The 72,089-nt window shown below is 42.3% G+C and overlaps 1 long non-coding RNA gene across 1 annotated transcript; it reads left to right on the forward strand.

Annotated features, from left to right (window-relative positions):
• Positions 1-3,091: 3,091 nt before the first annotated feature.
• On the forward strand, positions 3,092-43,879 carry LOC144373604 (uncharacterized). The gene is made up of 3 exons (XR_013433217.1): positions 3,092-9,857; positions 14,165-14,230; positions 43,169-43,879. It is a non-coding gene; the product is annotated as an uncharacterized LOC144373604 (long non-coding RNA).
• Positions 43,880-72,089: the final 28,210 nt, after the last annotated feature.

Below are 72,089 nucleotides of genomic sequence, written 5' to 3' on the forward strand. Positions count from 1 at the left end.
GCAGGGATGTAGGTACTGTAATGAGGTCAAGGATGGGAAGGAAGCAGGAATGCACCCTCCGCCTACAGATACTTAAATACATGTTTACTTCTTTTGTGAAATGCCACATGTAAGTTCAAAATAAACTTTCAGGGGCCCACAAGAACATAAATGATCTTTTTTTTTTTTTTTTTTTTTTGGTTCTCCTTTCCCAAAATGGTGCCCTGCACACTGTTGAACAAAATGGCGTGGGACATTTTTCCATCAACTCCATTCACACCACAGAAAAATTAGAAGGCTTTTTTCTTTTGTCTGTTTCTGCTTCTGGAAAGATATTTCCTTTTCACTTGGCCTGGAGGGAACTGGCCCTCTTCGAAAAGGAAAAGTGACCCTGGCCTCTGGGGAGGCAGGACCTTTGACCTTGACACTGCTGCAGCCTTTGAAGGACTGCCAAGACGCAGCTGGAGTACCCTGGGGAGACTCTGCTGGACAGAGAGAAGATGAGGAGGGATTCTTTTAAATGAGTGCAGAACTATTTATCAGTGCAAAAACGGAGAAGTCAGCAACCATGGCAGTGACCATTAACTTCAGCCATGAAGCTAATGACGGCTATCCTCTTACTGAGGACTTTTCATAGTGGAGGGCCTTCATCCCAATACTTTTTGGAGACTTTCTTATTTTTATTCTGATAACTCGTGACATGCCCTATCAGAGCCCAAGTGAGAAATACTTAAGACACTTAAATCAGAGTCATTCGAGCAGAGAGAAACCAAAGCACATTATACCTCAGATATAGGGTCGGAGAAATATATAATGCGGGAATCCCATTGTATACACAGATGGACACAGATGCCTGCATTGAGTCAGAGCCCCAGAACACAAACAGGCTGCAGTAATTCTTCAAAGAAGCAAAATTAATAGGCGATGCCTCTCTGTATCTCCCAATATATAAAACATTATATTATATATTACAGTAGAAAGAGAGATTTATAAGATTCATTTAAGAAATTTGTAAGACATGTAAATATAGACAGCTATAGAGATAGATATAGATGAGATATATAAAGAAATTTATTTTGAGGAATTGGTTCATGCAACTGTGGGGGCTGGCAAGTCTGAAATATGCAGGGGAGCTCAGCAGGTTGGAAACTCAGACAGGAGTGGATGTTAGAGTCTTGAGTGTGAAATTTGTAGGGCAAGCTGGCAGGCTGGAAGCTCAGGTACTATTTCTGTCATATCACAGAATTCCTTTTCTAAGAGGCCTCAATTTGGGCTCTTGAGGCCTTCAACTGATTGAATGAGGCCCACCCTCTCCAAAACGGTTAATCTTGACTAAGCTCCCAGTGATGTTATGTATTTATTCCATCTCCAACTACCTTCATAGCTACATCTAGACTAATGGTGCATAAAACAACTAGGCACGGTATCTTAACAAAGTTGACACATGAAATTTAATCATTTCAATTACCTGGACCCCTCTCTCCTTCCTCCTTTTGGTCTCCTGCTAGAGCCTCCTATTATTCAACAGGAATATCACCCATCAGTCAAGGGTTAAGAAAATCCCCCGATATAATCCAGAAAGGCTAGGATTTTTAGGACATACAGACTCATCCCTTCCTCTCTGCTACCACTGATTCCATCCACCCATACACAGGGAGGAAAATTTTTTTGAAAATAGTGTTTGTTATTGATAGCACTTTACATCATTTTTTTCTCGTAGTTTTATATTCCAAATTTTTAAATTTTGTTTCGTTTTGTTTTGAACATCAGGCCCTGTTAAAGCTCTATGGTAGTTACAAATACATAGCTTAAATGGGTGACATTAGATAATTTACTAGAGTTAAAAAGCCAGAGAGTGGTAGAGGGTAAGATTTGTTCCCGGGTCTTCAAGCATTCATTTCCTTGGTGTGTCATCTCCTTCCTATCAAAGAATCATGCACATGACTCTAGGGTATCAACAGAATGAATTGGACTTAGCGCCCCTGAGCACATTTGGAATCAGCACATTAGGAATCAGCAGGAATGGGAAATTGCCTCAGAATCCAAAGCTTTAATTCTCTATTTCAACAATGTCTGTTATTAATGAGTAATAAAATATGAAGTAGGTGTTGACACCTGGATTTCATTTGTACAACCTATTATGTTTCTTCACAATAAAGTGGTATATCAGTATGTGTTCACTGATAGCAAATGAGGATTTTTTTGAAGAAGGTGTTCTCTTGATTAGTATGATTATCTGCCACACTTATCTTAGCTATTTCAGACCTAGCTTGCTTTAGTTTTTTTTTCCAGGTCTGGTGCTAAACAGTGGTATATATATATATATATATATATTTTTTTTTTTTAACAGAAAGTAACTCTTCACATCCAAACTCTGTTACTTGTCTGAATACAGATGCCTACTGTTCCAAGGCTTTATATTTCTCTGCTCGCTTTGTTTTATTTTGAAAGATATGCTATGTTGACTTTATTTCTGTTTGAAAATCCATTAGCTTATCAACTTCATTTTATGGTAATGGAGAATGGCATTTGATACTTTCTAATTTCTTACTTTCTTCATACAGTGAGCACAGGATGAGCTAAGTGTTTTGCATAGCGATTTCTAGAGTATAAATCAGTTTTATCTCAAACACCTTTAGATCAGGGGTCACCACAGTTATTCTATAAAGAAGGTAAGAGTAAACATTTTAGGTTTTGAAGGCTTTGTGATCTCTTTCACAACGATTATACTCTGTCACTGTAGCACTCACGGAGCAATAGAAAACAGAGAGGAAAATGTTCATGGCTTCTTCAAAAAAAAAAACTTTATTTAGAAACACTAATTTGAATTTCATATAATTATCCCTTTTAAAAAATTTTAAAAATCATATAAAAAGTAGAAACTATTGCTCTTTCATAATTGCTCTTTCTATTAATTTTGGGTGGACTTGACCCCTCACTGTTTTGCTGACTCATGCTTTTGAAAAATCCCAAAGCACTCCTCTAACAGAGATGCATAGCACATCTATCTCACAATTTCTGAATGCAAACATTAGAGAGGTATAACTATTGTGCAGTTTTCTACGGGGTATTTTCTGAGCTTCCTCAGTCTTCCCAGATGACTGAGAGCACTAAGTATCTCCCTCTCCTTTACATATTCCTTGTGGTTTCATTGTGGATCTGGGTATGTAACTTAGAAGACTGATGAGAGCTTGTGAGCAGAGCTTTTCATCTGCTGTGTGGAATACCCTGAAGTTGGCTTCCACCTCCTACTTACTCTTGAAGAGTTTGGAATCTGGAGACTTCTTGGTCACAACCTTTATTTCTTAAGGAATACAAAAGTTCAACATGAACAGCTATAAGGAAGTTATAAACTTTTTTTTCCAAGGATTTCCAAATAGAAAACCCTAAAGCAGTGGTTCTCAACTTTAGCAACATGATAGTATCACCCAGAGAGACTTTAAAATTCCTAACACTGAAACTGCAAGCCAAGATGATTAAATTGAAATCTTTGAAGGTAGGTTTCAAGCATCAGTAATTTTTAAGACACAAAATGACAATTGTATATATAAGCTTAGTTGAGAATTCTTTTCTAAAACAAGGGTGCTGTGTTTGAAAGGACAGAATTGTAGCTACCAACACACACAGTGTAGGAGGTATAACAGGTTGCATACATGTGTGAATACACACACACACACACACACACACACACACACACACACATACAAAGAAAAACTCAAAGACCCAAGGATTTTCATGTTTTATACTGCAGAACAATTTCTCTTGATTTTCCAGTCTTTTATTTAAAAGTTAACATCTTTAGAAATTATTTACATGGCCACTATCATCTCCCCCAGAAATAGTTCCCAAATATACATTTCTGAATCCAGAGAATAAGAAAACATATTATGTTATGTTTATTATCTATCAACTAATGCAAGCAAAGGAAAACCTGGCTTTTGATTTCTTCATGACTCCATATTAGAACATTTTGAAAGTGAAAATGTGTTAGTAAAATTGATATTTATTTACATAAATTGAAAAGTCATCTAATGTCATGGTTTGGGGGTCACAAAATGGATTGTATTAGTTTGGTTTTTGTTGCCATAGAAAAATACCAAGGCTAGGTAAATTATATAGGAAAAATGTTTAGTTATCTTATAATTTTAGATGCTGGAAGTCTTAGTCTGGGAGGCCCCATCTGTCCAGCCATTAGTGAAGGCCTCTAATTATAACACCACATCTCAGATGGCATCAGGTGGGAACCCATGTACGTGGGGATGAGTCACATGGACTTAAGAAGGCAGGACAGAAAGCAGGAGAGTGAGGAGGGATCAGGCCTACTGTTTTATTACTATTTACTCTAGTGGAACTAATTAATTATTGTGTGACTTGCATTAACCCATTCACGAAGGTAGCAACCCCTTGACCAAAGTACCTTCCAATAGACCCCACCTCTCAAAGGTTCCATATCCTCGAAACTACACTGGGGAAGAATCAAGATTCTTAGCACATGAGCCACTGAGGAATAGATTCTATGCAATTTATTGCACTAGAGAGTAGGGTGGTCAGATCTCCGCTTGAGAAGGAACATTATTCACTCATGAGAAGGATGGATTTAAGGTGGGTAAAGTCAAGGACAAAGCAGAAGTCAGGAGGAAATTATAATTTGTGCACTATGGAGCAGATGAGGAGTACATTAGGAAGCTCAAGGAGAAATGAAGTAGCAAATCAAATTTCAGTGAGAATTGATGAGCAGCTAAATATGAAAATAGAAATTCCCAAGCCCCTTGGAAAATATATATGTATATTTAAACTTGAAAAATTGAGGCATATAATTTAATCATGTGATGTATACTAGAATGTTCTCTGCAGGCTCTAGTTTTGTTGACAGCAATTGAAAATCTACAGAGAAAGTGCTTCAATAATTCAATCATAAAATTAAGAAACTTGATCCTAAATGAATCAGAATCAATATTCAAACTTATTTTGCAAAATGGTTGGACACTCCAAGCTATGTTAGCAGCTTATTATTTAAGATGATTCATTTAGATAGCTTTAAGTTACAAGAAAGTTCACATGAATGTCAAGAATCTGTCTAGAAGATGCCAAGCAATTTGTTGTGCCTCCTCCTGAAACTCACTTTAAATATGAAGTAATGTTTATTATTTGTTATTGTCGTAAGTATATGTCTTAGGTTTTATGTTTTTTTAGATCCCTTGGATCTCCTTTAGATGGTGAGCTTGAGCTTTTGAAGCTGGGTAGTACGAGGGTAATTAGAATTGTGGATTTCCCCAAGAGGCAAAATTGGAAGCTTCCAGGTCTTGATAAGCCTCAGGCATGGGACTGAAGCCTTCACTTCATCCCTACTTCATCCTGGTAGGGAAGGCAGATATCGTTTTTAACCCAGAAACAAAGGTAAGCGTCTCTACACAAGGAGAGATGCTAGAATACACGGTTCACTGGAGTCCATTCATGTAATACACCACCAAAGTTTCTATTACAAATACAAATTGGTTACATAAGAGAATTAAAATATGTGGCACTATTTATTACTCATGGAAAAAAATTTGTAGAAAAGAACATTTAAATGAAACAATAATATCAGTTTATGTTGATAATTACTTCATGATGAATAAAAAATAATAGTTAAATTTTACATGTCAAATAACATGATGACTTTATGTAAAGCAAGATGTTTTAATGGTTTAAAGAAAAATTGTCTAAAATTGCAAGTATGATGGAGTTGGGGGTGTACCTCCGTGGTAGAGCACTTGCTGGGTAGGAACATCCCGTATCTTGGGATTCATCTCCAGCACCACACACAAAATGTGAAATTATCAAAACCTACTTTCCTGGGCCCAAAGGAAGCATTTAGGACTCCATTACATTTTTAACATAGTAACAATATGAAACGAACAAAATGCTCTCATACTATAGCACATTTGAATAATTTTGGGGTGTTTGATCACTATTACAAAAAAATTCAAGATATTCCCTTTAGGCCACCTCTCTGTTCCTGGGTTCTGTTAATATCTTATTTCTTTTAAGGTGAGTAGTTCCTTTCCCTGATTTCTGCCAAAGATTTGGTATTGAACTGTGATCTCTCTCTACTGTTAGGAGAGATTTTATTGTTCCCATTGCCTTATGAGTTTAACACGAAGAAAACATCCATTCCTAAAGAACTGTCAGTAATCTGCAGGATCTCTTTGAAAGATCACCACACAATAAACTATGAAATCCAATAGTACTGCTTCATGGTAGGATACATTCTCATTCCAGCCTGGCCCTGCCCACCATCTACTGCCCAGGTTATGAGAACTCTTGTCTTGAAACAGATATGGGAATTGGGGCCATAATTGTGTACTTGTGGAAAACAAAATGGCTCTGGAAATCAAGAAGCAGAACTCTTACAAATGGAGATGTATCCAGGATTTCTAATGGACAATGTATGCTTTTGGTGAAGAATGAGAGCTCAATAACAATGTACTGTCCCTTCCTCTCTCCTGCATCCCTCTCTTGCACCCCTCTCTTGCCTCTAGACCTCCTGGTGCTTTGTTTTTACGGTGATTTGTTTGGATTTCTGTCTCCTCCTGGTTTGTAGACTCTTTGAGGCAGAGGCCATAATTTATTCATCATTCTCCACCTGATGTACAGGTTTCAGTTCTTGGTGTATTGGAGGCAAACAATGAATATGTATGTGCCAGTCCCCATTTTCTTCATCAGAAACAAAACAAAATAAAACGGAGACCTATATCCTATTGTAGCAGAATAGGATCCTCATAAAGAAGTTTACTAAAATCCAAAGACATGAAAATACTTTCCAAATGAAAGGCGGCAAGTGAATAAAGGAACAGCAGAGGTCAAACTTAGAGAGCTATAATGATAGGGTTGAAAATCAATGAAACTTTAGCCAAAAAAGGTCCCACAGCTGGAAAGATAAAGGCTCAGTTGCACACAAACATGACAAATTGAAAGCAGGGCCTCATTCATGGGCTTATGACCCGTGCAGTCATGCAGAAGTCTGGGCCTGGTTTAATCCTCTGCTTTCTCTGTGTTGAAGTTCATAGTATTTGGTGTGTGTGTGGGGGGGGGCAGAGACAGGGGAACTGGGAGTTGAACTCAGGTGCATTCGAACACTGACACACATCCCCAGCTCTATTTTGTATTTATTTAGAGACAGGGTCTCACTAAGTTGCTTAGTGCCTTGATGTTGCTGAGGCTGGCTTTGAACTCTGATCCTCCTGTCTCAGCCTCCTGAGCTGCTGGGATTAGAGGCATGCACCACCATGCCTGGCTTATGATACTTTTTGAATAAGAAAACCCAAAATTTCTTTTTGTGTTATAAGGTCATGTGTGTGCTGCTACAAAACTAAGTTTTGAGAGAAATAAAAGTCCCTTAATTTCCCCAAAGTTCAATGCTTAGGATTCTGTGTCATATTAACATCCTGTATATATGCACACATGCATGAATTCACACATGTTATGGATTGAACCCATGCAAGGGTTCAATTCATGCAAGGTGTGTGTTCTAGTTCTGAACTACAACCTTATCCACAATGTAGCAATGTTCTTGATATACTTATCATGTCTACCTTCTGTGTGCTTTCTTTGAAAAGTTAAAAAAAAAACAACCCTGCAAACACAGTTTTTCAGTCCCTCTTATTTGGCCTTTTATCATAATTGTTTAATTTTACAACATCATATATAAATGACTAAATGGTAATCCAATTTAATAAATGTATTTCTAACTTTGTCATTCAGCATTTTCAACAATTCTTTTGTTCTTATTATTTTTCTGCCCCAGTGATAAAGCCTGCTTTTGGAAGCAACTGAGATTTAGAAAAACAATACAGTGGAGAAAATGGGACCTTTTTTTCTCACAGAATTAAAGTTCATTTACTCCCCACATAGTGAGAGTAATATTTGTAAAATAGCAAATAATGTACTTTCCATCAGACACTTACTCAGTATAAATTATTCGATTGTTTTTCAAATGACTTTGATGTCTGTGTCAGTCTCAATGGCATTTTAAAATCAGGTCTCCATAGGTTCCTGTGAGTTCCAAACCTACTTTGATCAGAAACATCTAGGAAATTGCTTTAGCAACTATTTTGTCATGTTTTTTTTGAGACCTGGATTTGTTTTCTTCCAAAGCTGTCAGGAGGCACAGACAGGTTTATAAATAGAAATATCATGACAACTGCCTATTCACTGAAAGAAATGTATTCTGTGTGCCTTAGCTGTAGCATACATCCTCTGTAACATTTCACACGCTGGCCACAGAGAAGGGAGCCACTTTTTGTTTTAAGAAATAGAATGCCAATCAAAGTCCAACCAGTTTTTTTGGGAAGTTGATCCTCTTGTTTTCAAATTTGGTGTTATAATTTACTGGTAATTCTCAGGTCAGATTAAAACAATTTCTGGATGGTAGCATAAAATTATAGCAAAATGGGAACAGTCCAATAGATTGTTCAAAGACATTGAAGAACTAATCATTTCTAAGGTATATCAGGCAGATGACTTCCTGTACAAATGTAGTTATATTATCAGTATTGTATTCTAACACCAATTGCACATATACCATTTCAAAGATCTGATATTTCTTAAAAATAATCTGGAAGATCCAATTGGCAGAGTGTGTATCAGTTATATTTCAAAAAGAATCATTCTGCAGGGAGCATATTAGTTGATTCTTGATTCCAACCTCATCATTATACTAAGCAATCTACAGAAATATTCATTGAGTTCTTGCTGTGCACCAAGGGTTATGTTATACTCTCTGTATTTATTATTTCATTTAATTCTCACAAACTTCCTGAGAAATGAATGCTATTTCCATACCAATTTTAGAAGTAAAGGGTTCTGATTTAGAAATAAAAAGAATCTTTCTCTCCAGCACTAACAATAACAACAACAACAAGCATGAAATGATAATGCTTGCTGATTTCTCTTGCTTAGATACTTTGCCTATGGCCAATTTCAAGCAATCTACATGATGTTACTGAATGTAGGAAGGGTAAGTGGTGTCCACATTCATCTCCTGCAAGCTGTTATCATCAGCTCCAGCACAGGACTAGCTGTGTAGTTATCAATCACACAAAATTTCACTTTCCTGCTAATAATATTGGAGCTGGGTCCTATAAACATTTCTCCTTTCCTATTTAACTCTGTTAGTCTTTGGTGACAGACAGCATTAGAGGGACAGACAAGGATAGGAGGATTGGTCTTTATTCCCTGGTACCCATATGGAAGCCAGTAAATTGACAAGCAAAAGATTAGCAGCTCTGGCAGAAAGTCCTCTGCCTGTTGGTGAATAGTTCCTATAAACCAGCTCTGACCCATGCCTTTAGTCTTCAAAATTCTCAGTTCTTTTTTTTGTTTCATAGCTTACACATATTTTCTGTTTCCTGCATTTGCAATTTTTGATCTTCTTAGTTTCTTCTTTACCCTCTTATAATAATAAGCCATATAGTAAATTCATCACATCATCACATCATTTATATTACTAACGTGGTTTCTGTTTCCTCTCTGGACATTGATTGACATATGACCTTCATAAAATAACCAAAGATATAAATTAAAACAGGATGCTAACCTCTGACCTTTGATCACAAGTGTCTTAACATCCTATCCAAGGATGAAATGAAGCCATTTTTTGTGCTTTGCCTCATTGCTCATAGAATGAAAGATTAGTTCAAATCTGAAATTAATAATAAAATAAAAATAACAATAATAATCTTACATTGCTTATTTCATATGAGAAAGGTGTCAAGATCTTTGCTGTGGGGAAAAAAATCATCCTCAATCTTCTCCTTTGAAGTAGACAGTCATTTTAAAGTTAAAGAATACAAAGCCAAGGTATGTGCCCCTAACAGACAACAGAGATGGACCTCTAGGTAAGTACTTTACAATTTATTCCCTTGATAATTGCATTTCACTGCTTTAACAAAACATCTTTTGCTATAATTTTATTCTTTGTTTTCAAAATTTGGGGTTGAGCCCAAAGTCACTCTATCACTGTGCGATATCCTCAGCACTTTTTTTTACTTTAATTTGGGACAAGGTCTTACTAAGCTGAAGAGACTGGTCTTGAACTTGTGATCTTCCTGCCTTGGTCTTCAAAGTAGCTGGGATTACAGGCGTGCATAACTGTGCTCTACTCACTACTGTCTGTAAGATCTTCATTTCAAAGAAATAAATGTCTGCTAGAAAAAGGAAATAACTAGATGATAAATTCATAACATTTTGATTTGTTCCAAAATTATTTTATGTCCTTACATTAGATGTTCAGAATATTCTGGAATAAAAAAAATGCAGATAGTTTTTCAGTCACTTTTTCCACTTGAAAAAAAAATGACTTGGAAACTAGAAAACTTGCTACATTTGGTGAACACTGGAATTTTCCCAGCTAATGCTAAGAATAAAAGAGTTGCCAAATTCTTTAATTATCCTTAATATTCAATTCTCAAGTATAATGAATTCCACTTTCACACATATCTGAGAAAATTACATGGGAAAGTTAATATATTGCCTTTCACTAGGTTTCAGTGAATACCTCAATGTGAGAGCAGGATTGTCTGAAATCATTGGCAGACTCACATTTATTCTCACAGCATTTGGATCAGATGTCAACCTTGCTCACGTCCACTGCTCTGATTCTTTCATACCATAAATTAAAGAGACGGGCTTCTAATGGCACTATATATTTACAGTATGATCCTGTTTTTAGATCATGGAAATCCTCGTATGCCTTATAAAACATGTCATCTACTTCACCATATTTTCCAAAATTCTTGCATTTAAGCAGAGGCACATGACTCTGACAGTGGCAGACAGAGTGATTTATTTTGTTTCCAAAACGAAGCACTGAGGCAAGGTGGCAAACACCTATAATCCTAGTGGCTCAGGAGGCTGAAGCAGGAGAATTGCAAGTTCAAAGCCAGCTCAGTTAACTTAGTGAGGATCTATACAACACAGGGAGACCTTGTCTTTGCATAAAATATAAATAAGATCTAGGGATATTGCTCAGTGGTTAATCTGGGTATAGCTACCAGTACCAAAAAAAAAAAAAAAAAAAAAGAACCCAGCAGTTTTCTTCCCCATGGTGCCATCAAAGTGTGTGCTCTTGGTACAGATACCACAGGTCTTCTCAGCCTTCATGCTATTGATATTGTGAGCTAGGAAAATCTGATTGGGGGTGGAGCAGGATGGTTTTGCCTATTGTAGGATGTTCAGGAGCATCTCTGACCAGTACCCTCTATAACCCTCTAACATTTTCTCCAGTTGTGACAATAAGGAAATATATTCTAACATTGCCAACCATTCTCTGGGGGACAATTGCCCCAATGTGAGTTACCCTAAACTACAAGATGGGGCTTCTATCCACCTGGTTCTCTGAGAGACTAAGTGGAGTGAAATTTCTCAATCATCTGTAATTTGTAACATTATTCAAAGTAAAACACCCACACATATATACATACATTCAAGTAAATAAGAAAAACAAAAATAGGAAAGTAAAAATTTTGTTAAGCCAATGCAATTTAGGAGTTGTTTCTAAATGCTATAGAACATATGCTAATTAAGGCATATTCTGTACATTTTTTCCATTCATTGATGTCCATGGCTTTAATTGATCCTTAATGATTGACTTTTTATATTTTATACACAATTTCTTCTCTAACATCTATGAGCATTATCCATCTTCCAGATTGACATCACCCATTAGTGATTATAAAAACCATGAACTAATGTATATTCTCTTGTGATGTGAGCTAACTTAGAAAACTAGGGATCATCTTATCATCTTTCTTTGCCTAATCTGTCAATAATTCCCATGACTTTTCCTTCAAAAGTATAACAAAATTCTCCTTCTCTTCTCTCTACTTCCTACTAACCAAGAATTATTGTATCTGGTCTGGATTAGCACACAATATTGTCACTTCCTAAATCATTCATGTGATATGTTTTCCACAAAACAGATAGAACAATTGATTAAAAATGAAAATCTGTCTACAACATTTCTAACTATAACTCTTAAATATTTTTAATTTTTTTAGGCTAAAGATCAAAATGCATGACTTCTGGGGAGTGCTCTGACTCTATAGGCTTATCCTTCATCTTTTCCCCTAGAAGTCTCTAATAGTCACCTTGAGGACTACTTTTCTATCCTCAAATTTGCTAAGCCTTTTGTCATTTGAGGTCACTGTGCAGGTCTTTTCAAATACCAGGAGTGCCCTTAGCCCAACACAGCTTTCTAGTCAGCCCCTAAACATTCCTCAGATTACAGTGCCAAGGTTACCTCTTCAGGTGAATCTTCTCTGAAATTCTCACCTCCAATGGTTAACACTACTGATCAATGACTCCTCTCAAAACTGGATCATTTTCCTCAAAAGTAATTATATCACTGAATTTATTCATCAACACCTGCTTATCACTAGATTATAGACTCTCCAAGGAAGGAAACCCCTCTCATTAGCCATTTCTTTGACTTCCTGACACATTATACCTGTAATCTAGGTATACTGCCTAGATTACAATAGTCTCTAATCATTTTTTGATGGGAGCAAGTAAGTAACTTAGTTCATTATGGTAACAAGCAAAATTTTATTCTGTAAAGGCAGGAAAAAATCTGAGATTTCAATCCATGTTTCCTCACTTCTGTCACCCATAGGAAAAAGTAAGATTTTCAGCATTAAAGGAATTTCAGTTATTGAATATTATGTGGTATATTCAGCTGATGTTTGCTACAAAGACAAAATTTAACAGAATTCTTGAAAAACCATTTATGTAAAATCCTAAAGAACATACTTATAGATAACAAATCATAATTCTGCATTAATATGTTATATACTTTCAGTTTTGTCAGCCCATGTTTCTTTGAATTTTCAGTTTTATTTGTGTGGGTGGATGGGCAGGTGTGTGGCATCATGTGCACATCAGCATTGGTACAAACAATACATCCATGCTGAGTAACTATGCATATCTAACACTAGCAAGGCACTTAACACCAAATTAATTTCCTGCCAAAGCCCCTGCATCTGTGTTTCGATTACTAAAATTCTAAATTTAGTGGAAAATATAAGAACATTTTCTTATTATCATTGCATTAGTATTTCCAGGGCAAACAAGAATAACAACTAAAATGGTTATTAGGGAAATGGCATTTCAGTGTGAATTTATGCTTACCAAATATAAGTGTCTTATTCCGATGGCATTCATGTGATTGGCTCTATTTTGGGGACAAGCATTCCAAGATATAAATGTTCCCTTCAAACACAAATATACAGCAATAGCTTCCACTTAGAATCAGTCTCTTTGTCTTCAACTAGACTACAAATTTCTTAGAATTTAACATTCAGGCATTTTTATGAAACATGCTATTCTCATATGGATGTTTATCTTAAATATGTATGAATGAAGATATTTATGGTTAACACTACTGATCTCAACAGACCTCCCAAGACCCTTTCTGGCCACCTCTTGGTCCATAATAGGCATGCCCTCCACCTGGCCATCCACACTAATAAGCTGGGTCACTAATGCTCCTTTTTTAATGAGGCCCTCCTTTGTCAGCCCAATAAGTAATTTATGTATTGATTTCAAGTAAGACTTTCTCCAAGACTGATAACAAAGTTGCTTGTAAATGAATTCTTCTCTTAACTCTGCAAAAATTCATTTTGATCTTTTAATGAAGGATTAGAGAATTTCCAAATGCTTTTGAAATGTGAGGGAAAACATACATAAATACGGGCATTCAAGATGCTTGTGGTTTTTAGAAGTATCATTTTATTAGTACTATATGACTTTCCGATCTTGTATTATCTCCACAGAAGGCAGAATGGTATCATGAGAGGTAATGCACTTCTTATTCTGTTTCTATCTTGCATTTTTAATGCTTTGCCTCTGCATCATCAGATTCTGATACTACTGTATCTTGTTGAAGTAGATTAGCAACCTTGAGTGCCTCTTACTAAGCACACCTAGAGTTGAAAGGGAATTGATCTCAAAGCAATTCCATTAAGTCAGTATGCAAGTTAAACCTGAATTTAGATGTTCTTATTTTAAAAAATCAATTTTGTTCTGAATGCAAAACAGAACAAAAATATCTACATTCTATGTTATTATAAACTAAACATACACACACAATACCCAGAGCCTAAATACATATGATTTTCCCCCAAATTAATTGATACTCATTATTTAGGTTTTGGCTCTAATGTCACATTTCAAGGAACCATCTCAGATGTACCAACGAAAAGACAAAAGTAAGGTAAGATTGTCTGCATGCCTGCCTGCCTCCCTCCCTCTCTCCCTTGCTTCATTTCTCCTTCCCTTCTTCTCTTTTACTCTCTCCCTTTCTCATTCTAACTTTGGCCTTTTGCATTCATAGTGTCACCGATGCTGTCATTCCTAGCAAATGATCTCAGTGTGTACATTTGTTTATACATTTATTTTTATTAATCCTTTCACATGAACATTTCATGAATGCTCTCTTTCTTTAACCTGCTCCCTGTGAGCAGGTATTATATGCGTTTCCTCCCCCATTGTATTCTCACAGCCAAGGAGAGGGCCAGGCATGCCATAAGATTTGATTGAAAGGTTTCAATAGATGACTGAATAATGGAAGCATCCGATTTTCAGCAGAAGATAATTTGTCATCTCAGTGCTCCTTGAATTAGAATGAGTTGGGACTAGTTTAAGTTCTGCTTTAATTTCTTCCTTCATAAAAACCCTACAGGTGACCCTTGCTATAAGAGAACAGTGTTTACGGCTACATGAAACAAAGCAAAACAAAACAGAAACAATACAATCATAAAAATACTCCCTCTGCACATTGCTAACAGTAACAGGCTGCTAATCCAATTAGCATGCATGCAGTTGTGGTTTATAAGCAGCTCTTAAATGAAAAACTTATTTGAAGGGTAGAATCTAAAAGATAAGATGGAGAAAATCACTATTTTATTAGCATGAGAGTAACTGGATATGCAGTGTCACTTTTGTTGTTTGCTTTCTTTTTTGTCTGCCTCCTAAACCCTGGCATACCTGTGCCTTTGTTTTTGTTGTTGTTGTTTTTTGCTCCTCCTCCTCCTCCTCCTCCTCCTCCTCCTCCTCCTCCTCCTCCTCCTCCTCCTCCTCCTCCTCCTCCTCCTCCTCCTCCTCCTCCTCTTCTTCTTCTTCTTCTTCTTCTTCTTCTTCTTCTTCTTCTTCTTCTTCTTCTTCTTCAGTAACCTTCAAGGGTATTTCTTTGACTTGAAACTAAATGACCTCTGTGAAACTGACTTCTGCTTATCATTAGAACTTGTTGACTAACATGTCTCTTTTTTAGCAAAAATATACATAGTTTTAAGACACTGATACCTTCAGTCTAGTCCTGGGTTTCCCCCCTTAAAAAGGAAGGATATAGATGACCCCAAACGTTTCTTCAAGCACTGATATTCTGTGAAATAGCTTTATGCAATAAGACAGAAACCCATGTGTAAGAGTTTGCAATAAAACGGCATTATATATTAGAACAGCCTAAGTGTATTCAACAAGTATCTATTGAAAACCTACGGATGCTACGCATGGTGCTAGGCATAATTAGCAACCAGCAAAGGAGGGAATGCAGAAGAGGAAATAAAAAAGTTTGCAGGGATTAAATAATTTCATTGTGGTCAAAGAGTTTCTGTTGGGGTTGGCAAAGATACTAACCACTTTGTTCAAATACCAAGTCTCCTTTAATGATCAATTCCAGTCCCGTTTTCTCTGAGAAATCCATTGACCCCATGGTCTCTCATTACCAAGAAGTCTGGTTGTCTTTATAAATGGCAATGGATTCATTATTTCTGCTGTTTCTGAGAATCCAAGGATTTAAGCACTGCCTTCTTTCTTTTAAATTAAAATATTTTTTAGCCCTAAATACTATGTTTATCTTCGAGTTAGCAGAGTAGGGAAAAGGAGAAGAAATATACAAACAAACAACTAAACAACTCTGTAAAGTTTTAGATGTGATACTGATTTAGAACCCTGTGACCATCCTCAAATAAACTTTACCTGCTATGTGAGTTTTCCCGTGACATATTTGTAACAAGCTCAAATGCACAATGAGATATGCTTTGAGGGTTCTTGAAAGGGGTGTAAGTAAGAGCAGTGGGTAGGATATATAGTACATGCTGGACTCCTAGGTGGAGATAACTAGAAACTAAAACATTACTTCCCAGTGCAAAAGTGGGTTAGTCTTTATTTATGGTTCAACTTTGAGCCAAATGTGTTTAAGAAGTCTTGGAATAGAAAACTTTCAAAAGGAAGTTGCTGGTTTTAGAAAGGATGGAGATAGGAAAGTGAGAAAGAAAAAAAAGGGATAAAAGACATGTATAAAGAGCTGGCAGGATCTGCACTGCTTCAACCATGAGACCTGGTGATCTCCCGAGAGGCCCATTCCCCAGGAGTTGCTTGGGCAATGGCAGGAGCAACACAGAGATAGCAAGATGGGTGGCTCAAGTAAGGGAAAGGCTGGAGGTTCAGCCTTGTCTTCTTACAAGTATGAGATGGGAATCTGTGGACAGGAGAAAAAGCTACTCAAGTGGTCGCTGACATGTTGGTTGAAATTAGAGGGACTGGAGCGTCACCCTCAGTCCTGGGAAGGGAACACCACTCATCTCCAGGGGCGGTTTTAAGAAGACCCCAGAGGTGGAAAGTCAGGGAGTGATGTGGGAGACTATTGCCTTGGAGTTGACTTTGCAGAGAAATCTAAAAAATGAAAGCCACTATTTAATTTTTTTTCCATTCCACTGAATATTCCTACAGGTAATATTTGAACATCTCATACAGTTATCATCCAAATAGCGATGGAATTCAAGGCCCACATATGCGTACCTTTAATTCTGTTGAATTCATGTGGGTCTGATTTTCGTAAAATTGTCTCCATTTAATTCAATCCTGATCACTGCCTGGCCTTGAGGAGAAAAGAATACAATATATCACTTTATGACCATGAGGCATAAAAACCTAGAGCCTGTTTTTCAAGATCCCACGTTCATTATCCTCTGGGGGAAAAAACTGAGGTTTTTATTGCCAAATTCCCCATCTTCCCTAGAGAAATGAAGAGTGCATGCCTTTTGAACTTAAATTTGTGACCATATGAATCTGGCCAGGTATTATGTATCAGGTATTTGTTCAATAATTTATGTATTTATTCAACTACATGTTAGATGTATAAAGACAGAAGAACTAATCCAGAAATTTACCGAGTTTCAAATCCCTCCCACCTCCTACCTCCCACCAAATTTATATCTTTTTTTTTTTTAGTGCCACACAAAATCCTTCTTTAGGAAGTAAGTCAGTTAATTAGCTTACTAACCTCTACTTTGAAAGTAAAATTATCTCATTATGCCAGCCATAAGATGCTCCAATAAATTCGCCAACGAGACGTTATAAAGTAACACTGCTGGTGTTTTCTGTGCATAAACACAGAAGTTATTGACCTTTCCAACTGAACATTTTTAAAATTTGGTATTCTGGAAAATTTCTTCATATAAAATGGGTTTCTGTCTACATACTATTACTTCCTATTCTTTGAATGAAATTTGTATCAGCTAAATTAAGCTATCTATAAGGCAAATATTGATCACACACTTCAATGATATATTTCATTTTAATATTTATGTATAGATATGTATATTAGATATGAGGGAATATTTTAGTACAGAGTTATGTGTAGGTCTATTTTACTTTTATGCATGAGAGCATTTAAAGTAAGCTCATTAACTCCCCAGAAGAGAATTAATTGCAAGAGCATTTAGAAAATAGTAGAAAGGTGATTCTGTATAAGCATATAGAGGGTTAATTTCTCGTGAGTGAATATGCTTTTATTCAAGTTAATAGAGGCTACATGGATGTGTCAATAATACAATTTGACTCAATGTTTCCTCAAGTATAAGGTTACATTTTGCACATTTCAATTATAATAAAAACATGAAAATTGCCAACAAATAAGACCTATTAGGTTCTCTAACTTTTTCTTGGAATAATGTAAAATCATTTATGTTTTGTCCCCATAAGGATTTTCTTAAGTAAACTCTTTTATTCAAAAGTTACAATATAAGGAAAAGTGTCTTGGGGACAATATTGTGAAACCCACAGGCTTTTTTTTTCTTTCTTGAAATCCAGTCTAAGTTTCAGATTTTTACTTTCCAAACCACTCCTAACTATTATCTTCTGCCACTCATTTTACAATACCTTATGTCTGAAGAGGGTTAATGGTCCAGAGAGGCACAGTAGCTATGAAGATTTTAAGCATCAATTTGCTTACCAGAGACAATAATGCTCTGTGATTTGCATAAAATGGTTTTATCCCTCAGAACAACATTCCCATCTGCTTTTGTAAAGATGAAGAAACCGGGGTTCAGGAGCTCAGAAGTTATCATGCTATTGAACAACAGCAAAAAGAAAGCAAAGATCAAAGAAGTGGCATAGCCAAGAACCTCTCCAGAACTACTCAACTTTCTGCAGAGCTCTTCCATGATGCGTCTCCTGGAAACTACAAGTGAGGTTTTGCCGCAGAGGTACTGAAGATAGAAATAAAACCCCACAACACCTCAAGTCATAGTTTCACTATAGAAGCTATAAACAAAAACTCACCTTGTGCTGTCTTCTACAGTGGTAAATCAAGCAAGAGGGTCCAGGTATACCTCTATGCAAACAGTTCTCAAATGGATTTATTGTGAAGTTATCAAAACATATGCCTCCTAGATAAGAGAAGAGGTGAAACTGGCCAAGAAGTCTAGGAAAGACTGAACATAGAGAGCAGTGGAAATGTGGTGAAATGTTTTCCTGAAAGTCCCAAGAATAATGGGGTCAAAATGGACAGGGAACCCAAAAGATGCAAGTGCTGCCACTAGACCAAGATGAGAAGTGATGATTGTCATCAGAGTTAACAAAAGGAAAGTCATTGTTGGTTCCTATGGTTTGAATGTTTGTGTCCCCTAGAAATTGTTAGGATGGCATTCTAACTCCCAAGATGGTGGTATTAAAAAGTTGAGCCTTATAGAAGTCACTAGTCACACAGCAGAGCCCATATATTGATACACTATAAACCTTAGGGAGCTAGCTTAACCCTCTCCACTATGTGACAATACAGCAGGAAGGCACTTTTCCATAAAGCAGAAAGTAGGCCCTTAGCAGATATTGAATCCACTGTGATGTTGATCTTGGACTTCTCAGCCTGTAGAACTGTAAGAATTAAATTTGCATTCTTTATAAGATACACAGCCTATGATATTTTGTCACAGCAGCTCTATGGACTAAGAAAGTGATCTTGGTAAGAGGAGGTTGGTAGAGTGACTGGAAGGAAGACACCTAGTTACAATGAGTTACAGAGATAATGGAAGAAGAAAACTGGGAGCAATGAATTTAAATAGGGTTTTACTTTTTCCTTGTGAGATTTGGTATGAAAAAAAGGAGAGAGATGAGGATGTTAATGAGAGGAAAATGAGCCCATATTTTTAAGATAGGAGAAATTTATGTAAATAAAAATGATTCAATTAAAAAGAAAGAAAGAAAAAACACTCAGGAGGGAGAAGGGAAAATTATTTGTGCAACATTATTGAGTAGGCAATAGGGGACAGGCTAAAGTAAATATACATGTTGAGGGGTTGGCCTAGTTAGAAATGAATTCTTCATCTTTTCTCAAATTCATATGTGTCTTGAGAGAAAAGTATCATATTTCTCTTTTGTTCTGGACTATTTTTTCAAGGATGTTTGCACAGAAAGTTAAAATATGTTTTCTTACTGTTCAGTATAATACAGATAATGTCTCCCTATGGGTACAGGTCAAGAGAAGTTGTTCACATCCCATTATAAAATATTCAGGTTCCCTAAACTCAAAATTCCTTTCCTGTAATGCAACCCATTGCATATACAGATGTTGCTTATTCTCAATACAAAGCCTTGTGGAAATCAGGGCCAAGAGAACTATATTAGTCAGGGTATAAAAAAAAACAGAGGGCTGGGGATGTGGCTGGAGTGCTGGCACGCTCGCCTGGCATGCGTGCGGCCCGGGTTCGATCCTCAGCACCACATACCAACAAGGATGTTGTGTCTGCTGAGAACTGAAAGATAAATGTTGAAAATTCTCTCTCTCTCTCTCTCTCTCTCTCTCTCTCTCTCTCTCAAAAAACCAGAATTGATAGATTTATTTATTTATTATAACAAATTGGTTCACACAATGATGGAGGCCGAATAGTACAAGATCTGGAGTTGACAAGTTAGAGACCTAAGAAAGTGGATGGTGTAGTTGTAGATAGTAAATTAGGAAAAAAAAGAGAATTCTTTTTGACTCAGACTTTTATTCTATTCAGGCATTCCATAGATTGGGCAAGACTCACCTACATTGGGGCGGGCAATCTGCTTTCATCAGTCTGCGATTGAAATTACTATATTTACCAGAAAACCAGAAACACCCCAAAATAATTTTAGACAAACATGTGGGGCCCCTATGGCCTGATTAGGATGACACATCACAAGAAAATGTATGTATAGTCGGTGCTTCATTTTCTTTTTTAAATAAAATGTTTTCTTTTTAGTTGTAGATGATAGTAGAATGTATTTTGACATATATACATGGGGTATAAGTTCCCATTTTTGTGATTGTATATGATGTGGAGTTATACAGGTCATGTAATCATTATGAACATGGAAATGTTATGTCCAATTCATTCTACTCTCTCTTTTATTCCCATTACCCTTCCCACCACTCCCTTCCCCCCATCCAATCTGGTGAACCTCCATTCCTGCCCCTGCCTCCTGATGCTATTGTGAGTTAGTATCTGCATATCAGAGAGAACATTAGGCCTTAGGTTTTTGGGGGGATTGGCTTATTTCACTTAGCATGATAGTCTCCGGTTCCATTCATTTACTAGCAAATGCTATCATTTCATCCTTCTTTATGGCTAAGAAATATAACATTCTGTATATGTGCTATGTTTTTTCTTTATCCATTTATCTATTGAAAGGCACCTAGATTGGTTCCGAAGTTAGCTATTGTGAGTTGAGCTGCTAACAACATTGATGTGACCACATTGCTATAGTATGCTGATTTTAAGTCTTTTGCATAAATGTGGATGAGTGGGAAAACTGGGTCATATAGTGGTTCCATTCCAAGTTTTCTAAGGAATCTCCATACTGCTTTCAAGAGTGTTTGCACCAATTTGAGGTCCTACCAGCAAAGTATGAATGAGGTACTGAAATTTCTAAGAGTACTAAACTGAGCTTTGTATAAAAACCAAGACTCTCATGGCTTTTGGTAAGCTAAAATTTCAGGCTCAAAGTAAAATAAATAATTAAACTTAAATATATTAAAATTAAAACAATAAATTTAATAAAAAATAATAAAATAATTATAATAAATAAATAAACTTCATAATTCTTGACAGGTAACATCTAGGATCTGGGCAATTTTCTATGTTAACAGAAGGGTAAGTAGGATTTATGATCATAGATGTGAATAGTTGTGATAACTCCAGTTATCTCAATTCAATTGGAGGCAAGTTTATTAAAACATAGCAAGGATGGAAGAAAACCTACTGACTGGAAAGGACAAAAATATCTAAAACTCTTATTAAAGAGAGTGAGAATGTTAACAAACAAGAATTTGTACAAATATTGTGATCTTTTGTGGTACTAAAGAATATGTGTTCATGAATTTAAAGTGATACTGGATATGTGATTGAGACTAGCTCAGTTGTAGTCTTGTTAAGATTCAATCATAGATGTAGGTGTAGAGGGTGGAAGTTCAGTAGAGAAAACCGGCAAGAGCCAAGGAGCTAAGGACCTAGTAATTGGTACCTTAGGATTTCTTCAGGATATATACTTCATAGGATATATCCTTTCATCCACAAGTTCACATATTTTTATGAATATGATTCAGATTCAATTGCTTCCTGTGTTAGAACACATGTATTCCTCCATGTTTCTTTACTTGCTTTTTCATGAGACTTCTTTCATTACCCATAGTTTTCTATTTCGATAATCTTTTTCAAAGCAAAATTCACACACACTTCAGTATAAATAGTAACCCTAATACTAGCACAAGATGTATAAATAGTTGGAATGAATGTATGCATGTGAATACCAGATTTCATGTATATTTTAAAATACCAATTCAATCCATTATTTAATATTGGAACCAGTTATATTATTTATTCCCAGTATGGTCTATTCATGCATCATGTCTACTATATTCATAGACACAGGATATACCTATTTGTATCCCCAAATACTAATTTAAGAGTTTCAAAACATGCTCCTACACATGGTGGAAGAAATACTCATGTCACCTGATCTACATATCTCTTTCATCACAGTAATATTCTTGACACAAAATGCAAAGCTCACACTTATCATCTGATTCTACCAAAGCTTAATTTTAATGAGAGCCTGGATAACTAAAACATCCATGTCTACATTGCCTAATTTGTTCCAATTTTAATCCTATTTGTGACTATATATTGAATTCCTTCTAAGATTATATATTCAACTGCCCGAATTTAAAAATATTTCTAATCCTATCACTTACTTTACAACACGTTGCCTTATCTCCTAACTTCTATATTGATATCTATTTTTCTACATATTTTCCCAAGTCCATTCTTGTGACTGACTCTTCAAGTGTGCTGACAATCACACTCTCTCTCTAACAGAAATGCTACTGCAAAACGACTTTTTGTCCAAATTCTAAACTCACTCATCCTCCTAAACCTACACTGCAATCCTACCTACTAACTGTATTTCTCGGGATTTCTCTTCTACATTCAATAATCCGAGGTACTAGATTCTATGCTATTGTATATTGATTAATATGATACATCTGTGCAGAACCTAATTCAAAACTATGTATCCAGGTCAAGGGCCCAATATCCTTCTGTGCTTCAAATCTTACCTAGATTTTTGTTTTCATACTTATATTTCACCTTACATTCTTATAAACATCAAAGTTTTTCAATACCAGTATTCATCCAGCAGAATGACTCCTAACCCAAATCGAACATGATATTAACCCTAACCATACTCTGTTCCCTGTATCTCATTTCATATAAAACCAGGTACAGAGTTTTTCTTGAAATTCAGGTATGTAAAAGATTCTACACCTGCTGAAAACCTCACAGATAGATGCAGAAATGATCCCTGGAGAAGATGTAGGCAACTATGTAGGATCTGAGAGGCCTAAAGTCATCTTCCATGGCAAAAAACCTATCATCCTGATTCATCTGTCTGAATCAGCCTCTCTCTTCTCAATGCAGGCAAGATGGACCAAACCAGGCCGGTGTGAATAACTGATCCCTGGCACCTATAGTATGTATACTTTTCTAACTTGTGAAAAGGTTACAGGAAGATGGGGTAGCCACCATCTCATGGAACTCTTGGAAACCTCTGTTAGGACAAACTGGTTGCCAAGGCAGTGACCTCATTCACTTCCTTGAAGGAAGTGACCTCACCTCACTTCCTCTCTAACTTTGGATCCAGGTATCCAGGTACCCAGAGCCAGCCCCACTCCCAGTGGGCTCACTGTTTTGGATTTACCAAGGACAGAGTCATTCTTCCTTGGCACCTACAGATGTGGTGAAGGCCAAATGCCAGGAAAGCTCTGAAGAGGGGTCTCTTCTGATAAATAAGGTACTGGCTCATTGTTGGTTCCTGACAACTTCACAGTGTTGTCCAAAGAGACCAGAGCTGAGACAGGACAGGCCACTCCTGGGGAACACAGTGTCCCCCACCAGTCAGAGGACAGTTTGGATAGACGCAGACCAACTCAAGATGGGGGAGGTGTTTGTTTGTGTGTGTGTGTGTGTGTGTGTGTGTCCTTGTGGTTTTGTCTCATGTTCTAAGAATATGGAAAAAATATGAATTGTTCAGTTTGGAGTGGACTGCTTATTAGTGAGTCCTTTTGCTCAAGGCGAGTGTTTCTAGGTTGATGTATCCAAGTGTGTCTGTGGTCAAAGAAAGCAGAAAAAAGAATGTATCAGTGGATGTGTCCTATGTAGTGGAAAGCTTTCCAGCACTCATCCTGGCCAATTTAGGAATGGACTGTTGCTTGCCTTGTAGATAGGCAATACCTACTATGGTCCTTAGTTCCTGTAATCTTCCTGAATTTTGGCCACTCTCCAGAAGGGGCTTGTGGTTTTGCATACAAGATATGTACCACCTTCAAGCTCTGTGACATGGCAATGAACTTGATTGCTAAAGAGAATGCCAAGCATCTCAAAAAACTCAGAAATCGGTGTGAGCAATAAGGCTCTGAGTGGAGAAACCCTGCTTGGCTAGATAGCAACACAAGTAGCATGATCAAGAGCTGTCAGTGCCCTAGTGTTAACCTTGAGGAAAAGTCTGCCCCAGGGCTTTTATCTTACCTATTGTTCTGTTCCCCTGAATGTCAGGAAAGTCTTTGCCTCAGGCAATCCCTTTATGAAGCCTCAAGAAAACAGTTTCAAAATGAAAATAAAGGGGCCTCACTGTGGCTCTTTGGTAAAGTGCTTTGTAAAGGGATGTGTCTGAATCAAACTCTTGGCCCTGTGTGAGGCTGTGCCTTAGATTCTCAGCACCCCATGAAACTAAATAGAGATCTCATGAGTCTATCCAAAACTAAAATGACCAAAAGAACAGTAATTTTAGATGAAGTCTCTCACCTTCCTCTGGTAAGGCTCTTGACCTCCATGAAGTGAGAACAGGGATTCTTTGGGTTAAATGAGTTGTTCCAAGCCCTGCAGTAGCTAGCACAGGGGTGGTTGGGTTTTTTCATGACTCCGGGACACATAAAGAATCTACCCCTGGCAGTCAGTAGGCCTCTAATGTGAGAAGCAGAGCAGTATTAACTGCAGGCCCATTATATCTATCCTGGTTCTCAGGAAGGGTGTCCAGGCCACCATGACATTAGGCAAATGAGGGGCATGGGAGCTTACTTTGGACACCATCTAGGACTGCTCCCATATGGGAACTTCCAGAGAGAAGGTTATGATGAGTTTCTATATGGAAGAAGATGAGGGACATGTAGGAGTGTTTTTGTTGGAATTGTGGTCATTTGTGAGGTGGTTGGAAGAGATAACTGGGTCAATCTCAGAATGAACTCTGGTGTGATTCCCATTAGAGACTGAGTTCTGGAAATGACCTCAGGAAGTATTGCCATGAAGACTGTTGGTATTTGAGGAGGCCAAGCATGAGAGGTGCCCTTGGAAACTGAGATCTAGAACCAGGGTGGCTTTCTCCACTACACTGAGAATCTCAGCCATGATCTCACATGATTTTCTTTGAAAGCCTTGTCAGCCATAGTTGAGAGCCAAAACACACATGGACCTCACATTTTGCACCCCAATGGGCCTGGCTTTCTGTGACCTTTTGGCCACTCTTTCAAAAGACTTCCCTGTGTGAGTTGTCCAGAGCTTTCTTTGAAAGGATTTTCCTCACCACTTAAAGGTTACTGAAAGAATCAAAACCCACAGTGCCACCTACTTCATTCTTGAGTGATTGATAGACCAATAGCATGAAATATTTGAAATTCCCATGACTAGAAACCACTGAAGAACCTTGTTGGATCTCTTGTTGCTCATCATGGCTGAACCAGAAAGTGCCTTTGTTGAATAGAATTCATGAAAAGGTTTAGAACAGAGATTTCGTTGAGTTGGATTCTGCTGGGAACTGGGCCTGGAGCAGTGGAGTGCAGGTATGTGATAAAACATCTGTGGTGGGGCCATGTGGATCTGCCATTGGCTTCCAAATGACATGTGACTGACATGGGGCAGCCATCAGACCCTTATATGTAAAGGCATCTTGTTGTGGGGAGATGTTTTGGGGTAATGCTCAGAATCAGGTTGCTATGCTCAAGTGGGCAAAATGTATGGGATAGCAGCCCAGTTGGTGTTTTCTCTTGCAGACCCTGACTCACCACATGTGACAGAACCCCTTCCAGCAATATGTCCCAGTTTGTTGTAGGGACAAACAAGGCATGGCACTGAACATAGCAGGAAACAGTTTTATTTGACTGCAGCCAGGTTCAGAGGGCACAACGTTTGTTTGTAATCAATCAATTTCCTGAACCCTGGGTTTAGGGAGTTTCAGATATTTATACCCAGCATGTAAGGGGAGAGGCTTAGAAGTTCACAGTCTGTAGAAGTTCACATAAAAGCAGCTTTTTGTTTCACTGTTTTGGGCAAGTTAACCCTTCAAGTACAACACCTGAGAATAGGAGAGCTTCTTCTCCCCTTGCTTTTCTCTTCCTACCAGCTGTTACCCTGGAGCCCATTTATAACTTATCTCAAAAATGTAGACATCTCTGTGAAGCCCAGCTCAAGGCCAGAGGCCTTGTTTGCACATTTCTTCAAAGTACTATAGTGGATACCTTTGTGAAAAAGTAGTAAAGGGGTGTCCAGCACCTCGAGTGCTGGTATCTTCCCAGCCAGTCCAAGTAAACATGGCAAGATGAAAATGGGAAGTTTATCTACATTGATCTCTTTTGCAGAGACCCTTTGGATGAGGATCCCCAAATCAGCCATAGAGAAGAGGTAATCTATGGAGAAAGGGGGTGCCACTCCATTGGTCCCCTTTTTCCTCCAGGGAGATGTCTTTCCTGCTGTCCTTTAATAAAGCTTCAACTTTCCACTCTAAACTTGCCTTGGCGTACTTCTCTGGTGTTATACTTCAGCATTGGGGAAGCAAGGACTCATTACCAGTAAACAGCGGTAACAATAACAGTCAAAGTACAGATATAATGCCAAAAATAAAATCATTATTAAGAATTGAAGATAAAAATAATCTTTAGTGATAAGAATTCCTTAATTTGATACTTAAAAATAATAACAACTCTCTCCAGGGGGCAAATTTGTGACATATGCAGTCAAGGGGAGAAATAAAGAATGTAAATATGCTTCTGCCCCTTTCAATTATTTATTTGCTCAAATTAATACAATTTTACTCTATAGGTTCTTAATGAAGAAAACAACAATCCTTAATGATAGGCACTACAATGGAGATAATCAATTAATAGCAAGCATTTCTAGATTAATTCACAGAAAACAATTTTAGATTAATTCTGAGCATTGCAAAACACATTTAATCATGACAGGCTAGTGATAGACATGTTCTCTGAATGCTAAGTTAAAAAGTCTCAAGCCTTAGGCTTCATGTCCTGCAGATGCACACTCACTCAGATAGCAGCGATCAGGTCCCAAACCAAAACAGGCTTTCTCTGGTGTGGAGTGGATGACCAGTTGAGGAGAGGGTCATAGGGAGAAGTTGCAGCCCTCACAAAGGTTCAGACAAGGCAGTGGAGTTTGAGAGCAGTGAGGATCACACAGAGAATCAGGAGAATGATGGCAAGTGCTGGGATGTCAGTGCAAGTCCTCATCAGGCTCTGCAGCTCGAATGCATCCTTGTTTAGGCTGGCTGAATCCCTGTTGATTAGCTCTGTTTTTATACTAAATTTTGGGGGTTTTTGACCACCCCTTGTAATTCTTACCAGGTGCCACCAGATTTCTCCATGATGTCATTTACCATGGGGTCAGAAACATCTGGTCTGTTGATCTCCATCCTGATATTCTCACTTTTCACTCTTATCAGGAGAGGAAAGCCTGCCAGAGGCTTCACTCAGTTTATCAGGTTAAAGAGAAGTAATTTGTCTGAGGCCATATTAGAGGCTCTGTGTGTGTGCCTGGTGTTAAATGACCTCTAATAATGACCTCAGGTTTCAAACTGGAGTTTTTTAAATGGAGTGAGAAACTGATGTGACTCCATTTTTGAGAAATCAGCCTGTACCTCAAAGCAAAGCCGGTCCAAAGGGGGGAGTTACCCTTTCCTCGGTATGTGCTCCTAGGCATATAGCCACCCTGCTGAGTTGTTTATCTGTGAATAACTGGAGAGATCTTCCATGCCAGGTGACCCTGACTCAGTTGCACTAGGTTAGGACCCATAGCAACCCCCTAGCAACCACAATCAGCGTGAGACAGGGAAAATACCTGAAATGCCAGGTGACCTTCCCAGTAGTTTTGGTGATTGATAACATAATTAGACAATCCTGAAAGTTTATCATGTGCACTCTTACAACGTGTTATGGCCTAAACCAATCAGTTCAAATGTATCCACCACTTGAACTAACCAATCACACTTACCTAACTTGTTCCTGCCAATGAATATGCTAATCAATGTTAAGAGTTGTTGTTTGACTTTCCTGTGATGTGGAATGATTGGCTTTGTGATGTTGTGATGCATACTGTATCCCCCAAAATCTTATTAATCTTCACTGAACTAAGGGTCGGGAATTACTCTTGGGACCGCTGCATCTGAATGGTTGTGAGTCCAGGCTCGAGCTTACAATAAACACTCTTGTGTGATTGCATTAGATTTGGCTCCTGGAAATCTATTGGGGTTCCATGAATCTGGCAATACAGGAGTTGCTTAGGATCAGGCCTAAGGCCATTCTCACACAACCCCTTTCACCTTGACAACATAACTCATCTTTTTATGAGCTTGATCTCTTGAGTCCAGTGTCATTTCAAGTTCTGGGTCTAAAAAGACATATTTATTTTCCCTTACGTTTTCAATAAAGCACAAGGAAGTCTTAGAAATAGCTTGCAAGAGGGCAAGGGATGTGGCTCAAGCGGTAGTGTACTTGCCTGGCATGCATGGTGTTCTGGGTTTGATCCTCAGCACCACATAAAAATAAAATAAAGATGTTGTGTCCACTGAAAACTAAAAAAAAAAATATATTAAAAATTATCTTTCTCTTAAAAAAAAGAAATAGCTTGTAAGTATAACAATGTTATACTGCAAAACTTCATGAGATTTCATATTGCTTGCTGTGTGTGACTGACCAGTATGCAAAAAACCTTGGAGATATGTGAAAAATATATCATGAATATAATGGAGAAAACACTTGAGGTTTTTTTTTTCCTTATTGTACACACATTCTGAGGCCAAATGAGGATCTTTATTAGAGCTCATTTCTCAAAGAAGAGATAATGATCATGAGGGAATAAATTAACCTAGATATTATGAAATAAATATAATATATGATTGATTAAAATTGAGGACATATATGGGCATGCCAAATCATTTGCTGAATCATTTCATTTACAGTTATTTAGTTATTTTAATGTTTTGTTTACTATCTGCATTAGAGACATCATTGACCTGAAGTTCAGGAAAAGTGTTAATTCTACCACTGAATTTATCAGGTTTTGTCACTTTGATATATTACTTATTGCCATAGGATCTCTTGTTCTTCAATGTATATATTTATAAATTTACACATTCTAGAAGGTTTTAGGAAGATAAAAGAAAATATATTTTAAAAGAGTAGGTTAAAAAGCTCTTTAAAATTAATGTACCATTGCTACGGTTATTACATAGCATTTTCTTTTTAAGAATGTATTAACCAGCAATATGTATATAATAATAACATAATAACCAAATATGGTATAAACAAATAAACATAAATTAATAAATCTTGTATGATTTATAATAATATTGGTAAAATATAATCAGAGGTGAAAATAAACATTTAAATAATGACACATGCACATGTCCATTTTTATTAAGGTATAGTGAAATATATCTATTTTTGTAATATACTTTTGTTCACAAAAGCATCATAAATATTATTGTAGCTGCACAAAATTAAAAATCCAAATTGTACATATCTCAGTAAATAAATGGCTTTTAGTGACTGAAATTTCTGAGTCTGTTTTGTTAAACACAAATACTCAGTAAAATATGCTCTGAAGAAAACCTCAATTTGAAAATGTAAAAACATAGAAAGGAGTATTTAGAGTTGTTTTACCATGAGTTTAAATTAAAATAGTTTTGATACCTGAACAAATACTCTGAAGTTTTTACCCTTAAGAAATACATATGAAAGAGTACATCAATTCTGTCTCGAGTAATGCAAGCATAAGAGAAAGATGATAAAAATATTAAGTAAGTCTCAAAAATCTGAGGATCAGGAAATAAATGAATTCTTGGCAAGAAAATATCTAGAATCAATTTTGATATAAAGTCAAAACCAATAAGTATTCTAATTTACCAAATCTTAATGACTTAATATATTAGAGAAAAGAAATCAGAATTCCAAGCAAAGACTTGAGAAATGGGTGTGCACATCAAGGTTTAACCTCAGAAAATTTTATACATCTCCTGTGTCTGTCCACATGTCTCTCTCATGTCTTTCCACTGTGACACCAAAAACAAAAACAATGAAGAACAAGTTTTTGAGTAATTATATTTAGGTCTTAAAACAGTTAAAGAAAATGGCTAGCTCTCTTTATCTATTTTTAGTAGTAATTTGCCTTAGTATTTCCTCAATAATTAATGATCACCCTGTGCTTGTTGCTCATAAAATAGAATGTGTAGAACCACCGAGAATGAGGCTCTGAAGACTACTATTTAAATAATGTCAGAACAAAAATCGCCACAGAACAGTAAGAACTGAAATAACAAGGCCAAAGCCAGTGCAGGACCACACAGCATGTAGGGCTGTATCAAGGAGGAGTGGAGGTGGTCTATGAGGTCTGACCTCCCTTAGGCAATGCAAAGGACAGACTAGTATACACTGTCTTAGAAAATATTTTCTTTCAAATCTTATATTTTAATGGATACATGGTAAGAATCCAGAAGTAAAATGTAAAATGGCACATTTACATTCATTTCTGGGATACTTTTACTTCTAGTTCACTAGATTAGCTAATTTTAATGCCTTTCACTATGTCTTAATTGATATTTTAGCTATAGTAGATAACTTTTTCTTTTTCAATATTTATCAGGTAATTTACAAAGAATTCCATTACAGAATACAGTCATTTAAAAAAAATTAATGATGAAATTGTTCAAAACACATACACAGTAATATCACAGGGTATGAAGTCTGTGTAGATACCACAGTCTTTATGTTTAGTTCCTAGTTTAAAGAAAGGATGACTGGCTTGGAAGTTTAGCTTGAAATCTTATCTCAAAGAACTTGAAAGAACTTGTCCTGTGTCTTTAGACAGGGAGACTGGCAGTAACTCAGGGACAACTGTGGGTTTGGCACCTTTATCCATGATCACTTTTTCCTTTGTGGAATACTGTAAACTCTTTAAAGATTCACATTCTCACTCAGCAGTAGGAAATTTTACTTTTTCATCTTTTATTTCCCCTTTTCCATATCTCATTTCTCTCATTTTAGAATTATGTTAGAGAAATTTATTCTCCTGGTTCTACCTTCTGTTTTTTCTCTGAATAATCTTTTCAATATTATCTTTCAAGTTTTATAATAGCCACCTATTTTTTTAAAATTTTTTTTAATCTTGTTTTTAATATACAAATTATCTGTGTTAACTTTTGAGTTTTGCACCTGGTGAGGTATGATTCATTGTGCTCAGGTTTGAAAAAAGATAATCTTTAAGTTAATAAAGTTTCAATCATATGTGTTAAGATAAAGAAACTTAGTTTTAAAATTACCCAGTTTTCAATAATATTTTAAGTACAATAATTTTAAATGAAAAATATTTAAAATAAATTAATTTTCTTTCTCATTTGGCAATCTTAATGAAGTCATAATGACTCATTCTATTCTTCTTATAATTTTATTATATGAAATATTCTTTATCATTTATCATTCATATAAAATTATTAATAGAAATTTATCACTGGTTAAGAGACATGATTCCGCCAAGAGGCAAGTTAAATATAAACTCAAGTTTTTCTCCATACACAAAATAATTTTCTGAGTATAATTTATGATTGGAAAAAAAGCCTTTAAGATGGCAAGTAGTACAAACAAGTTTACTAAAGACTAAAACTGACTCTGAAGGTGCAAGCCTCTCCCACAGCACACCACCATGAAGTGAAGGTTTCTAAGGCCTGGGAAACTAACTGGGGTATTTTTAATGGGGACATGTACTCTTGTGATACTAACAAATTGTAGATGGAAAATGACTCAAAAACCCATAAAATGCAGGAACCCCAGAGTTCTGAGAACTATCTTAGATGTAAGCCACCCAGGAGACCTGCCTGACCATTGGATCTTTTCACTTTAGAACTTTTAGAGTGGGAAATAAACATTGATTAAATAAATCACTGAGATGTGGGGTTCTAAACAACATTTATTTTCTCAACTATGCAGTCTAAAACATTACTCCTAATGGATTGAAGCACAAGTCTCTGGGACACATTTTTCAAGGCTTTTTAATTTTATTAAAATATACACTTCATGTGCCACATTCTTTTCCAAATTTCTTAAGAAACAATGTCAAAGATATGACATTATGCTTGACCATACTTAGGGAGTCACTTCAAGAAGTGTAGAGTCATTCCATTCATGCCAAAATGATATCTTATTTACATAAAGAGTGAGTTTTTAAGTTATTTGTGGTATAAGGTACAGATTCTATTCAAAACATTAGCAAAAGAGATGAAGTCCTGATATATAAAAATAAAATCAGTTTAAAAAATATTCCAAGCTGGATATGGTGGCGAACACCTGTAATCTTTGTTGGCTCTAGGGGCTAAGGTATGAGAATTGCAAGCTCAAAGACAGTCTCAGGAATTCTGTAAGATTCAGTCTCAAAAAAAAAAAATCCTGGGATTTGGCTCAATAGTTAAGCACCTATGGATTCAATTCCTGATTTAAATAGTAATACTAATAATAATTCTAAGTGACATTATGAGAAACACATACAAATTTGTAACTGAACATCTTTTTTCTAGTCATATTGGGGATTGAACCCAGGACTTTATGCATGTGAGGCAAGCACTCTACCAACTGAGCTATATATCCAGTCCTATGACTGGACATCTTACTAGACTCTAGCTTTCTTTTGTGGCTTTTGTGCTTTTACTATTCCTTCTCTTATTCTATACTTTCTGCCCAAATTTTCTCCAGAAACAACAACAACAACAACAACAACAAAACTCACTCCTTCCACAAATTACCTTCATAAAGGACAATTTCTGGAACATCTTGACCCCTTTGGTAAGGATTGTCAAGCCTTCTATTATGAGTTAAAAACTCTATCTTTTTTTTTTAAATTCTGTTCTTCTGCCTGTTTTTCTGTCCTTCTGTTCAAAATTGTGATTTATAAGTACATAGTTACAATTATGGTCTACATTGCTTCCTTAACTTAGAACAATTAAGCGTTTTGCACACTTATGTCTAAACTGCAATACTCCTGCTTTGATTTTTCTTTGGGTTCAGCTACATCACTACTTGTATTAACTTCTTAATACAAGCAGTTTCTGTTGGATCTGGTTCTGTATGGCGTTCAAAAATTTTTGTGCTTGGTGAGACTCTTAGTGAGGTTATATCTCATATACCAGTTTTGATGAAATGAGATTTTTTTTTTTGAAAATGTAGTGGATATGATAAGTAGATGTGACATTGGGACTCATGGAGATAAGTGACTGCAGCATCTACCTGTCTTTCTATGAGATCTTCTTCATGGTATGAAAACATTGTCTTATTTCCTGTTTATAAAATTTAAATTGATGGAGTATACAAACCAAGCTTCATTTAGTTCTGATCTCAAAAGTTATGACCACTACATATCTACATTGTAGAGAGAACTTGGTGTTTTTAAGGGCTACTTTACCTTAGGGAACTCTGTAAAATTTTTTATAACATATAAGTAAAGAAAACAATATTGGTCATGTTCAAATTTTCCAGTAAAATCTGAGAGCAATTATTAATAATTGACAGATAATCAACCTGAGATTCCCAGGGTTTAAGTGAAGTGATATATCATAGTTTATAAAGTTATTAATTGAGAAAAACCTAAGATTAAATTGAAATCTAGCTAAGGTTTTACACCTAAAAAATACTACAATATTCACAAAGTCTTACACCTAATAAATTATGAGGCAAGACTATTACTTTATTGGCTTCTCCATTTAATATTTTCAATTGAGCAACATTTTATTAGAAGAAATAATAGTACTTCTGATGACAAATATATAAGAAAATATTCAACACCTTCAACATCCACAATGTTCAATAGAAACCATGTAAAGTAGGATTTTTATATCTTTTTATCAGATTTTTAGAAAAAGCATTTATAATCTGATAGTTAAAAGCATTTTTTGAATTGTGCTACTGTAAACATTTTTGTAGCTGCATTCTTGTAGAATGCTGTGATTCCCTTCAGTATATGAATTGATAAAGCAAATGTTATTTTTATACAAAATAGGATATTGCTCATCATTAAAGACAATGAAATCATGGCATATGCAGGTAAATGGATAGAATTAAAGAATACTATGCTAAGTGAAGTAAGCCAATCCCCCCAAACCAAATGCTAAATGTTTTCTCTGACATAAAATTGCTGATATGTGATGGAAAGGAGGGAGAAGCATGGGAGGAATAGACAAACTGTAGATAAGACAGTGGAGAGGAAGGGGAAGAAAGAAAGCATGGGAATAGGAAAGTGTTGAAATTAGATGGATGTCATTACCCTAAGTATATGTATGAAGACATGAATGGTGTGACTCTATGTTGTGTATAAGAGATATGAAAAAATGTACTCTATATGTGTAATATGAATTACAATGTATTCTACTGTCATATATAACAAATTAGAATAAAATATAAAAATTACTTTATTAAAGACTGAGCAAATTCAGAGGAAATAAAATATTTAAAAACAAAAAATCATGTTTATATATGTTGAAAATGTTTTATATATTCCATTGTGGAGTTTGTTATACCCCAAAATAACTCTAATATATTATGAAAAAAAGCAAATGCGTTTGAAGCAAATAAAATATATTCATTTGTTAAAAAAGTAACATATTCTCTCATTTAAATCTATTATTTGAGTGAGAGAGAGAAAAACAAAATACAAAGCATGATCAAGAAAGTAAATCAAAATAGGTAGAAGTGGAAAACTAAATGTACAAATGAAGAAAGAAGTCTTAAGTACTAGAGAGAGAATCCATGCTAGAAATAAGAAAAGTAGTAAATACATGATAAGACTTTGAGGAATGACAGGTTATTTATCCTCTGATAAATCTCTGAAAACTTATTTTCTTGGTAGAAAGATGACATATAAAACTATTTCTCATAAGTTTAGATATGATTTTGTAATTACTTTTCCACAAACGTTTATTAAATAATAACAATACCAGATACTTTCTGGAATTTTTCTCTAAGTCAATCAAATATTTTATATATTTTAAAATGTGTGTGTGCATGTGCACTCTAGAACACTATGTATAAATGTATATATGTATCTAAGTTTTATCTAAGGTTAACATTTATATATATGTAAAATAATTTGATTATTTTGTATTTTTCTTAATATAATGGTACATAAAATATTTTTGTAGGAAATATAATGTGAGTGATCTGTTTACTTTTATTTTAAAGTGTCTGAATTTTTTTACATGACTGGCTTTACAAAGCCAGTCATTTCTATATTTTAAATAAAAGATGTGTTAGAATTAAAGCATTTTAAGAAAGCCTACACTCAATGATGTATAAAAGTCCCTATTAAAGACTATTGGCCATTTTTAAATTTTTTTAGTAGAAAATGTTTCCTATAAAAATAAGCAATGTATGTTAGCCCACCACAGTACTTAAATCGACTTTAATATAAACCTATGGCAGGGATGCTAAAAATATTATATTTCAAAGCACAATGGATCTCAAACATCAAATAAAACTCTAGCCTTAATGAAACCAAAACAAAAGATTTGACCAGCATTTTCTGTTTACCACAGAGCCTTCTCTCAAAGAAGTAGGAAATCCTATGCTAAATATTTCATAACATACTCTTGTTGTCAACATTTCCTATCCTTCTATAACAATCACTGGAGTTCCAGATTTCCCCTCACAGTCAGAATTCTATTTTCTTTTATAGAGTATGCTCACAAAGCAAAACAAAGAGGAGTTCATGGAAAAAGGACTTTTCACTCATATTATCCTTACTGTCTTTTTTTCTGGAAATGAATAGAAGGCACTTGTCTTCAAAATTGCTTTCAAACCATAGTTTACTACACTTTTCTAATCCCGATATTGGACTGCAGCAATCTCTTCTGTGGGAGCCAGTGTTGAGGGTCTTCTGCTGCCAAACAGAGGCCTCACAAGCCAGGTGGAATGTGAATGAGCCATGTCATGTATTGTGAGCTGCATGGCTTACACATTTGCTTTCCAAAGGAGTCAACCTGATGTGATCTAAAAGGTCCTGTATTATATAAATTCTGATTTTATTAGAAACTGGCCATCTTTATTCAGCTCAACTAGTGTGCTGCTCCTAATGGTCTCTGCATTAATATTAGTGCAACACAAAAGAGCAGTGGGCTTCAACCATTATTTTCCACCTGTTTCAATCCAAATATTCATCAGGACTACTTCAGGACTTTTTGTATAAAAAGCCCACCCTCTTATATAGGTTAATATGCTTAGGCATTGGATGAAGAGGAAGAGCTGGAAGAGTATGGTTGGATCTAATGCAGTGCAACCATTCTGATGTGCTTGGGACTCCCCCAGTTTCACCACTTAGTTCATGTCATAGGAAATCCTTCCATCCTGGCAAATGGGATAGCCAACCTTCTGCATGGCCTGGGACCCAGGCCTTTGTTGCTACTTAGCTGGACTTTCATGGCAGCCTTCTAGCCAGCCTCCCTTACCTTACCGCCCCCAACTCCAGTGAAAATGCAAATCTGACCTGCTGAAGAACCAAGTTATTGGCAATGACATTTGCTGCATACTTGCAGCCATATTATATAAGCCTTGTGTCATAAGGACACACTTCGGAAATATTATTTTCTGGAAGCCACGAATCAGAGCCATCTTGTATAGTTAAACCAATCTGCTGTCCTGCCTTCTGGATATGTGAGCATGCCATGGACTTCCACACATGGCCACTGCATCTACATGTCCCCTTTTCTCTGTCTAGCAACTTCATATTCACTAAATCCTGGCTGTCTTTTGTTGCCTCCCAAGAAACCTTCCTTGTCATAGCAGCAATAATCCTTCCTTTGATACTTGTTCCCTTTCTTTCTGTTGGCTCTGGGATTGGGGTTCATGTAGCACCAGACATCTAAGAAGATCATTTCTCCCATGATCATTGGCAAAACAACTAATGGCAGAATGGAAAGTACTTTGTGTTTTTATATGCATTTGACTGAGTTCCTGTTTTCAATTATTTGAAGTCTAAGCCTAGGAGTGGGTGCTGGGTCCTGTAGTCATATTATAAGAAATTCATTGTTATACATATTAGGGTATCTCTTGCATTCATAAGTACACAAACAGGATTTGGTCCACTTCATTTCCCGGTGCCTGCCCTTACACTACCTCCTGCCTACTGACACTTTCTCCTCTTCTGGTTTCTCATCTATTTTCGTGAGTCCCTCCCCAGATTTTTTTTCTTCTTGCTTTCTAGTTACCTCATGAGGGAAAGCATATGTGGGTCCTACAGTAGTTCTAGGTTAACGTTTTGAGAAATTGGCAAACAATTTCCAGAGCAGCTGTGCCTTTTACATCCCCACCAGCAACATGTGAGGATCTGACCTCTCCAGGACCTCATCATCTCCTTTATGTCATATTTTAACCAGTGAGTGAGTGTGGAGTGGTGGCTCACTATGGTCTTGATTTGCATTTCCCAGTGACTGACAATGCTGAGCATCTTCTCATGCACCTGTTTGCCATCTGTATGTCTTTTTTTGGAGAATTGTGTAGTCAAGATCTTTGCCTATTTTTTAATTGTATGATTTGTCTTATTGATTTGAAAGAACTCTTTGCATATTCTGGATATTAGACCTTATCAGACAGATGATCTGTAGATCATTCCTCCCATGTCACTATCTACTGTATCTTCACTTTTGCTCATCTTGTTTTAACCAGCAGCACTTTGGACCGTGTGTGATCTAATGATTAATCTTGAGGGGATCTTGGCTCCCTAGGTCTCAGCAGTTCTGGGAATGGCCTCCCTATTCCTGTCTTTTCTCTCTAACTCCTGCCCATGGGCCTCGTTTGCCTTTGGCATTCCTTTTGTGTGTTCATGGGAAAGATTTTGAGAGCCTTGCTGAGCATTCCCCATCACTGTGTGCTCAGTGTAGTGGCCTCCTGGGTCCCTGACGTGGCAGCTCCTGGCCTTCCTGATCCCAAGGTGATTCTTCCCCACTTGCAGGTGAGGGGCAAAGTCCATCTAGTTCCCCACATGCCCATAAAACTCCATGAATCCCAGTGGCAGGAAGTGACCTGTCCAAATTCAGACTAAACTGAAAATTAATGGAAATGGCCAATGCTTTAGGGTCCGATTTTCAAACACTCGTAAAGATAACAGGACACTTTGTTTTCAGAAGAAAGCCACTCACAGTGTTCTTCCTGTCTCCTGGGGGGAGGACAGTATGCCCATACTCCCCACTATGGGATTGTGTTCCCCTTCGGAGTCAACCCAGGATGTTTCTTATACATGTTTTTTCCTACCTCATAGAATTAAGGTGGCAGCAGGTGTGAAGATCACAGCCTTGAGAACCAGCAATGGAGACCAGTGGGCAGTGGACCACAGCAGCACCCAGATGAGGGCCACCTTGGCCTGCTTGGGTCACCAGACACCCAGGGCAGATGAATGCTGAGAGGCTCAAGGCCCAGGGCAGTCGAGAAACTGGGGACTGTGTGGGAAGCCGGGGCTGGATGTTGTGTCTAGACAGATGCAGCTCCACTGAGGAGACGTGCACGTCCTAGCCCAGTAGCTTGGCTTCTGAAGGGCTGTGGTACAGGACACATGGGGCAGAGCTTGGTCCTTCTGCTCTTCATGCACAAAGGCCTAATGAGGTGGAAGTTGTTCAGAGCCGCTGAGTTCACATTTATCATGGTGCAGGGTTTAATATCTAGTTTCAGATCATCTTTATTATTGTTGTCATTATTGTTTTTAACTAAGGGTTGATGAATGTAGTGGAAAAGCAGAACTGACATAAGAGGCAAGAGGAAAGTGGACATTTTATGGCAGACAGAGGAAAGCTCAGGCTTTGGGTCATTGTTCCTTACCACCCAAAAAGTCATTTTTCTGATATCACACCTGGGGTACTGGTGCATGTTTTTGGTCTTAAGCTAGGTCCCTGGTGTTACTGGCTGGCAGTCTCTCTTCTCCAGCTGGGGCTCGAGCCTCAAGTATGTGGGCTGTGCTCAGCTGTGCCGCAGAGAGAAGTCCTCACTTATGATGTTGCATCGGGACACCTGGTGGGTGACAGGATCTCTTGCCTCAAGTCTTGGCCCCTCCCCTTCTACTTCATTCCAGCAGGAGAACTGACCACCATCCTCTACATTATCCCCTTATGGTCACAGATGGCTGCAGCTCTTCCAAGCATTGAAAACTCACCCAGAAATATCCAGAGGTTGAAAAGGAGTGGGACTTGTCCTATGTGTCTTTTTCTACAATCAGTCTCCAGGGGAGTCTTCCCTTCAGAGCTCATCAGTAAGCTGTGGGATCTCTGCCTTTGCCCAAGAAGCAGGTGCTCTTGAAAAGTACCTGTTGGGTAGTATTTTGGGCTTTGTAGTGGGAGATGGTCTCTGCCATCAGGGAATGAAGAGGGGAGAGTGGCAGATAGTACTCTTCAGAGTTGGTGTCTGTCAAGGGCTGTGGCTTTATTCTGTTTTGCACAGTGTGTGATGCAGCTTTTCATTACTGTGACAAGGATACCTGACCCCTACAGCTCTGAGGAGGGGAGGTTTACTTTGTCTGACCATTTCAGAGGCTTCAATTCATGGTTGGTCAAATAGATTGCTCTGTGCCTGAGGGGGTGCAGAACATCATGGCTGGAGGGTGTGGTGGGGAGAGATGCTCAGCACCAGGCCTTGGGAGTGGAGAAAGCAGAAGCTGGGGATGAGATGAACCTTCTCTGACCACATCCCCAGGATAACCTTCCTCCAATGGGGTCCCACTGCCAATAATACATTCCCATCTTTAATACATCTGGTGCATTATCCCACTGAGGAGGTCAGCACCTGGGAATGGAGTTATTTCCTATGAGCCCCACCTCTGGACATTGCTCCACTGGCGACTAAGCCTTTAGGTGCATGAGACTTTGGGGTACTTTCCAGACCCAAACCATAACACAGAGCACTGTTGTGCATATTCCTGGTGGAAAAGTTCCTCTCAGGTTCTTGGTTTATCAGGTGGTTTTGTCCATTTGGTCCTGTAACAATGAAGGTATTCAGGCAGGTTGAGTTCATGGTGGACGGGCACCAGGAGTGTTGGATTAGGGCTCTAATCTTCTCCTCAGAGCCTGTCCCCATCTTTGCATAGTTGTATTCCTCTCAGGTGCTCTCCATCCTGGAGGAGGATAGTGGACACTGACTACATCTGCATCCATCTGCTGATGTGGCCACTCTGATAGAAGCTTTTCTTCCCGGACAGGCCCAGCACAGGTCCTGGTTATCTCTGGCCCTGGGGATATAACTATGATCATGTGATCCCCTAAAAAATTGCCATAGCCAGTCCTGAAGTCAGGGGTTCCCATCAACCTCAGCTGTTTGGGATGGAAGGTGGGAGGGGGTCTGGGGGCCATGGTCTCATATGGGGACTTGAGTGAGAGTGATCCAGACGATCACCACAGTGTCTGGGGTTCAGATGCCCTAGAGAATGCTGTGCGTTCCCTCTGTCCCTGCATCCTGTGATACTGGGTAAGTGATGTTGTCCAGGTTCTATGCAGAGAGAATTTTGTTGAAATATTTGGTCAAGTTTTTGTTTTTGGAGGTGCTTGTCACTGTTGTTTTCTGAGAGCAGAGTCTGCAGTTCTTAGAAGTGGTTGAGAAAGAGTTGTTTGATTGACAGCTCCTGGCCCCACCCTCCTCCCCAGTGTGGAAAAAGGGCAGGGATTGTGGCTGTGGTGTGATAATTTATGCTTATCTAGTATCCCTCTAGAATCCATTCCATAATATAAATAAATAACTGCTTCTTTCTATGCCTTCTGTTGCATTGTGATATCAAATGAGGTGTGAAACACAGGCCTGTGGAGGGAACTTCCTGCTAACAGGAATGTGTGAATATATCTCAGCACATCATCCAGCAGGAAGCTGTGATCCCTGGGTTGTGACAACCTTGAGTGAATCTGAGTTTTTAATAGAATATAATGCACAAACTGCCTGAAATTCTGTGATAAGAATTACACATGTTGTGTGGGGAGCCCTGATGCACACAGCTAGGAGGGCAGTGCAGGTCTTAATTTAAAATATTCTAATAAATACTCACCCTGAGGGAATGTGAGTAATAAAGATGAAACCAGAAGATAAAGTGTTGTGTTGCCAAAAGAGAAAATATTAGAAAAAGAAGCAATTTGGAAAGGTTCAGAACAGATAAGATGAACCCAAGAGAACAAGACAGAGGACATGGCTCTCTGCATGGAAGCCACGTAATTTGACCAGTGGGGGCAAGTGTTTTCCTGCCTTGTCTAGCTGCTGGACCTAGACCTCAGGAGGTGAGCCACCAGGACCCATAGTTCAAAGCTCTCCTCTTCTGAGCACTGCGGTTGGGGCAGAGGGAAGCTCTGTTGTCTACAGGGAAGAGGGGAAGCAAAGCCCAGGCTCTCTGGAGAGGACATGCTGTTGCCTTGGTCCAACATGCGCTGGGAAATGTCAACATGTTTAGAAACCTGTAATCCCTCCCCAGCTCCCTTCTGGGATTCTTCTTTGCTGCTGTAGTCCAGACAACATGGTGACAGTTTTCTGGCTTCCATTACTGGAGCACACACTTGAGACATCAACTTGCGGAGAGAAGGGGTTTGTTGGCATATAGTTTTATAGGATTTAGACTGGTCAGGTTTGGGGGCTTGTGGTGAGTTAGTACCCTGTGGCAGGGAGCGTGGGGTGGAGAAAATGTCGACTTACTTTTGCCCTGAACAAAGGAGAAAGAGGAGGGAGCTGGCTTCATGCAGCCTCCCTCAAGGCCCATGATCTAGAGCCTTCTGCAAAGTCCCCAAAGGTTCCCCACCCCATTAACACCAGATTAGGAAACCCATCAACACCTGGCCTCTGGGGACCACCCAGATGCAAACGGAAGCAATCACTAATGAAAGAGGGGAGGGCCACCCTGTCAATCAATTTGATGAGCCCAGTTTCTTTTTGATGATATTTAAACATTGGCCATTGAACCAAAACACAGTGATGATTAAGACATCCAGCACATAATGGGTCATGGGGCATGAATCAGGCTGTGTCTCCCAGTGGGCTAAGACTTCACACCTAAGCCGAGAAAAAGGAGGAAGCTGCCTGCAGGTTCTCATCGGGCCATGCAGCACTTCTACAACTAGCCAGTGCAGCTGCCCCTCCTCACCACCGTTTGGTGTTAGCTTCTCTTCTCCTTCTGTTAAAGGATCAACTGAAAAGTGAAAGAACACAGAGAAGGTTTAGTCTGTCTCTCAGGAACATCTTATGTGATTCGGTAATCTATACCTTTTTTTTTGTAATGATTTTGTCACACACAAAAAAACACATATATAGACAGACTTATATAAAATTATATATATATATAATTTTTAAAGTCTTTCAGGAGAACAACATTTCAAAAATTAGAAACCTGAGTCTTCGAAGTGGACATCTGTCATTATTCCCACTTGAGAGCTGTTTGAGTGGAGGCCCAATTTAGCAACTCTCATGGTCCCACAGCCAGTTTGTGGTCAAAGCCATTGACTCCAAAGCCTGTACTTGGACCACTGCCCGAGGCTCTGAAGATGCTTGTCAAGGAGTCCCTCCATGTGTCCCCTTCCTGCAGCTCTCTGTCCCACTAGATGAAATGCTCAGTAGCAGCAGCACCTATAGTGCCAGCGGGCATCTAGCACATGGACCTAGGCAACAAAGGCCCCTTCAAAGACAGAACCACATTCTCATCTCCAGAACTTGTTAGCCTGAACTTTGGTCAATAGGCCTTTGCAGAGGTGGTTGATGTGGGCTATAAAGTTGCCTTCACTGAGGAACTGGCACCTCCCTCCTTGGCTGGACAGAGGAGGGAACTGGCACCATGTTCTGGGAAGGAATCCATTGCAGCTTCTCATTCAGTGAGAAGCAGACTTCTTTCCACAGAGGATCCTGAAAGCTCATCCTGAGATTTGGCCACAGACAGGCAGCTGTGGGCCAGCTTCTGTGAGCACTGCCATGTTTGGGTCAAAGGTGCCAATCATTTCCTTGGTTGACAAAGGAGGATGGGTTGTTTACTGTGTTCTTGACTTTATACTGAATTATATGCTTCAAACTGAACTTTAATATGCGTTTGTTTTCCAGAGCAAATGGCTCAGTCTACAAGATCCTACAAGTGGACTTTGGCATCGACAACAGCAGTGGTCTGACTGGGACCTAGCAAATCAGCTGGCAAGTGGCATACCCAAAGACTTCATGAGTGAGCTGGTCATTTCTGAGATATTTATCTGCCAGACAACCTTTGTGTGCATCGTCCCTCTTGGAATGGTGTGCAATTATGGCTTTAGTAGAAGAGGTACAGAGAAGTTTTCTTTGAATACTTTGATTACTCCGATGTCATGAAGCAGAATGTCACCTGTTTTCTCCGATGCACTTGGTACATGTTGTTTAAACAAGAAAACTATTCTTAAATTGCATTTCATTTACCTCCTTTTCATAGTGCCTCCTGGAAACTATATAAGTCTACTGTGTAAATCCCTTTTCATTTTTGGAGATTGTAGAATGGTTTCTTTGGGAGCCCTAGTCCTTTATTGTATCCATCTTTGAGCATTTCAGGACCAAGTGCTGTGCTGAGGGAAGATAGTTTTATTGAAATGTATGGTAGGGTGTGTGTTGGGACAGAGTTCTGTGTGCCCAGTTACCAGCCCCTCATCAACTAGATTGTCTTTGAGAGTCCCCAGGTGGCTTGGGATTGGCAAACTTTGAAGTGCAGGTGGACAAAAACAATCTTGTTTGCAACTGCCCAGATAAACTTAGACAGGATCCCAGAGCCCAATAAACTGCCTGTGGTTTTGCTTCATGGGTCAGGTCAGGGTTTCTTTCCCTGTGTTTGGCTGTAATTCTGTCCACAACTAAGGCCCAGGGACCACACTTTAGGATGGAGTCATGGATGGTATTCCAGTTTATAAAAAGGAGGGGGCTGTGGCCCTAAGGGAAGGCCATGCACTCCATTCTCTTCTGTCCTGGAAATGGTCAGGTACATTCTGCACTGAGTTGAACTTCCTGCTGGGACCTCACACACAGGTGTTCTGGGGAAATCTGTGGATGCTTTGGATCATTTGTCACTTAAGATGGATACCAGAGTTGAGTCAATTACAGATGAAAACCCTATTCATTAATTAATCTACCTTTACTCCCCCCATCCTGAGAACCAAACATGTGCCCTTTGCCTGGAACACATGTTCCCTGCCTCTCCATGGGATGGTTCCTCTCCTGCACCTTGGCTGTTAGAGAGGCACCTTCCCTGACCACACTGCTTTGTGCAGCCCTCAGTCCCTCTCTGCTCTTCTTTTTCTGTCCATGTCTTCCTACTTCATGATACTCATAGATGTCACTATGGCCATTGCTAGAGTCATCTACTGACTCTCTCCACAGAAGATGAGATCCTGGTCAGTTTCATCCACCCATGTCTCCGTGGAACCCATATCAAGGCCTGGCACAATTGATTGTTGTTGAATGCATGAATGGACCTCGTGCTTGAATCCAAGTTCCATGGAATTTAGGTTTTGAAAATTATGTGATCCTGTCAGCAGTGATCCCAATTTTGGTGTGGTGGAGTCACAACTTGGTAGGAAAGCAGCTTCTAAGGAACAGAGGTGGCTGGTGTGTATTTCAGGGAGAGATGAGGCATCCTTGCCATCCCTCTCCCTGGGAGCTCTCCTGCAGATTCTCCAGCTCAACCTAGCTTGGACCACAGTTGGGAAATACCTTCACTCAAGTCCTTGCCCTTTGTCCCATGCTTCATCTCCAGCTCTCAATTCCCTATTGGTGCTAAAGCCTCCTGACACTTACGAGGGTGGAATTCAGCAGAGAGCTTCTTGGGTAGGCACCAGTTTTGAGAGTTGCTGGGAGGCAAGATGTGTTTACCTGTCAGGGCCTGGGAACAGAGCAGGAGTGGAAAACAGGGCTGGTCAAGTGCAGAGCACAGGCTGAATAATCCAGCCTGCTGCCTGGTTTGTACATATAGTTGTTTTAAAATCCAGTAATGATCATTTTCAGAGTCTATTTCTGCTTGGATGATGATGCTGGTGGATTTGAGTATTTGCAACAGAGATTATCTTTGGCTGAACTTCAATTTTACCACCTTGTAATAATGGTGTGAGAAGGTGGGTAAGGAGAGGTCTGCTGTCCTGTTGCTGTTAGGGAACATTGTTCTTGACTCTCAGCATTTCTCTTCAGGAAACGAGACTTTGCCAAAAGCATTCCAGCCCTCTTTGACCAGTGGTGACATTGTTTTTCATTGGGCCACAAGACTCAGGTGCTGGGCTAATTGAGATGTCACTCACAGGGTCAGGTCCCAGGGTGGGGAAAGAGCAGAATTGGGGGAAAGAGCTGCCAACAACTTCATGGCTGTGAATGAAGGGCTTGGTGACAGTATGTGGCCTGTGGTCAAGATGCAGGTCAGCTGGACAGTCTTTTACAAGCATTGCCACTGTCCCCAGGGGGCTCTCAGTTTCTTGGTGACTGGAGGAGAGGCCAGTGGATAGAGCTGGGTACTGCCTCCATGGGTGGCTGCCTGCAGCTTGGGTGAGGTGCACTCTCTCTCACCGACCTCATTGTCCTGTTTTCTCTATGCTGGTGTAGGCTGAGCGTCTTGACACCACACAAGGCCACGATCCTGCTGTGTGCTGTGCACATAGTGGCTATGAGCACTCCCACCTGGATAATCTTCACTCAGCAGCACTCATGGTGTAGCCATCTGCAGTTGGAATGTGCTGTGTCGGGAGGGCACTGGTGTCAGGTGTGAATATGCTCAGGTCTCCAGTCATTTAGTGGAGTTTCCTGATGATTGAGACATTACAGGCAATCTTTGTAAACTGGCCTGCATATTGCATGCAGTTAATAATATTTAGTTTTTATTAGGTTCATCTAATATTTTCATCACACTCACACCCACTCACAGGTAAAAGGAGCCATTTCAAACTGTCAAGGACAATGTGTGTTCACTGAGCTCACTTTACACATGGCAAGAAATAACCACTCTTATTGGTGGAGCCACAAGCTTGTGCAGCTGGTGTTCACACTTGCAGCAGAGTGGGTGCCACATGGGTGCCACACGGGTGCCATGCTGGTGCCCAGCTGAGCATCTTTCCAGCACGTGGCTGTAGTGGGTCATAAATATTACTGTGCACAAATGTGAGGATGTGTTCCTCAGGGCTGTGTCAGTAGCAGTAATATTTATGACCCACCCACAATATGGCCATCGTGTGGCACATTCATCAAGGGCTTCTACCCTGGGAGCATTCAGTTTTGTGGGTGATGAGGCCTGAGTGACAACTTTAGGAGCGATTATGTGAGGGACTCCAGGTTCTATTTGACACCACCTTTAATGTGGTGAATCATCAGGAGAGCCAGTCTGGAGACACAGGTTTTCTTAAAAATCAAAAGACCCATTTGATTTTTGGCAGGTGAACTAGGCTGTTTATCATGGCATGGAGCCATGGCTGTGGGAGCTGTCCATGGGCACTGTGGCTTCCAGAAGCCTTCCACAAGCCTTCTCTTTATGTTTGGAAATGACAGAGAGTTCTTGCCAACAAATGGCCTTGCCAGTCTCTGCGCTGGCCCTCGGGGGAGAGCCCTTCCCCACAGCTGGGGACAAGGGAGATGTCTGTGCTCACACTAAGACAAGCTGATCAGTTCCTGACTGACTCACTCTCAGCTGAAACTGTGCCTTCACCAGGTCTGTCTGGGTTGTCCCATCTGCAAAAGGGTCACATGGACTCTGCAGTGTTGTGTTACCAGTTATTGTGAAGGCGAGTCACAGGAACACACCTACACGAATGCCACATAATGCACATATGGGAAATGATAATGCAATGTTTCCTTTTTATTTTTGCTTAAAGAGGAAATACACAAAAACAGTGGTGGCATTCAGAATGCTTCCTAATGGGTGGCACAGGCTCAGACCAGCTAGAATAGGGGTGACTTGTAAATAATCACAATGGTTCTGCCCTTTCCTGGGCCCATCAGCTGCACACCAGCTTCAAAGCACTGGCTCACTGCAGAGCCCAGAGAACTCATTTCTAAATCCCAGTGGTCAATGTGGCATTTTTTTAAAAATCTGCTTTGATTTTTTCTTTTCCCAGAAGGGAATCATGGATGACTGTCCCTAATATACCCACTAGATGGTGCTGGCATGCCAGGTTGTGGCCACAGATGTGTCCTTCTCCCCTCACCCAGAGGGCTCCAGAACACCTGAGGCCAACTGGCTTTGCCTAGTCTCCCCTGAGAGTAAGCAGAGAGGCTCCCTTCTGTCACCCACCAGGTCCAGTCAGCACCTGGCACCTGGCAGGCTGGAAAGGTACTGCCTCCCTTCTCCACACAATACAGGCCCCACAGCTAGATGGAGACCTAGTGGACTTTTCCCCTCAAAAGGCTTTAATATTTTTATTTCTAAGGATTGGTGCTCATTATAAAAATGTTAAGCTATATAAGGAGAAATCAAAATCCCAGCACCCCCAGTATGACTCCCATTTCAAATGGCTCGTCTAAGTCAGCGCTGTGCAGAGACAGCTGGCTGGACAGATAGTTGGGGGTTATCATCACACCCTGTAGCTGTGAGCTCCTGCTCTGCATGCTAGGATTCCAAGAGATGTCAAGTTCCCCATTCCCTTCTACTTAAGAGGAACCAAGAAATCTAATGTGAGATCCTTGCACTTCAAAAAGCATCAGCCACCACAAGGTACTGATTTTTTGATAGAATAAAAACCATCTATATTTTGCCTAGAAGAATCTCAATTCACCCCCAAAAGAAACACATAGGACAAAAGTGAAGAATAACAGAAAGTTATGTCAAGTAAATGGAAACAAAAATTAAACAGAAGTAGCTATTCTTATATCACAAAAATTACATGTAATACGAAGCGATTCTCCTGCCTTAGCCACCTGAAGTGCTGTGATTACAGGTGTGCACCACCATACTCAGGTGACTTTAGTTTTTAATGCAGTTGGAATTCAATCAAATTATGAAAAATTATTTTAATTGTTCAATCATATCCAGTTACCTCAATAACCAAAACGTTCATTTCTTCTTATTTTAATGTTATTGTTTTGATATATAAAGCTTTAAAATCAGATTTTTCTTATTTCATCTGATTTATAGGTTAGTGCTCTGATCCCTAAATAACCACTGTTATTTACTTATAACATATTTTTAAATAAATGCATATTTCTTTAAAGCATAGTATTAAGATGTAAAAAGATTACTAAAATAACAATAATAATGATATAATAATAATATAATAATAATAGTAATAATATGCAAAGAAAAAAGCAAACATAAAAGAGTAAATAGTATTTGTCAGGAGGGTAGACATTGTCACATATAAAAAAACCTAAGCCTCTTCAGACCTTTTAATTATTTGATTCTGCACATGCCATATCAATTAGATTTACATATTCATTTAATTTTCAACTCTCAAAGAGTTGTGGTACAAATCAATGTATTACAAGATAACAAAAATAGAAGACAGTAAGAGAGGAATAATGGTCACACAGCACAAGTAGTAAACAATAACCAAAATGGCACTAGTAAATATTCACCTGTCAAGAACCACCTTAATGGGGTAAATTCTCCAGTAAAAAGACATAAAGTTCTATAATACATAGAAAAAAATCTATATTTTGCCTAGAAGAATCTCATTTCACCTCTAAAAAAACACATAGGATAAAAGTGAAGAATAATAGAAAGATATCTCAAAAAATGGAAATAAAAACTAGAAGTAGCTTTTCTTAAATCACAAAAAATAGACCTTAATACCAAAAGTAAAAATAGACTAAAGTCATTATATAATGACAAATGGTTTCAAATAAGCAGGAAATTATCATAAGTATAAATATAAAATCACATAATACTACAACACATAGACATAAGGCAGACACTACTTCATCTAAAGGGAGAGAGAGACTTTAATGTATATTAATAGAGGACTTCTAATAACAGAGTTTGAAAAATGGATGGATCTTTCATCCAAAAACATCAAAAAAGAGACACAGGATTGTAAGTGTTTTGACCATAGAAATATAAGGACAGCATTCCTCTGGTGAGCAGGAGGTAACAGGCACACTGTTTCCTATGTTCAGAATATGCTGCAGTTTCTTTCAGAAACCAGCAAGATAACTAATACATGTGCAATACCTAGCTGTTGTGGCAATGCCTTGCATGAGGAAGCTCTTTGCTAGAATCTTATCAGCCTTGACCTTGATCTTAGGCATTTAGCTCCTGGGGGGGGGACTCTCTTTTTAGACATACACAGTGTTTTGCCAAGCTCTGCTGCACCTGAAGATGTCCACATAATAGTAACTTTAAACAATGGACTTAGTTGAGAGCCACACAAATCTCCTAACATTGTACATTACAACCTTAGTAGGTAAATATCAAAGAAGCTGCATAATGTTGCTAAATCTATAGACTAATGGCACAATGAACAATAGTGTACTACTGATGCCAGTGCCATAATGTAACCTACTACTATAAGTAAAGATGGCAGCTTGGACAAGGAGACTTTCTACCATCCTGTCATTCTGCCTTGGCACCTTGCTTCTGTCTTTTCTTCTTTCTTTACACAGGATTTAAAGTATACTGCAGAGCAGATGGACTTAACAGAACTTTCCAACAAAAAACAAAAGAAGACAAACTCTTCACAACAGTACCAACAACATTCTCTAGAATAGACAATAGATTAAGTCATAAAACAAACCTTAACAAATTTTAGAAGCTAAAAATCATTTCAAATAAATTTTTTTCTGAACACAATGTAATAAAAAACCTTCAACAGAAGGAACTTCAGAAACATCCTGAGTGTCTGCAAATGTAACAACAAGCTCTCAAATAGCCAGGAGTCAATGATAAATAGAATGGAAATTTTTTAAAAAGTCTTGAGAAAAATGATGATAGACACACAAAATAAATAACCCTATAGCATAGAGCAGAGGCAATTTAAAGAAGATTAGATCAGTACATACCTACATCAAAAAAGAAAACAACCAAGACTTCCACTTCAAGGAGGTAGAAAATCAAGAACATGCCAGACCCAAAACAAGTAGAAGAAAAAATACTAAACATCAGAGAAGAGATAAATAAAATAAAGACTAAAATATTATTTTAAAAATATCAACAACAGAAAGAATTTATTTATTTATTTATTTATTTATTTACTCACTTTCTTGCTTATTTATCCCTAGGATTGAATTCAGAAGCAACCACTCACTGAGAGATGTCCCCGGCCTTAGTTTGTTTTTTATGGAGAGACAGGGTCCCATAGAGTAGCTCAGTGCCTTACTTTTGCTGAGGCTGTCTTTGAACGTGCCTTCCTGTTGCCTCTCCTTGAGGATCTTAACTCTTCATGTCAATGGTTAAGAGCACAGCTTTGCCATTTAACTCACTTCAGCAGTGGGAAGTTTATGATGCTGTATAATATAAGCATTCCCAGACGTGACACCTATGGACATCTTCACATTGGCTTTGTCCACAGAAAGCATGAGACTCACCTTTCAGGACTCTGCTTGGTGCATGGATTGGCTTCTTCTCTTTTTGGGGAGAGGTTGTCTGTTGGAAACTAAACCCAGAGCATCATACATGCTAGGAAAGTGCTTCCCCATAGAGCTGTCCCTCCAGCCCTCCTTGGCCTTCCTTGGTGATCAGAGAAAGGGTCTGTGGGACTCCATTTTTAATGACTTACTGGGAAAGTTTATGACCTCTGATTCTACCTCTTCTGCAGATCCAGTTGAAGGAGAAGGTGCTGTGGATGGCCATCCCCCTTTTCACCTTCTTAGTCTGCTGTCAGGTCAATCACATCTCCTGTGCTGTTGTTGTGGCAAGGGGGAGAGGGGGGACACGTGCACCACTCCTTTGGTTTCTACTTGTTTCCAGATCCTTTATTTGGTATTATGACCTCAGATTCTGTGGATTCTTTCTACCGGATGTGAGGGATTCAACAGAGGGAGGCTCAGACTCACTCTGCCTCTTCTCTGCTGTACCAGCACCATTTAGTTGAGTGACAGCCTTTCTTTGGAGCTCAGAGAATGGGCAGCTCCGTGGCCTGGAAAGTCTGCATGTGCCACGTCGAATAGCCTGGTCAATGGTGCATTCAGCCTGGGCAACACTATCTTCTTTGGAGTTGGGTTTGAATGCAATACAAAACCTGGAAGAGCAAGATAAGTCTCTGTGTGAGAATTTCTAAAAACTTGAAAAAACTAGAGTTTTTGAAATGCCTGAAATGAGATGGCGAGACCACCTAGAACATTCTCTAGAACTTTCTATTGGTTTCTCAGCTGCATCGTTTTCATATCTACAGGTGAAATATATGGATCAAAACCACAAGTGACAGTGGAGGGTTGACTCTAACCAGTCACTTGTGGGTCTAGAAAGGATTTTCTTGTGTATGTTGATGGTGCATTTGATGGAAACAGTTTAATAATGGGGTTCCAAAGAGGTTCCATTCACTCAGAATCAGAGCACGTCTGATCATGATGGAAAGGGAAGGTTGATTCCCAACTAGATCCAATTGTGCAAGCCCCATCTTCAGACTCAGGAAATGATTGGAATGATCTCCAGTTTTATGAACTGATGAAGGTTAGGCCTCTCTTACCTCTGTCCAGCCAGAATGGATCTGTCCATGGGGATGGGAATGCAGCAAGCTCTTGAGGGGTCAGTGAATTTCCAAACAGAATGACACGGGGTGTGGCAGGCTCGACAGAGGGACTCAGTTGTTTTTTTATCTTTGGTTTGGGGGGGTTATTCTATAATTGCTGCCAGCAACCTGAAGCCCATCCAATGTGGAAAAGGGGTCACATGCAATTCTGTAGGTTTATTTTATTAAATGATGTCCTGCTTTCTTGAGCTCACAGGGGCTTTGTGGCTGCCCATTTCCTTAGGCACACTCACAGAGCTGGGTATCTCTGCAATTGTCACCTTGGGCCTCATCATGCAGCTCTTGGCTGGTGCCAAGATAATTGAAGTGGATGAAACCCTAAAAGACCAATCCCTCTTCAATGGGAGCCCAGAAGTTTAAGAAAGATCATGGGTAAAGTTCTGGTGTCTAGTTGAGAATTTTAATTGGCTCTAAATTTGGGGCCATTAAAACAGCCCAGTTTGGCCTGTATGCTTGGCCTGCTGACCCTGTAGGTGCTCCATGGCCTGTTAGTGAGAGAGCACTTCTGGGAGGTGCTGGGTATGGGGGAAGGCCAGGCATGTCAGGGGAGGGCAGGAATGCCCCAGAGGATGGACTTGAAGAATCAGGGCATCGAGGTCACCCCTTCACCAGCCATGATTTCTGAACCTCATGAAGGAGGTGACATCTACTTCAGAGCTGTCATAAGAATTCAATCAAAGACAGATGCTGTGGAGTATGCCTGTAATTACAGCAGCTCGGGAGGCTGATGCAGGAGGATCACCATTTGGAGATCAACCTCAGCAACTTAGTGAGGCCCTAAGCAACTCAGTGAGACCCTGCTTCTAAATAAAATTTTAAAAAATGGCTGGGGATGGGTGACACACCTCTGCTCACTCCTCAGTACTAAAAAAAAAAAAGAGGATTAAATTAAATAATCACTCTCACAGCTCCTAGCACATGGTAGTTATATAGCAAGTGCTATTTTTCTTCTGTATTTAAAAGGATTTAATTAGCAAAAAGGTGATCCTCTCAGTCCAGATATGCTGTTGATTAGTTTTTTGATGTGGAATAAATTTAGATAATAGTTCTGGAGTCTCTGTTTCTACATGCTGTTAAACTAGGTTAAGAATATTGGCTGTATCAAATGATAGGCACCCCCAATAATGGGGAACAGCCTCAGAGTCAGCCAAGCCTAGCCTCTGTTAACTAGAATGTGTTATTTAGAAAACAATATTTACAATTTTCTACTCTGCCATCTTCCATACAGCATGTCTTAGAGATCTTCAGTTAGTAGGTAAAATAATTCAGTGAGAACTTCATCTAACTTAAATTGTGAGTTTCAGACACAAATCAAGATTATAGAATATATTTATGTATTAATGCATTAATCATTAATGGATTAAGTAATGCATTATTAAATATTATGTAATGCATTTATTATTCAATGCCTTAAATTAATGCATTATCCTTCTAAAGCACTAATAAGTGGTTCTTTTTTAATTTTAATTTTGGACATTTTAAAATATACTTGGCTTAGTGCAATTCCAGCAGTTTGGGAGGCTGAGCCTGGAAGATTGTGAGTTCAAAACTAGCCTCAGGAATAGCAAGGCCCTAAGCAGCTCAGTGAGACCCTGTCTCTAAATAAAACCAAAATAGGGCTAGGGATGGGGCTCAGTGATTGAGTGACCCTGAGTTCAATCCCAGGTACCAAAATCAAAACAAACAAACAAAAAATTTGCATTATTTTTCTAAAGTCCAAATCAGGTGTCTTTTCTCTTTCTCTCTTTGTTTTTAATATTAATTTTTTGCAGACATAAAAATGGAACTCATTGCTTCTACCACTGAGCTACAGCCCCAGAAGTTTTCTCCTTACCCTTGACAATTTTTAAAATATTTTTCCATCTTAAGTATTCAAGATCATTTTTAAAAAAAAGAATTTAGGATGACTGGGCTGAGGTTTAGTAGAGCACTTGCCTACCATCCGAAAGGCCCTGGGTTCAATCTCTAAAGCCACAAAAAAGATGAAAGGTGCTTTCACTAGAAGAACTCTGAGTTCTCATGCGCTTTGACCTGTGACAGTTGGACACTCCTCACCAAGTCCCCAGGGACAGTGTCAGTATTTGTCATCTGTGTTCCTGCCACACTCTGCTCAGGGTTTTCTTGGGACCCTAGTGTTTGGCATGATCATCACCATCCACCAGTCCATCATGGATGTGATGACAGAAATCGACAGGGACCCCACAGAGATGGGCGCTGGAATCTGCCTTCTGATCACCACTCAGGTGAACCCCCACTCTCACCCCACTTCCTGAGTGTCCTTATCGTCCCTCTTCCTCCTCAGCAGTACTCAGCCAGAGCTGGGGCCAGGCCAGGCTCAGGGCTGGGCTCAAGGCTAAACACTGGCCTGACAGGGTAAGGCCCCAGGTTGGAGGCTGGTCACTGCCCCAAAAGAAATCAATCACATAAAGACACTGCACCCATCGGCAACAAGAAATATTGAAATCAATAAAGGCATCCTGTCCAACTTCAAACCCCAAAACAATTAAGAAATAAAAAAAATATATTGGGGCTGGATCTCAGTGGTAGAGGATAACCTGGCATGTGTGAGGCCTTGGGCTCCATCATCAGCACCCTGTTAAATTAAAATAAAAATGTTGTGTTCATCTCCAACTAAAAAATAGATTTAAAAAAATAATAGAGAATCAAAAGACCCTGGCTTTGGCTTCTGAATTCCCATGAGGCATTTTGAGAAGGGTCTCTTATTTGGCCTTCATAGCAGAGAGCCCTGTCATTGAAGATGGAAGGAACCAGGGCCCTGGGGCCAGTAATGCAGAGTCCACTTCTATTAATTAATTTATTTTAATTCTGCAGTTCTTTGTGGCGGGCTTGATGGTCCTCCTTTTGCATGAGCTTCATTATAAAGGGCAAGGTCTGGGCTCTGGCTTCTCCCTCTCCATCTAAAGCAACATCTGTGAAACCATCCTGGGGAAGGCCATCAACCACACATCCATCAACACCAACCAAAGTAAGGACCCTGCCTCCTGTTGGGCACCTCTGCAGGAAGTTTTCATGCATGCAGAGAATTCCTCTGGGGGAAAATGTCTCTTTCAGAAACATTTCTTCTGAATTTTCAGTGTGCAAAGGTTTAAAAATATAAACCTTTTTATATTTATATGCAGAGGCTCAAGCCTGTCATCCCAGCAGCTCAGGAGGCAGAGGCAGGAGGATCACAAGTTGGAGGCCAGCCTCAGCAATGTAATGAGGCCCTAAGCAACTCAGTGAGACCCTGTCTCTAAATAAAATATAAAAAGGGCTGGGGACAGAGCTGAGAGGTTAAGTGGTCCTGGGTTAAATCCCTAGTACCAAATAATAATAATAATAATAACAACAACAACACTTACATTCAAAGTGATATCTAAACTTTCGAGTCTTATAAGAATATTTCAAGGACAGTTAACATGCCACAGAGTAATCCTGCCTCATATTTCTTAGCAGGAACCTGCACTGCAAGGATAAAGAAGTGTTAATTTTAGCCAATTGTCTCTGGTGGACATCTCAGTCCTTTCTCAGTCACCGTTATCATCAAAGTGAATATCCTTGGGAATTCATCTGCACATATTTTAGCAGTTGTTCTTAGCGAATAAGATTCTAAAAATGAAATTGCTACACTAAACCACTTGTTCAGGCAAGGAGCAGTTAGTTCGATGATTACAAGTTCAAGGACAGCCTTGGCAAATAAGTGAGACCCTGTCTCAAAAAGGGCTGGGGTAGAATGACTGTTCGTGGGTTCAATGTGCAGTATTGCCAATTTGGGGTGGAAAGCACTGGGGATTGAACTCAAGGACAGTTAATCCCTGAGCCCCATCTCCAACACTCTTTTGTATTTTATTCAGAGATAGGGTCTCGCTGAGTTGCTTAGAGCCCCAATTTGGCTGAGGTTAGCCTCCAATTTGCAATCCTCCTGCTTAGCCTCCAGAGCCACTGGGATTACAAGCAGGCACCATGACACCTGGTTTACAAATCTTAATAAAATAAAAATTGCAAAACATATGAGACTTCTTAGGAGAGGGAAATTGACTTTTTTTTTCTTTTCTTTTTCTTTTGGCCTCTGATTCCTGAATCTGTTATTTGCTGGGAAGTCTCTCATGGAAAATATTTGTGTGCTTTCTCGTGTTTTCTTGGAATTGACTGTGGAGCTGGTTCTCAGCCTCCAGTGCCACGTCGTCAAATTGAGGAAACTGTAGATGACTCCCTGCAGGTTGCCTGAGAGATCCCATGGGAAAGACTGGACCTCAGGAAGGAGGGTCAGGGACACTTACCGAAGAGTAGGCAAAATGACACCAGACTCTTCCTAGATTTTCAGAAAATCTAAGGTGAATTGAGGATCTAGGTGTGCAAAGCAGCTGTGCCCCAGCTGTGGATGTGGGGGTGAAAGTTGGGTAGGAGTCGAGGAGTCTTCCAAGACCTCCTGGCTTTGGAGGAGGGCTGCCTTCAAAAGCAGTTGGAGCAGTGGTGGCCACAGGGGCCAGTCAGTGAAGGCTTGCGCCATGGCATCCAGCCAGAGGTTCACTTTGGTCTGGATCAGGATTGTGAGTGAGGGGACAGATTTGGAAGGAATGATTTGCTGTCCCTGGGAGACAGGCTGAGAAATGGCTCAGCTATCCAGCCTGAGCCAGCCAGTGTGACATCAGAGTGAGGGCCTTAGGACTCGAGACCTTTCCCTCTGAACCCACCTCTGAGCCCATCCTCTGCTCTGGGCATCATGCAGGTGGCCAAGCAGCTGCAGGAGCAGTAGAGGGTGATGCGGGGCCACTGGCATACATCCTTGGTGCATGAGCTCAACGGGTGAGTGCAGTACATGCCCCAATCTGCAGGTGCAGCTCCCGGGCCTCGAGCACTAGTGGGCCTTGGGGTCTCCAGTGTCCATGGGTCTTATTCTCGGATCACAGGGTAGGCAAGGTTCCTGTGTCATTGGATATTCATGAACCTTCTAAGTACTGGATGCTGGGGACATGAAAAAAGCTGCCTGGCGACCCAGCATGGGGCTCTGTAGGGACAGGGCTGGCAAGAGGGGACCCTCACCTCTGCTCATGCTGGTGGGATGCTGTGGTAGGCATCCAGGAGCAGGTGCCCAGGCTTGAGCAAAGAGTGGGGCTTCAGATGGACCTGACTGAATCGCCGGGCTCTGTGGGGTATGCCTGAAGGCCAAGGAAGGAGGATGGCAAGGTGAAGGCCAATGTCAGCAACTTAGTGAGGCCCTCAGCAACTCAATGAGATCCTGTCTCTAAATAAAATACAAAAAAAGGGCTAGGGACGGGGCTCAGGGGTGGAGCACCCTTGTTGAATCCCCAAGACCAAAAAAAGACAGATAGTGGCTGTGGCTTAGAGGCCAGCAGAGCCTCAGAGTTTGAAGTGGTGTTTGAAGTGGGGAGGTCAGTTCTATCAGATAAAGCCATGGCAGAGAGGAGTCCGAGACCAGCTGGGCCACGGCCAGGTGACCTGTATGGCCATCACCTTGGGGTGAAGAGGAGGGAGGGTGGGAGAGGCTCTAGGGCACAGGTTCCTGGGGCAGGAGGAGCGCCTACTGCAGCTTCACCTTGTCCTGGATTGAGGGCTGCCCCTGGCCTCCCTGGTTTCCTCTGCCATTTTCTTAGCTCTTCCTTTACCTCTTGGCAGCAGCCACAGTGAGAAGGGCTGTGTCTACAAAGTCAGGTGGCAGCCCAGATTGTCCTGTGGGTTCTCACTTGGTGACCTTTCCTGAAAAAAGCAACCATGAGGAAAGTCAAAGTTGCAAATTCTAGGTTGCTTTTGAGTTCTTCATAGGGACAGTAGACATTTCGAGAGACATCTTCAGCATTTGAGTCTCATCCCCAGCCCCCAAGCCCCCTTACTGAGGACCAAACCCAGGGTCACTTGACCCCTAAGCCATGTTCCCAGCCCTTTTTATTTTATTTAGAGACAGTGTCTCACTGAGCTGCTTAGGGTCTTGGAAAGTAATTGAGGCTGGCCTCCAACTTGTGATCCTCCTGCATTAGCCTCCCAAGTTACTGGGGTGACAGGTGTGGACCACTGCATCTGGCAGCCTTTCAGTTTGGACTAGTAACAGTCCCCTAGCAGTGACTACGTCCCGTAGCATTAGTGGGGCACAAAGGGTTGTTAGCAGATGATGCTTCAGGGAGGTGGTGGGGCCTCCTGAGATTTTGGTCTCAGACATGGGCAAGCCTGGTGGCCAGTTTGGGGGCTCTGTGGTGGCCTGGGGCTGACCACCTGCACTCCCCTAGGTACAGCCCCATGGTGTCAGCCTCTGGGAACCTGTGCCTTGGGGCCTCTCAGTCCTGGCTGTCTTCCAAGGTGCCATCTCCTTGGGGATGGGGATCCTGTTGGCGATCATCAACATCTCCCAGTTTTTCGAGATCTTTGTCAAGGAGCTGAGCAAGGCGGGCAGCATGGGCACCCTGCTCTTCTGAGAGCCATGCCTACCTGAGGACCAGGAAAAAGGCCGGGCAGTGCCTCGGAAGGCAGTGGTGGTCCGGGGCAGCGGTGCTGTGGCGCATGAGGACATTGTCGTCTGGTTGATATCTGCTTCTCCTCTCCACCATGGGGCGGCCACACTTGGCAGGGCTTCTCTCCTCCTTCTGGCTTTGGTAGCTGCAGCCATGACAGGGATGGGGAGCGCTGTCCCCATTTTTCTGTCTGATTTTGTTTTGGCCTCCTCTGCCCCCCCTCAGTGATGTGTGCAGCCACCGTGGTGTCCCTGATCCCCACAAAGGTGGCTTTTTGACTCTGGTTGGAAGCACAAAATCTTTGTGTGTGGCCTTAGGGTGGTCAGGCGTCAGGTCGCACCTCCTCTAGGGACATGGACAGTGTTACCAGCATGTCCCCATAGTCACCAGCGGTGGCACTCTCTGGGTGCAGACTGTTTCTGTGGGGGTATTGGGTCCTCTGGGCTCAGGATGACACAGCTCCCTGCCCAGACATGGGCGGCTTCTCTCCCACCAAGTGTCCAGATGGGCCTCATTCTGGAGAAGAGCCAGGACTGCCATCCCTGCCACCTCGTGGCCACCTGTGGCCAGACAGCTTTGTCCTCATCTGGGGGAGGCCTGGGGTTGCCACCTCCACCCTCACCTGACCAAGCTCGGTGCCCTCAGGGGACCACCCTGCCATGTCCACTTGTCCAGATTCCAGTCAGCCGTTGTGTGTCCTCACTGCGCAGCTGCTCCCACACCACTGGGAAGAGACAACTTCTGTCTCTCCCTGTGTTTCTAGAATGTTCTGACTGCACTTAGGGACCAAATGCAAGTAAGGAGAGAGCAAGACACCACCAGCTCTCTCGGCCTCCACCACATTCAGCCTCCACCACATTTGGAAGCTGTGAAGGGAGTTTCAGCCTAAGGGCCTGAGCTCAGGGTCAGGGGCTTGGGGTACCTGGGAAGATGCTCTGGTGTCTGAGACAAAAAGACAATGATGTCTGTGGTGACAGGTGATGTAGACCATGAAGCTGGGGACCTTTCCAGAGTTCTCAGAGGTCCCTCTGAGGGTGCCCCGATTCTGCATGGGCCCTGTCATGGCTCAGTAGAGGTGGCACACTGTCCCCAGAGACCTGGGACAAGAACCAGAGAGGCCCTGGCCCAGCCTAGGGCCCAGCACCTTCTCCCATGTGGCCTTGTCTAGACCCAGGCCCAGCAGGGCAGCCCCACCACCAGCAGCCTCCCAACCAACAGAGGCCTCCGCCATACCTCTCTTGCTCCTGTTAGAGGGCAGAGCCTCCCAGGCCACCACTGGGGACTCCATGGCCTCTGGCAGGCAGGCCCAGTCCCTGGCTCCCAGGCTGTGGCTGGAGAGTGCCAGACTTTAGAGGAGCTTGTGGTCCTGCTGGCCCCATGTGGCCTGGGCTTCCAGCCCATGGGCAGTGATCACAGTGGGTGGGTGGGCAGGGGCTGATTCAGCTTCCAGGGGAAGCCAAAATGGCATAACTGATATCCGAAGGATAAATGATAAATAAAGGCAACTTTTTACAAACTGCTTGTTCACGGTCTTGTTTCCACTCAGGCTCATCCCCAGATACTCACTGGCCTGCAGCCTGGCCTTCCTCCTGCTGGGAGCGATCCCTTGTCCACAAGCCTTCATACCAATGACTCAGGAGGCTAAGGCAGTAGGATCATGAGTTGCAAGCAAAGCCTCAACAATTTAGTGAGGCCCTCAGCAACTCACGAGACCCTGAGTCTAGATATAAAAAGGGCCAGGGGTGGGCCTCCATGGTCCAGCAGCCCTGAGGTTCAGTCCCTGATATAGGGAAAAACCGAAACCCCAAATCAGGAACCTCCTGCCCTGGGAAGCGCTGGGCCTTTTTTCTCTGCCCTGGGGACTTGGGGCTGTGCCTGGGGCCACTGAAAATCTGCCTCAGAGCAGAGAAGTTGGAACCCAGGGTCAGGTAGCGTGTGTGTGGGGGGTGGAGGGGTGGACTGGGGCTCAGGCCCCGCCTTCAGACCCCCCCAGTGTCTGACACCGACTTCGGTGGCCAGGTGGCTCTTCCCCCCTGGGGCAGACTCTGCTTATCTCTTCCTCCATGGAGCCCCTGAGGAAGCAGCTGGTCCACATTTTACAGGTTAAGAAAGTAAGGCCCAGGGCAGTAGGAGGCCAGGAGGCAGCTGGGAGGCCAAGTTCCAGGCTCTGCCTACACCAGGCCCCTGCCTGCAGGGACCTGCTTGAGGTTGGAAATGAGGGGTCCTGGTGGCTTCAGCTGCCTCCCCTGGCTCCGATCCCCTGAATTTCCTTCCCACCACTCCCTCCACCACTAACCCCCACATGCACTCTGGCTTGGCCTGGTCCTCAGGAGCATAACACCCATGAGCCTCCAGTCCCAGCCTCTGGGTTGGTGGCCCAGGGAAGTGCAGAGTTTCCTGATGAGGGCTGGTGCCTGAGCATGTAGCATCGAATGAGGGCCATCATCTGGGGGCCGTCAAACAAGGCCAAGCTTCAGCACCCACCACACCCACCAATGCGTCTCCCAGGGGTGCCCTAACTATGCCAGCACCCACCTCACTCCTTGCCCCAAAACTTCTGGGGCCACATCACCCATCTATCCATTCTAGAAGCATTAAAGCCTGGATGAGAAGTAAATAGACCAGAATGAGGGAAGGTATAGCAGTTTCTATGAGGTCAGAACATGTGCATGCCTGTAGGGCATGACTTGCTTCCCGCTTTGTGTCTTGGGGCCGCACATGTAGCTGGGATGGCGCCTGGTGTCAGATAGACACCTTGATCTGCTTTGGGGGTCTCCAGAGAGGAGGCCTGGGGAGCTTGTGGTCAGGGACCAGAGGCTGAGGGGGGGCACTGGGGGGCAACATCACTGAGAACTCCTTCTGTGCCTTCCTGGGTTGTGGTCCCAGGAACTGAACCCAGGGGTGCCTACCCGCCGTCCGTCCCAGGCCTTTAGAGACAGGGCTTCCCTGAGTTGCTGAGGCTGGCCTCCACCTGGCAAGCCTCCTGCCTCAGCCTCCTGAGGCACTGGGATGACAGCCACATCCCACCACACAAGGCTCCTTTGAACGTTCCAAGCTGTCTCCTTCCCCTATGCCAGCGGACACCTACCGCTGGGTGTCGCCTTCCCAGACAGCACCCCCACGGGCACCTCCCAACGCTCTGCTCCTCTTCTGATGGGGAGCAGGCGGCAAAGGAGCTGGGTGAGCATGGCCACGCTCCAGGGGCGGGGAGTGGGAGGTGCAGGAGTGGCAGGGGAAGTGGCCACGACCCAGGGGCGGGGAGTGGGCGGTGCAGGAACGAGGGCGTTGCTACACTCCAGGGGCGGAGCGTGGGGGGCATGGGCGGAGCCAGGCCCTCGCTGTGCAAGTGCATCTGCGCGGGGACCTGCAGCCTACCGGTTGCTGGCTATGCTTTGCTTTGAGGTGACAGCGGAGCCCTCCCCCCCAACCACGAGAAGGCGACAGCTTATCTTCGCTGCGGGTCTCCTGATGCCCAGACGACCCGGCCAAGGTCCACACCTCGTCCACGCTGGCAGCTGGGCTCCTCTAGGGAGGGCGCAGCTGTTCCCCACCTGGTGGCTGGCGCTAGAGGCTGAGTCTTTTGCAGGCAGGGGTGAGGTCAGGAAGCCTGCATGGTTGTCATGGCGCTACCACCCCCACCCCTGCTGAAGTCCCTCTGGTCCTTGGGTGAGCCTGGTGCCAGAGCCAGCCCTAGGGGTCCCCCTGCACATCCCCAGGCCCACATCCGCCCTGTGTCCCCTGTGTTCCGCACGGAGTCCTGCGACGTCCCTCCCCACGGCTGCTGGTGTCCCCATTAATCACAGGAGATTGACAGCGGAGACCTGCTGGCATGCACCCATCCACTCGGCCAACGGCCCACCATCCTCCAAGTGGGAGGTTGCAGTTTGGTGGATCGCCCTGAGGAGGGGACAAGACACAGTACTGACCTGCTGATGTATGGCTGAGCAGGGAGAGGAGTGGCCAATGCCCTCCATCCCTGGCTCTGCTTCCGCTAGGCCTCGGACAAAGGGAGGCCGCTGCTACCTCCCCTCAGTGCAGCCCTGGGGCAGCAGCCCAGGGTCTTGGGTTCTTATCCATCCCCTAAATGGAGATTTTTCTACTAAGCCCAGCCTCTGGGAGGGGAGGGTGGAACTGGCCAGGGTGTCTCCTTGTTGACATACTGCCAAGTCCTCTTCCTGGAGGGACCCGGATTGGGGGCGGCTCTCAATCCAGGCTGCTAGGGTGGCTGATCACACTTCACTTCCCAGATCCATGGGATATGGTCACATACCTCCAGCGATAGGAGACGGAGGCCTATCTTATAGATGAGAAAACTGAGGCTCAAGAACTGAAAGGAGCCCCACTGGGTGGCAAATACCTGTCATCCCAGCATTTTGGGAGGCTGAGGGGAGAGGATTGAAAGTTGGAGGCCAGCCTCAGCAACTTAGAGAGGTCCTGAGCAAATGAGTGAGACCCTGGCTCTAAATAAAATATATAAAGGGTTGGGGATGGGGGTCAGTGGGTAAGGGACCCTGGGTTCAGTCTGTGGTGCTAAAAAATAAAAAGCCCTTCCTGTCCTGGGTTCTCACTCCCACAGGGGCCCCTGGGAGCTGGCAGGAAACTGGGATTGATGGGCCACCCAATCCTGCACTGGGAGGCACCCCAGAGCCTGGGCCCAGCTGGGCCCAGCTGTGACAAATTCAAACACTTCAGGGGACCAACCTCCCCCACCCACCTTCACCTAAACATTACAACCATTTTTCAGGCTCCAGCTGAAATAGCCCAAAAAATGGAGGTGCTGTCATGGCTGCTAGGTGGCATCAGCACAATAAGATTCGACAAATCCCCTGCTCCCGCCCAGGCTGTGTCCCCCTCATAATGGAGGGAGACACTCTGTCCCCCCCTCCGTGGGCGAAGGGTCGCTCGAAAAAACTGCCTCTGGGAGATGAATGTGACCATCAGGCCAAGCGGCCAGGGAGTCAGAGGAGATCCAGGCCACCCAACCTGCCCACCCAGGGCCATCTCCACCCAGAGCCAGCTGGCCACCTCCCCGACACCTGAGGAGCAGGAAGAAGAAGACCACATACCCCTCTGGTCACCATGGCACCTCTGTCCCAACCCACAGCTGGGGCCTGCTGTCACTGGGGCCTCTGGCCTGTTCCTGGGAAATGTTGGGGCCTGGGTCAGAGGAGGGGCCAGGGCCAAACCGGCCCTTAGAGGTCAGATCTGAAGATGCTCAGTGACCTCCAAATACCCAGGACACAAGTGAGGCCAGTTCCACACACCAAGGGAGGGACTGTGGCCCAGGGCACTCTGGGCTCTCACGGCCAGTTGGATTCCATTTTTGGGGGAGGGATCAGGGATGGAACCCATGGTCACTCAACCCTGGGCCCCATCCTCAGCCCTATTTTATAGTATATTTAGAGACAAAGTCTCCATGAGTTGCTTAGGGCCTGGCTAAATTGTTGAGGCTGGCCTCCAGTTGTGATCCTCCTGCCTCAGCTTCCAGAGCTGCTGGGATGACAGGCAAGCCCCACTGCACACACCTTCTTGGAACTTTTGACCACCATGTGAGGCCCTGGGTTCAATGCCCAGTGCCACGGGGGGGGGGGGACTTATAAGTTTAGAAAAGTTTAAGATTTGCAGAGCAGTGTGACAGTTGCAGTGCGTTCCTGTGTGTCACCCATCATCTTTTGTAGTTGGCACCCAGTCACCACCTGCACCCACCGCCTTCCATTTTACCTGATGCCCCTTTTTCTGTCCAAAAATCCCAGCCAGGGACCTTGTTGTCCTATCTCTAGAGGCTTCTCTGGGCCGTGACTTTTTTTCGATGGCCCTTGTTCTTGGTGACCTCAACAGTTTGGGGGAGGACTGGTCAGGTGCTCTGCTCATGTCCCTCAGCTGAGCTCATGGACTGACAGGGACCCTGGGTGTGGGAAGTCCACCAGCTGGGCCGTTGAGAGCCTTCTGTTGGCTCCTGGTCACTTCAGCTTATCCCCATCACTGACCATCTCAGGGTTAGAGGACCACTGAGTGAGTGGGAGGGGGCATCCCCTGACAGCTGGCCATTCCAGAAGGTTCCTTACCAATAAACTAAGCACAGTGTGCATGAGCACACAGAGGCATCCCCCACATGGGCAGGACCTCAGCAGCCAGGGTGTGGGGACATGGGACGGAGTGGACGAGGAGATTGTGGGCAGAGGTGGAGGTAATGCTCAGGATTCACCCTAGCCCCCGCTGTCCCCTGTGACAGGTGAGCTTGTCCCAGGGCCTGACCTGAAAGAAACCCCAGCAGGGCACAGTGGGGGATACGGAGGCACCCTTCCTGGGGACTGTGCCCAGAACCCACACCTCTGGCCTCGAGTCCAAGCCATGTTGGAAGAAATATATCTAATTATAGTAGATAATTAAGATATGGCCAGCTGGGTATGGTGGCACACACCTGTCATCCCAGTGGCTTGGGAGGCTGAGGCAGGAGGATCTCAGCTTGGAGGCCAGCCTCTGCAACTCAGCAAGGCCCTGAGAAACTCAGTGAGACCCTGTCTCTGAATAAAAATGTCCTTGGGTTTAATCCCAATTATTCCTTGCCCCTAAAAAATGTTTAAATGAGGGAGAGAGAGGGAGGGAGGGAGGTGGATGGGGTAGGGCTGGTGTTGTCCAAATAACATTAAAGATTTTATTGAAAAACACCTCAGGGGAGGGAGGATTCCAACAAAGCAATCCTAAAGTCATAATTTAAACTAAAAAAATCTCTTCAGACAGAACTAACCACACCGCAGAGCTCACGGGAAAGGGGAGGCCCGGCCCAGGCCATGCACACTGCCTTTGTGGGGACGCAGTCTCCATGGAGTGTCACCCAGGTCCCTTCATGGACTTGTCCTGCTTTTCAGCCAGGATCTTGGCCGAGGATTTGGTGTCAGGAACAGCTCACAGGTCTCCTCCATGGGCTCTTGCTCAATGCTGCCTTCCCATTGATCTTGGCCAGCATGTTGGCTGGAGTCAGCAGCTGCACCAATGACCTGCAGTGGACAGTTGGGCCAGGAGTCCAGCTGGGCCCCAGGTCCACGGGCAGCAGGACTCTGCCAGCTAGGCACCCTCCAGGCTCTGGCTTGTTGTTGTGGAGCCACCAAAGGACTGAGCTTACATTCCTGGGAACATCACAGCCCCATCAGGGAGGCCACCAATGTGACATAGTTTTGGTCCTCACATCTTCACCCTTGTCTAGAAAATCCTCAAGCTGGACATGGTGGCTTCCCAAGGGCTCTAGAGGCTGAGGCAGGAGGATGGCAAGTTGGAGGCCAGCCTCAGCAACTTAGTAAGGCCCTGATCAACTCAGTTGAGACCCTGTCTCTGAATAAAATACAGAATAGGGCTTGAGACAGGGCTCAGGGGTCAAGAACCCCTGAGTTGAATCCCTTTACCCTCATCTAAAAAAAAGAAAAAGAAAAGAAAACAGGCATCATCACCCTCAAATGCCACAAAAATGCCTTCCATCGAGCTGTGCGGGGTGCAGTTTCCAGGACCTGCCCCATCTAGCCCGAAGCCTGATGCCAATAAACCTCACTTGGGATCCACAGGGAGATGTGTTTTCATACGTGAATTCTCCTCTGCTGCACTCAGTCAAGGAGCCCTTTTGGGGACCCTGCATGACAATGCTCAGGTTCATGAACATTAAGTTAAGTTCATTAACTTTCCATCAACTGCAGTTAGAATCCTCTCCCCAGGAAACCTGAGCAAGGAGGGTCAGAGCAGGCCCAGCCTCAGCCCCAGAACCATCAGCCCCTGCAGATGGCAGACCCATCCTCACCTTCCAAACTAGTGCCCCCGTCATCAGGATGAAGCTGTTCCCAAAAAAACCGGGATCTGAGGCCTGTCCTCCCCCAGAGCCATGACGCAGGGCTGTCAAAACCAAGTTCAGAGACAGATCTGCTCTTGGCTGCTCATGGAGGAGCTTAGGCTGCTGCAAAGCCTCAAGGCAACAGTGGATTCATGTTGAACTTACGTTTTCGAGGAGTAAAGTGGTAATGGGCCCAAGAAGGACCCATTGGGGAAGAGCCGGGCACAGTGGCACATGCCTATCATCCCAACAGCCAGAGAAGCTGAGGCAAGAGAATCACAAGTTAGAGGCCAGCTGCAGCAACCTAGCAAGGGCCTAAGCAACTCAGCCAGGCCCTGTCTCTAAATAAAAATAAAAGTACTGGGACGGGGCTCAGTGGTCAAGGCCCCCCAAGTTCAATCACCGGCATGAAAAAAAAAATAAATCCACAAAAGAGCAAGGGAGACCCACTGCCTGGTGTCAAAGTAGGCAGCTTTCTGGGACCTCAAAGGAAGCAGATGCTGACCTCAGCGGGGCCAGAACACACAGTGTGGCCACAGCTTCTAAAGGGAGTAAAGACCCAGAGCCACACAGTGGGGGGTGCTCAGAGCTGGAAGCATGTCAGAGGCAGGGCCTCAACTTGGCTCTGGGCTCAGGCTTTGCTACGTGTCTTCCCTGTGATCTCTGTTTTCTTTGGCTTCATCACCTGGCCCATCATGGACATGATGTCTTATCCCCCCTAGAAGAGAGGACTTTCTAGGCAGCTACCAAAGCCCATCCTCCTTCCTCTTTCTCCTATGTCACTCAACTTGGAACCCTGATGTGGACAGGCCAAGCACAGCTCCCCTGGGAAGGATGAGGGGCTCCTGAACTCAGAAGGATCCCCTAGAGGTTTCCCCTGACCTGCAAGATTTAAGCAGAGTCGTGCATGGTGGCACGTGTCTTTAACAATTCTGGCAATTTTGGAGGCTGAGACAGGAGGACCGCAAGTTGAAGGCCAGCCTCAGAAACTTAGTGAGGTCCTGAGCAACTCAGCAAGACCCTGTCTCTAAATAAATATAAAAAGGGCTGTGGACAGGGCTCCATGTGTAAGCACCCCTGGGGTTTAAGCTTCAGTACAAAAAAAAAAAAAAAAACTTTGGCCAGGTAAGAAGAAACTCCAATCCCAAGAGTCTCTGGCCTCTCCTGGGCAAAGCTCCAAGGGACAAAAAGCAAAACCAGATTCCCAGCAGAAAGCCCATTCCTGGTGTGGAGGAGGAGGCCCCCTTCATGATAAAGAACAAACCTGACTTTCTGTCCAGCAGAGCCCAGAGCAGCGCCAGCTGGGAGCTGGAGGACTCCGGGCTTGGGCTCTGCAGAGCCTGGAACCTGCATGAGGCTGTCTGAAGCCCTGTGAAGGCTCCCACCAGGAACCCCCAGCCCGGGGTGGAGAGCAATTTCCACAGGCTGGCAGGCGGCCAGGGGCAGACAATGCCCAGAGATTAGCTGTGATGGCATCTGGGCATTGGGACAAAGGGGCCGAAGCTCATGTCGTGCTCATTGCTGAGTCTCCCAGAGGGCCTCCAAGAGGACAGCATGGCCCTGACCACTGGTTGCCAGGGCCTCAGGCATACCCTGGTCCAGCAGGGCCTGTCAAGGGTGCCTGGCGTGGGCCACATCCAGGTTATGCAATGTCCCATCCTGGATTACCTCCTTATTCTTGAGCATGTTGCCCTTGGGCAGGGCATGTTCTTCTCAGCCTCCAGGGTGAACTCTGTGGCCTATGAGTCACACCTTCCCTGCCTCTGCCAGCAGACCACAGGGCACCGGGACCACACAGAGCTCAGTGACAGAAAGGTACTCCTTGCCCACCGAGGGCCCCCAATGCCGTCCTTTGCCTGCGCCCCACGGCCTGGTGCCACGCTGGGCTCCCAGACCTGCCTGGGCAACACCTGAGACTTTCTGGAAGATTCTATCCCCTTTCTTTTCACTTCTGATAAAGGAGCATCCAGGGGACTCTCTGGAGCCTGGAGCCCGGGCTCTTCTAGGTGGTGATTTATGGGTGACACGAGGCCTTAGGCTCATCCATGCACCAGGGAGGTGCAGCCACCACCGTGGGACGCAGCACCAGATAGAGGAGGAGCCACCTGGTGCAGTCTCCAGGCTCAGGACTTGGGGAGGGACACCAGGGAGATAAGGGAAGATGGAAGATGCCGCCCAGTGCAGCAGAAAAGAACGAAGGATGTCTGGTTCCTGTCCCCCACAGGGTTTGGGTCTTGAACACTCTGCCTGCTGAAGTCACCAGGAGAGGAAGACAGAGAAAAGCCAAAGTGACTCAGGTAAAGGGACAGCTGCTGACCTTCCCCCACCCACCCCAGCTGAGCAAAGTGACGCCCTGTTCACCCAGGTCTCACTTTGGCAAACCCTCAGGTGTGGCACTGCCCCTGAGGATCTATCTTCACAGCCCTACTATTGGCCTCCATGTAGATGATGTCCCTGTCCTCCACTAGCTCCTTCTGAAGACTTTCAAAAATTCTGGGGTTCAGCTAAAACCAAACCAAACCAGACAAAGGGGGACTCAGACAACCGTGATGCACTTTCCAGTTCCTTCTAACCCCAAGGGAAAGCACTTTCTGTAAGAGACCTGAGGGGCCAGGCAGAGCGGTGCACACCTGTCATCCCAGGGACTCAGGAGGCTGAGGCAGGAAGATTGCCACATTGGAGTCCAGCCTCAGCTACTTAGCAAATGGAGACTCTCTCTCAAAACAACACAAAGCAAAATAAAAAAGGGCAGGCTTCTGGCTCCCTGCTTAAGCACTACAGGTTCAGTTCACAGGATTAAACACAAGAGAGACAGACAGACAGACAGACAGACACCTGAGGTAGCCAGCGATCCTAAGAGTAGGTGGATATTAGAGTATGTGGCAGGGCAGAAGAGCCTGGACTGGGGGCTTAGCAAACCAAGAAGTGAACCTGAGGGTGACCATGTCTGCCTGTAGGAGACAATAGAACGTCACCATTACTCTTTCTTGCTTTGCCTTTAGGGGTTTGACGTGGTAGGAGCATTCTCACAGGAAAACGGCTGCCATTAGAGGCGACATGTGTCCATGGCCACACCCCATGGAACCCCCCCAGGATCAGCACTACAGCTCCAGTCCTTGGGTTAGGGACACCAGAGCTTCCTGCTTAGCCACCTGAGGCTACATTTGACATGGCCTGTGATTCTGGCTCTCTGGGCCTTGGTCTCCTTCTCTATGTGACAGCACCCTTAAGCAACCACAGAAAAGTCCAGCTTAGAAGAGGAAACATAAGTTGGAATCCCCCAAAACTGGGTCAGGAGGCTGAGGAAGGAGGATCACCAAGGTGGAGACCAGTCTAGACCACATAGCTAGGCCCTGGGGCTGGAGCACAGTTCAGTGGCAGAGAGCTAGTTCACTATGGCCAGGGCTATGGTTTGAGCCCCAGGACCACAAAAAAAGGAAATCCTAGCACCCTCTGGCCCCCGGGGCTGTGCACACACATTTCAGGGTGATGGTGCTCTACGGGGCCTTGCTTTTCCCCAGGGGTGTACACTGGGCAAGGACAGCAGCCTCTGGAGGACCCAGCTGGCAGACATGTCCTGAGGCTGAGCTTCCAGAGCATCTGCTACAGATGGCCACCCTGTGGAAACACACCTGAGTTTTGTTTCAGACAGAGTCCAGAGTCAAAGGGGAGCAGTGGGGGACATGACACAGACTAACACCCAGTGCAGGGCTCCCTCAGGAAGAGGGGAACCCCAAAAGGCATATCCAGAAACAAAGTCGGTATGTGGTGGCCAAAGGCAAAGGGGAGGGCCTCAGAGAATCAAAGAACCATGAAATTATAAAAGGGGGAAAGATGGAGAGATTCTGTGGTAGATGGAGTGTGGTCTATAGGTGACAAACTGAGATCCAGAGAGCTCAGAGGACTTACAGGAGTCACCAAGCACCAGAGGACTCGCAGTAACCCTGCCCCTCAGCCAGTACTGGATGCAGGATGACTATGGAGCCTCTTTCTGAGCCAGAGGCTTTGATCTGAAAAACAGGGGAAATGAGATTCACTGTTCCTGTGCACATGGGCACACAGCTGCATGGAGCCACAGGAAAAATACCTCCTAAAGCCCGCAGCAGGGGACCTGGCCAGGCAGCAGGGGACAGGTACAGAGCTCGTGTGCGTCAATCATAACAACAACGGATGAGTAAAAACATTATGAAAAAGAAAGAAAAAAGAAAACAAAATTATGTCCACTTTGACATTTTGGGGAGGTGAAGGGGCATTATTGGGAATTGAACCTAGGGGTGACTTACACCTGAGCCCTGTCCCCAACCAACAAAGCCCAGAGCAGATGCACACACCTTGAGTCCCAGCAGCTCCAGAGTCTGAGGCTGGAGGATCATGCGTTAGAGGCCAGCCTCCACAACACTGAGGCCCTGAGCAACGGAGGAAGACTCTGTCTCTAAATAAAATGCAAAATACGGCTGGAGTGGAGCCCACAGCTGCCTTTTTATTCTGTGGTAGGTTCTAAAAATTTCTCTTCACCTGCTGCCATTAAAAGCCCCTGCTGTGTCCCCCACCCCCTCCCACTGTTACCGCTGTTGACCGGTGACGAGTTCTTGCTCCCCAATGTTGAAGAATAACACCAAAGGAGCATGCCGAGGCAAGGTCAGAGTAGAAATTAGAAATTTATTAAAGGACAGAAGAAAAGACTTCTCCCGGAGGAAGAAGGGGACCCAGAAGGTGGAATCCGTGGAAGTGCGGTTGTTTCCCCTTTTTATAGTTTTGGTGATGGAATGTAGGTTGGAAGGCCCAAGGGGTAGGACACAGGTGGGTCTAATTATCACCTTTTGGGATGGGATTATCACTTCTCTGGGATGGGCTATTTCCAAATCTGTTGGGGCTGTTGGTTAACACTTCTTTGAGGTGGACTTTGGCCTAGGGCCTTTTCAGGACTTCATAAACATTCCATGAGTTGTCCTGTTTTCCCCTGAGTCATTCTCAGCATGGCCTCCATTTTAGATTTCACTCGGTATTAGACCCAATTTACCTAACTACACTAACTACCTAACTTTAAATCTGGCTTCACCACCCCAGGGGCCACTCCCTTCAAAGGCACCTGGTGACCTCTACTTTTTCAAATTTTAAAGCATTTTAGGTCCTGCTGAGCAATTGCAACACAAGCAACTGTGTGAAGGCCAGTTTTATCAGGTTTTTGTCTCACAAAAATGTTTTTTTAATTATTTTTTTAAGTTGTAGATGGACACAATACTTTTTTTATTTTTTCTATTTTTATTTTTATGTGGTGCTGAGGATGGAACCCAGGGCTCCACACATGCTAGGTGGGTGCTCTGCCACTGAGCCCCTGCCCCAGCCCAGAAAAATGGTGGTTTTTTTTTAAATTTAAGTTCTTAAAAATGATAATATTCAGGAATTTGAAAAGTTGGGATATCTTATTGGTCACATTTTTTTTTGGTTCTTTTTGGTACCAGGATTGGAATTCAGGAGCCCTCAACCCCTGAGCCCGATCCCCAACCCCTTTTATATTTTATTTAGAGACTAAGTCTCACTGAGTTGCTCAGGGTCTAGCTAAGTTTCTGAGGATGGCTTCCAACTTGTGATCCTTCTGCCTCAGCCTCCTGAGCTTTTGGAATATTGTTCATATGTTTAATTAATGAGTTAAATAAAATTACTGGCACATGTTTAAATAAGGAAAAATGATAGCATATATCTATAGCCATTGTTACTCAACATACTGAGGCAAGAGGATGGTTTGAACCCAAGAGTTCCAGGACTGCCTGGGAAACATAGTGAGGCCCTGAGAAATAGGAAATGAAAAGGAAAAAGGAAAGGAGAAATGAAGAAAAAACAATAGAGAGAAAAATTTTAAACATAAAACCCAGGTGTGGTTCTACACATGTATAATCTCAGCAGCTCAGGAGGCTGAGGCAGGAGGATTGAGAATTGGAGACCAGCCTTGGCAACTTGGCAAGACCCTGCCTCTAAATAAAATATAAAAAGGGCTGGTGATGGAGCTCAGGGGTTAAGTGTCCCTGGGTTCAATCCCTGGTACCAAAAAATAAAAATAAAAAGCTTAATTTCAA

This window comes from Ictidomys tridecemlineatus, unplaced genomic scaffold (assembly GCF_052094955.1).
Source record: "Ictidomys tridecemlineatus isolate mIctTri1 unplaced genomic scaffold, mIctTri1.hap1 Scaffold_443, whole genome shotgun sequence".
Lineage (NCBI taxonomy): Eukaryota > Metazoa > Chordata > Mammalia > Rodentia > Sciuridae > Ictidomys > Ictidomys tridecemlineatus.